Here is a 72,089-nt window from a genome sequence, read left to right as displayed (position 1 = left end):
TTATCTTCAAAGGAGACAGGAGGGGTATGCCTAGAGGCCTGATATCAGCCCTACAGGCTCGTAGGTTGCTCAGGAGAAGTTGTCTGGGGTTTCTAGCTCATGTGAGAGAGCTGGATAGTCAGGTTAGGGAGCCCGCCTCAGAGCCCGTAGTCAGAGAGTTTCCAGATGTCTTCCCAGACGAGCTTCCAGGACTACCACCTGCTAGGGAGATAGAGTTTGAAATAGAATTGATGCCTGAAACCAGACCAATCTCTATCCCTCCCTACAGGATGGCACCAGCAGAGTTGAAGGAGCTAAAGGAGCAATTGCAAAAGTTGGTAGACAAGAGTTTCATCCGACCGAGTACCTCACCTTGGGGTGCTCCAGTGCTGTTTGTAAAGAAGAAGGATGGATCCTTAAGACTTTGTATCGACTACAGGCAGTTGAACAAAGTCACTACCAAGAATAAGTATCCGTTACCCAGAATCGACGATCTATTTGACCAGCTAGCAGGAGCAGATTGCTTTTCTAAGATAGATCTGAGATCCGGGTACCATCAGCTGAGAATCAGAGAAGAAGATGTGCCGAAGACGGTGTTCAGGACCAGATATGGGCGTTATGAGTTCCTAGTAATGCCGTTTGGGCCAACCAATGCCCCTGCAGCATTTATGGATCTCATGAATAGAGTTTTCAGTCAATATCTGGATCACTTTGTTATTGTCTTCATTGATGATATCTTGGTGTATTCCAGAAACGCAGAGGAGCATACCCATCATCTGAGGATGGTTTTGCATACCCTGAGGGAGCATGGCTTGTATGCCAAGTTCTCCAAGTGTGAGTTCTGGTTAAGGAGCATCTCATTCTTGGGGCATGTTGTGTCAGAATAGGGAATTGAAGTGGACCCCAAGAAGGTGGAAGCGGTAGCTAACTGGCCTAGACCCACTACAGTTACAGAGATTAAGAGCTTTCTGGGTTTGGCAGGTTACTACAGGTTGTTCATTCAGGACTTCTCCAAAATTGTCGCTCCTATGACCAGACTGAACAAGAAGAACCAGAGGTTTGTGTGGTCTGAGCAGTGTGAGGAAAGCTTTGAAGAGCTAAAGAAAATGTTGACGTCAACACCGGTGTTAGCTCTGCCTACCAGTAATGAAGACTTCACAGTGTTTTGTTATGCGTCCTGTGTGGGACTAGGTTGTGTGTTGATGCAAAATGAGAGGGTAATTGCTTATGCTTCTAGGCAGCTGAAGAAGCATGAGTTGAATTATCCTACACACGATCTAGAGATGGCAGTTGTGATCTTCGCACTCAAGATGTGGAGGCATTACCTTTATGGAGTTAAATGTGAGATCTTCACAGATCATAAGAGCTTGCAGTACATCTTGAGTCAGAGGGAGTTGAATCTGAGGCAGAGGAGATGGGTAGAACTGTTTAGTGACTATGATTGCAAAATTCAGTACCATCCGAGTAAGGCAAATATTGTGGCAGATGCCCTAAGCCGGAAAATCACTTGGCAGTCTATCCCATATTACAGCAGAAAGGAGACCGGTGGTGAGAGAATTCTATAAGCTCATTAATGAAGGGCTGCAGTTGGAGTTGTCCGGTACAGGTGCTTTGATAGCCCAGATGAGAGTGACACCCGTGTTTCTGGAGCAGGTAGCTTAGAAACAACATGAGGACCCAGAATTAGTAAAAATTGCCAGGACTGTTCAGTCAGGCAATAATGAAGAGTTCAGATTTGACAGCAAAGGGATCCTCCGCTATGGGAACAGGTTGTGTGTACCAGATGACATGAGTCTAAAGGGAGACATTATGAGAGAAGCTCATAATGCTAGATACAGCGTTCACCCTGGAGCCACCAAAATGTATCAAGATCTGAAAAGCGTCTATTGGTGGCCAGCTATGAAAAGAAAAGTGGCAAAGTTCGTGTTCGCCTGCGAAGTATGTCAGAGGTTGAAGCTGAAACATTAGAAGCCGGCTGGAATGCTTAACCCACTACCGATTCCAGAGTGAAAATAGGAGAATATAGCTATGGATTTTGTGGTGGGATTACCGGTAACGTCCAACAGATTGGACTCCATATGGGTGATTGTGGACAGACTGACCAAATCTGCTCACTTCATCCCGGTCAGGAGTGGCTATTCTGTGGACAAGTTGGCGCAGGTGTATGTTGAAGAAGTGGTCAGGTGTACAGGTTGTATAGTAGGCTTGCTACGGGTCCCGGCGACCTTAAGTCGATCTGGATCCTAGCGCCTGTAGCGGTCCGGCTTCCGGGTCGTTACACACTCGGTCCTTCGGCAATTACGTGAATAACTCCTACGGATTTATTTTTATCAGGATTGACAAGTGTTCTTACCTTAAGGCTTGACCGCTTTTCTTCTTTGTCTTTTATAGCAAACTTTCATAGCGTGTCGTCTCTTATTAGTCCCTCAATTTCATCTTTTGGCTGCCGGCATTCTTCTATAGTGTACCCATAATCCTCATGAAACCGGCAATACTTTGTTCTGTCTCGCATGCCTAATTTGTCCAGGTTAAGCTTGGCAGGCCATTTGACATCTTTACCATTTTTCCTGATCCACATTAAAATTTGCGTTTGCGAGTCATTCAATTAAGTGTAATTTTTATACCTACCTTGATCATCCCTTCTTCAAGAGATTAGTTAACTTCTGCGGTCTCCTTCATACCCTCACCTCTCTAGCTTTTGGTTTTGCTTTTGACTCGTCCTTTTGTCTTCTCTCAATATTTGGACTTCATCATCCAGCCTGATATACTTCTAGGTTTTGTCCATTGCCAGTTGGTACGTAGCGGCTGGGTTCTTGATTAGAGAATCCATGAACTTGATGTTGCATATTCCTTTGTTTAATGCTTCTTTAACGCTTCACATGCTATCTCATTATTTAATTCTTCCACCTGTATTTTTTTTGCATTAAACCGTGAGATAAAACTCCTTAAAGACTCACCTTCTCCTTAGCGGATATTCTGCAAGTCAGAGGAGAGCATTTTAGGAGGTACTAATAAATATGGATTTAAACAACATAACAAATTGTGTAAAGTAGTGAATTGAACTTGGCCTCAGATGTTGGTACCATTTTTGAGCCAAAACTGTGAGGGTGGATGGGACCACTCGGCATAACACAAAATCATTGGCATTCTAAAGCTCCATTATTGTTCTAAAGATCACCAGGTGACTCCTGGGATCTATTGTCCCGTCATATTTGTCCAAACTTGGGAGTTTGAACTTGGCAGTAAAAGTCTCTACTAGGATCTCTTCTGATAGAGGTGAGGAATCGTCCAGGCCAAAGTCCTCTTCCTGCTCATTCTGGTTCCTTTGAATAGCTTGTACCAGCTTCCAATCAATGTCCTTTGGAGTATCATCTGATGACTCTTCTTCTTTGAATATGGCCTTCTCTTTGGACCACATCTGGATTGCCTTTGTCCAAGTCCTTGGGGTATCAATGGAGGCTTCCTCCCTTCCCCTGGGAGCCATGAATAATGCCTCCCTTCGAGCTTTGTATTGCTCGAGAGTAGCTTATAACCTTTTGATGTATTGGAGCATTTTCTCATTGTTTAGATTGTTGAGATCTACTTCGTTGATCATAGAGGGTGTGTTTTGTCCATTGCCAGGAGCGAAAGAAATGTCATCGCTCTCATTGGTAGCAACCCTAGCAATAGCTCATGAACTACTGGCCATTTCGAGAGAGAGAGGAGAAAGATTTCTTTTTAAGAGAAAGGGGATAAGAGATTGTTTTTAATCCAAATGAATAGAGAATTCAGTGAATTTCCCGACAATAGAACTAAATGATGTAGTTGAAATGAAACTGTGCCGCGAATGATCACTCTGCAAGAAAGAAAACGTGAAGTTGTTGGTGTCTATGACAGTCACTCTGATGCTCAAGTCAGTAAACTGAAGAAAAGGGCGAATGTAAGAAATTGCTTAGAACTCAAGAGTAGTTGTGTAAGAATGCATACCTTAGTCTCTACAATTATTAGATTTTATACCGTAAAATGATAGAGTTAATTATCGTATCTCCTAAAAATCCAGTTGGTACCCCTAATTGATATGAGATTTCGTGATTATAGGTGTAACGGGGCTCTGCTGGATTGTACCTGTTAACAATAATTTTATGTGAAGATTCGACCTATTCAGAGAGAGTGAGCCTTGATAAAGAACGGAGCGCTACGGTATCTAGATCTTACTTTTCACGAGTGGAACTGTATTTATTAAATTCTTGCCACGTAACCCTATTTTATGGTAACAACTCATAGTTTATTTTAGTGATTGTTGTGTTACATCAATTTTATTTTTATAAACTTTTATTTATGATTCCTATATTTTCATGACTCCTATTATCTATGTCAAGAAATGTAAAATCACTTCCTACGACTAAAATTTTTAATATATTTTATGGCTTTTGTTATTTATTTTACATAAAGAATATAATTTGCAGTTTCAACAATATTTATAATTTTCTGTGAAAATGTACACATTAAAAGGAGATATAGGTTAAAATTTAGTATTTTGTTGAATTCTTTCAGTATTTTATTAAAGTAAAAGGTTGTTCATAAATCTTTTAAATAAAAATTTATAAGAATTTGTATTTAAATTTTATTTATTTTATAAAGTGTATAAAATTATTTTATTTATTATTAATAAATTAAATTAACATATTTTATTTAAAAGGAATTATAGCAAAAAAGTTTTAAATTATTTAATTTTCTAAGATCTAGAGAATATAGTTTACAGTGATTGAGTAAACTCTTTTGGAGAGAAAGAAGTTCCTCCCCTTTTATTCCCTTCTCTTTGTCTACTAGTGACGCTTAACGACCTCTCTACTACAGTACCACCTAGTATCACCTGTCATTGCCGTTCAGATCCGTACGTAAGGATGTGCCAGAGCCCCTCTCCACGCCAAGTGGCCATTTAATTCCCCTAGTGCGCATGCGGGCAGGGCTGCGAAGTGACTGGATCTATTGTCCTTTCTTATGTCACGTTACCGGGCTGAATTTCTTCCTACTGAACCTGAGCTTGTGAGTGATCTGGCCTGCTCTGTGTGTCTGGGTCAAGACTGAAGGTGTTGAACCGGTCTGCTTAGTAGACTTTGGAAGGTTTGGGCTTGATTTGTTTCTTTGGGCCTAGCCTTCTTCCGGGTGGCCGTAGCTCGGCGGTCATCACAGCTCATGTTTTAATATATATATTCAAATTGATGATCTGAGATCCAGAAAAAGGGTTTACAAAGGGTTCTGTAAACTTAGAAAAACTTAGTTTTTCAGGAGGGTGTCTTTCCTTTTATCCTACTTTTCTCGTGGCATGTCCCAACCTTTCTGCTATAGGACCGCATTTTCTGTCATATGGGCTCGTACGTACGAATAATGCAGTGACCCCTCCCTCCCTGTGTCAGGCGGCCATTTAATTCCCTCCGGCGCGCGAGTGGACTGGGCTGTGAAGTGATTGGGCTTATTGTCCTTTTCTTTCACGACAGGGTTGGAGAGAAAGAGACCGAACCCAGTGGTGGTCCGGTCTCAGGGCCAAATGGGCTGGGTCGGTCTGACTGGGGGGTTTAGGTGGACCTCGTTCTTAAGGCCGAGCGGGCTGGTCCTGGTTCATACGAGAGACTGGAGGGCCTCCAAGTGATGGGCTGTCGTCATGAGCCTGGCCCCAAACTGGGATGGAGAAATCCAGCGGTCATCAATTGCCCCTTTACCTTCTCATCAGTTATTGCCCGACTGATGAGGGGGTAAATACCGAGAATCATTATGACCGCGCCGTCTAAGTACAATGTAACGACCCAAAAATCGGACCGCTACCGGCGCTAGGATCCAGATCGGCTTAAGGCCGCCGGGACCCGTAGCAAGCCTAACATATGTCTTGTACACCTGTTAAATCCCATACATGATCAATTATTTACATAAAAATTTTAAACTTTCTTTCTTTCATTCATCAAGCTTAACCTGTGCATGCACAACTCATAATCATAACATTAAACCCCACACTGGAGCCCTCATCAAATGCTCCAATGGGGTAACATATCAAACATTAAGCTTGGTTTACATAAGCATCATTAAAACATTTCATAGATCATCTGCAAAAGGGATTAACCAACATACTAGGGTCAAACACAACTCTAATCCTCAATAAACATCATTACATTACATTACTGTACTATACTTTACATTACATTATTTTCATGTCCACATCTAGCTATTACATAAAACATGACTTCTTTACTCTTGCTAACTTCCTGATCTAGCCCGTACCTGCAAACCTGGGGGATTAAGGGAATGGGGTGAGCTACTAGAGTTCAGTGAGCAGAATAATAAAATATTATATTTAGAATTCATGCTTTCATGAAATGCATCACATCACAAACAATTCACATTAAGGATGAACTTGTCACCAATAGCCCTCTACATGTCTAATAGTGCCAGAACGTAGAATGGGTCCTGGTCTTTCTCTTACATATCATAGCATAATATTCCAATGTGCCAAGGACGTAGAATGGGTCTTCCTGGACTTTCTCTTACATAGTGCCAGGGACGTAGAATGGGTCTTCCTGGACTTCCGAACCATATCATCATCATATCATATCATACCATACGAAGGCTAATGGATCATCCAATGTTCATCCACATCAACATCATATTATGCAATGCAACATATTCATGAATTCTAATGCAAACAACCTAATATATCTCATGGCATTCATGATGCGTGAATCATGCTAAAACTTTTATTATTTGCTTTGAAACATAAAGAGTTATTCTACTCACCTCAGGCTAGCTCTGACAAGACACTGAAGCAGCTATCTCACTGCTGGGGTCTTCGGTTCCTCGGGTCCGAACCTACACAGGTGGACTCAAATGAGGGACCAAACATACATGAGCATGACTCTAAACTATTCCCCAAAAACCCCCCCCTAAAACACCTTAAAATAATCATAGAAAACATGCAAAGGAAGGCTGAACAGGGCACCTTCAGCGGCAGGTTCGGCGGCCGAAAGTCCCTCCAGAGCTGAAACTCAGCCACTTTCGGCGGCACCTTCGGTGGCCGAAAGTGGTTCCAGAGTCGAAACTCATGCAGGTTCGGCGGCACCTTCGGCAGCCGAATCTCCCCTCTAGAGCCGAAAGTCCACTTTCGGGGGCAGGGTTCGGCAGCCGAAAGCTTGCCTCCACAGGCAGGTTCGGCGGCCGAAAGTCCATTCGGCTGCCAAACCTGAGTTCTTCCAGCAGTGGCAGAACTCAGCCCTCATGCACATTTTTGCCTCCCAAACCATTCAAACATGCATTTAGCTATTCTACAACATGCAAACACAAGCAAATAAGCATTTAGGGGTCTCAAACTATCCTAAACCCCAACACAAACATATAAAGCAACTCAAACAACATACATTACCCATAACTCAACATTTACCCTAGCAACAAACAACTAACTCAACCATGCATTTCTACCCCATAAACTTTCATAAAACTTGTTTAAAACATACAAGAAAAGTAGGATCTAAGCTTACCTCTTGAAGATCGAGAGGAGAGACGATCCTAACTCGGAGATGGGAGAAATCTAGCTCCTTGGGTCTCCAAGCTCCAAAACTTGATCTTAGCTTCAAAGATCTTCAAAACCAAGGTAAAACTTGTTAAAACTTGAAAGATTTGAGGAAAATCATCAAAACCGACCATGGGAGGGCATGAACTCACCGTTGGCCGAAAATAGGGGAGAAAGCTCGCCCATTTTCAGCCATGGGGCCTTTTATAGGTGGCTGGCCAGGCCACCTTCGGAAGCCGAAGGCGACTCCAAAACTCATGCATGTTTGGCGGCCGAACATGGGCCACTTTTGGAAGCCTAACTTGCCCCCTAAACTATCCCATGTTCGGCGGCCGAACCTGGAAATGCCTCCATGGTCTTTTTCATTCAAAACTCAATTTCTTTCTTTCTTAAAATAATAAAATACATGAAAATATTTTATAAAAACATGATTTTTCCCTTCTAGAGGTTTCCGACATCCGAGATTCCACCGGGCGGTAGGAATTCCGATACCGGAGTCTAGCCGAGTATTACATACAGTCTACCTCAAAACATCTTTTCACCTCATTACTGTTTCAAATTTTGAATTCCCTCTGCCTTCTCAAAACTCTTATTCTTCTTTGCTCTCTGTGCGATTTGCTTGTTCCGTCCTTCTGCTCTCTTCGCTTTCCTCTGCTCATCCGCTCTAACTGCTTTCCAGGTAGGTCTTTTCTCCCACCATGGATAGCTCTAGTCTCCCCGATGTTGTCAATATAGAGTCTAGCATTACCCTGTCCAACATCAGAAACTTCATTTCCAGGGAATACCTGGATACCTCTCTTTTTTACATCCGGGCTCCTTACCGGAATGAGAGGATCGTTCTTCCCGATCCTCCTCCCTCTGGTCTGGTCGTTGGTCTGAGGATGAGCCACCAAGGAGAATTTGTGCCATATGCCCACGTTTGCTGTGAACGCTCTGAAGGCACTGCAGTCGAATTGTCTGCCATTATCTAAGATGAGTACCCTCGGTATTCCGAACCTGCAGATGATGTTGCCCCATACGAAGTCTATCATCTTACGGGCTGTGATTGTGGGGATTGCCTCCGCCTTTAGCCATTTTGAGAAGTACTCCACAGCCACCACTACAAACTTTTTCTGCCCTGTGGTCTTAGGAAAAGATCCGAGGATGTCTATTCCCCACTGTGAGAACGGCCACTGGCTGGATATGCTAGACTGAGGAGTGGCTGGAATATTAATGGCCTTGGCAAGCCTCTGGCATATATCACATCTTCGGACAAACTCTTCAGCCTCTTTTTTAACAGTGGGCCAATAGTATCCCTGCCTGAATATCTTGTTTGCTAGCATTCCTGCTCCTTTATGAGCTCCACATATTCCCCTGTGTACTTCTTCCATCACCTTTATTGCCTCCTCCGGGCTCACACATCGGAGCCACGGGCTGGATATTTCCCTTCTGTATAAAGTCCCCCTTACTGCTTGATAATTAGCGGCACGAGCTGCTATCTTCTTCGCTTCATCCTTGTCTTCAGGGAGCTTTCCCTTCTCCAGGTATTCCAGGTATGGGGTCATCCAGCTCTGGCTTTGCTCCACCTGTAATACAATAGCATTTTTGTCAAAGGCAGGTGTGCTAATGTGTTGTATGTATACCTCGTCAGGGAGTTGTTCTAGCTCTTTAGACAATCGGCTGAGCAGGTCTGCCTCTTCATTCTCTTCCCGAGGTATTCTCTGATACCTAACTGTGATTCCCCGACTTTTTAGCTCGGCTTCTATGGCCTTTACCTTCGCTAGGTAGTTCTGCATGGTAGGGTCTCTGGCCTGATATGCCCCTGTTATCTGATTGATCACCAGCTGGGAGTCACTATTCACCTCGAGGTCGGTTGCCCCTACCTCCATTGCTATCAGCATTCCGTTTATTAGGGCTTCATACTCTGCCACATTATTAGAGGCTTTGAATTCTAGGCGTAGAGCGTAGCAAACCTTAAATTCTTCGGGTCCCTTCAACATTATTCCTGCACCACTACCCTCAGTGTAATACCCGGCTAGAGTCCAACATTGGAATCCCTACCTTCCGGCGGACTTTCCGTTGGAATCTGGAATTCTGAAGATGTCCGAGTCTTCTAGAGGGGTAAAATATGTTTTCTAAAATGTTTTAAATATGATTTTATAGTATTAATGCAAAAAGGAATTGAGTTTTGAAGAGAAAAGACCAAGGAGGCATGTGCCAGGTTCGGCCGCTGAAAGGCAAGTTCGGCCGCCGAACATGGGGCTATTTCGGGAGTGCTTTAGGCCTCCGAGGGCTTTGAGTGAAGTAAACCAAGTTCGGCCGCCGAAAGTCAAGTTCGGCCGCCGAACATGGGAAAGTTTAGGAGGCATGATTAGGCTTCCGAAAGTGGCTTCCGAAGGTGGCTTCCTTTCGGCCGCCGAACCCCACGTTCGGCCGCCGAAAGTGGTGCAGTTTTGCATGCAGCTTTGGCCGCCGAAGGAGAGGCGGTTGGCCACCTATAAAAGCCCCGCTGACCGAAAATGGAGTGTGTATTCACTCTCTTTTCGTGCAAGGGTACGCTCATGCTCTCCTTTGGGTGTTTTCATGATGAGTTGTGAGCTTTGAGCAAGGTTTTGAAGTTTGAAGACTTTGGAGCTTGGATTCTCCATATCTTCAAGTTTGAGGTAAGGCTTTCACAGTGTTCTGTGATACATCCCTTGTGGGACTAGATTGTGTGTTAATGCAAGTGGCAGGGTGATTACTTATGTTTCTAGGCAGCTGAAGAAGCATGAGTTGAATTATCCTACACATGATCTAGAGATGGCAGTTGTAGCCTTTGCACTTGAGATGTGGAGTATAGGGGTAAGATGTGAGATCCTTATAGATTAAAGGAGCTTGCGGTACATCTTGAGTTAAAAAGAGATGAATCTGAGGCAGAGGTAATGGGTAGAACTGCTTAGCGACTCTGATTTCAAGATTCAGTATCTTCTAGGTGAGGCAGATGAGATGTTAGCTGCCCTCAGTCGGAAGTCGCTTGACAGTTTATCCTGTATTACAGTAGAGACAAGGTCGGTGGTTAGGAAAACAATCAGAACTGCTGTGAGTCAGCAGAAGTGTTAGATGTTCGCAGGAAGTATGTAAAGTTCCATAAGGGAGAAAAGTTTTATCAGAGTGCGCAGCAGAAGTTCGTTAAGGTTCAAGAGAAGTTGTAGTTTTGCTGGAGGTGTCTCCTAAAGAGAAGGTGCTCCGTTATGGGAAGAAGGGTAAATTAGCTCTAAGATACATTGGACCCTTTAAAATCCTGCAAAGGATTGGGAAGGTATTCTACAAGCTAGATTTATCTACTTCAATGGAAGCGCTCCATTCGGTTTTCCATGTTCCTAAGTTATGTGAGTTCGTGTCAGATCCGAGTGCGGTTCTTAAGGAACCAGAGGTAGAGATCGCAAGGGGATCTCACCTATGTTGAGCAGTTAGTACGAATCATAGACACACATATTAGAGAGTAGAGGAACAAGGATATCCTGATGGTGAAGGTCCCTTGGAATCACCTCAGGAGAAAAACTGCGTCTGGGAGACCGGAAGCTCGTACTCCAGTGGTACCGTGTTTCTTTTTAGGCTAGAATTTATGTGTTTTATGTGTTAGTTGAGGAACATTCGGGGATGAATTTTCTTAAGGGGGGAAGAATGTAATACCCGGCTAGAGTCCGGCATCGGAATCCCTACCTTCCGGCGAACTTTCCGTTGGAATCTAGAATTCTGAAGATGTCCGAGTCTTCTAGAGGGGTAAAATGTGTTTTCTAAAATGTTTTAAATATGATTTTATAGTTTTAATGCAAAAAGGAATTGATTTTTGAAGAGAAAAGACCAAGGAGGCATGTGCCAGGTTCGGCCGCCGAAAGGCAAGTTCGGCCGCCGAACATGGGGCTATTTCGGGAGTGCTTTAGGCCTCCGAAGGCTTTGAGTGAAATAAACCAAGTTCGGCCGCCGAAAGTCAAGTTCGGCCGCCGAACATGGGAAAGTTTAGGAGGCATGATTAGGCTTCCGAAAGTGACTTCCGAAGGTGGCTTCCTTTCGGCTGCCGAACCCCACGTTCGGCCGCCGAAAGTGGTGCAGTTTTGCATGCAGATTTGGCCGCCGAAGGAGAGGCGATTGGCCACCTATAAAATCCCTGCTGACCGACAATGGAGTGTGTATTCACTCTCTTTTTGTGCAAGGGTAGGCTCATGCTCTCCTTTGGGTGTTTTCGTGATGAGTTGTGAGCTTTGAGCAAGGTTTTGAAGTTTGAAGACTTTGGAGCTTGGATTCTCCATATCTTCAAGTTTGAGGTCGCACCAACTCTTGTTCTTCAAGAGGTAAGTGTAGATCCTTAGCTTTGGAGAGATTTTAAATGAGTTTTATGAAGGGTTAAGAGGGTTTTATGCATGAGTTGCATGGGATGCATGTTTAGGGTTTTGATACCCTTTATGAGAAAAGTATGTTCTTGCATGTTATGTGATGTTTTGTTGAGGGTTTAGGCTAGTTTGAGACCCCTATATGCTTGTGGTATGAGTTATGCATGTTTTGGAGAGGTTTGAGGCATGTTTTGGGTGTATGGAAGGTTTGGGAGGCTTGAATGCATGAGAGGCTGAGTTCTGGATGAACTCAGGTTCGGCCGCCGAAGGTAGTTTCGGCCGCCGAACATGCCCTTGGATGCTTGGTTTGGCCGCCTAACCTTGCCCCTGAAAATGGACTTTCGGCCTTGGAAAGGACTTTCGGCCTCTGAAGGTGCCACCGAAAGTTCCTGGCTTTCGTCTCTGGGGGAGACTTTCGGCCGCCGAACCTGCCTCCGAAAGTGCCTGACTTTCGGATCTGTGGGAGCATTCGGCTGCCGAATGTGCCGCCGAAGGTGCCCTGTCCAGCCTTCCTTTGCCTGTTTTGCATGCATGTTTTGAGGAGTTTTAGAGGGGTTTTTGGGGAGATGTTTAGTATTATATTAGAGTTGTTTGGTCCCTCATTTGAGTCCACCTGTGTAGGATCAGACCTGGGGAACCGAAGAGGTCAGCAGAGTTAGCTGCTTCAGAGTTAGTTGGTCCTGAGTTAGCCCAACAGTTGCTAAAGGTGAGTGGAACTGAACTATGTTTTTAAGTTAATGAATGTTTTAGCATATTTCATGCATCATAAATGCCATATTTATGATAGGTTATGCATTGCATTAGGATTCACGAAGATGTTGTTGCATTGCATTATTACGTGAATGTGGGACAGACACTGAGTAGGACCCATTAGCCCTTGAGTATTATATGACGAAGTCCTGTGGTGCTCCCTAGGGGGCCGGGCATATGACGAAGTCCTGTGGTGCCCCTTTGAGGGCCGGGCAATGAGCTGAGGGATTTTTGGGTCAGTCCGTCCGTGATGTGATTTACTTGTGTTGTGATGCATTTCATGAGAGCATATGTTTTAAATGGATTTGTATTATTATTCTGCTCACTAGGTTTTAGTAGCTCATCCCTCTCCCAAATTCCCAGTTTTGCAGGGCCAGTCAGAGATAGCATGGGATAGCAGCTAGGGTGAAGTGTATGTAATAGATAGTAGTGGACATGATGTAATTCAAAGTTATGTATTGTAAAATGATATTATGTAATGTCATGTAATGGATAGAGATGTGCTTTGTCTTAGTGTATGGTTAATCCCTTTGTACATGGATCCTGTTTTAAGTTTCTTGATGAGAAATGTGTTGAACCAAGTTGACATAGGGTATGCTGACCCTAGGGGTTCTATGTGTTCAGACATAGTGCATGCACAGGTTAAGCTTGGGAAAGGAAAAGTTTTAATGTTTTATGGAAATGTTTGATCATGTATGGGATTTATCAGGTACACAGAGTTCAGGTTAGGCTTGCTATGGGTCCCGGCTGCCTTAAGCCGACCTGGATCCTAGCGCCGGTAGCGGTCCGGTTTTCGGATCGTTACACTCAGCGCCAGATGCCCCGTCCACATACAGCTTCCAACTGAACTCCTGAGAGGACTGCCCTTCTCTCTCATTCCCCAACGCTTCCAAAGATGACTCACTTCGTTCCCTCTGTTCTTCATTGAACGAGCCCTCTGCTATGAAGTCAGCAAGGGCTTGAGATTTTACGGTGGTCCGAGGTCGGTACTTTAAACAGTAAGGGCTAATCTCGATAGACCAAGCCAGCATCCGACCTGAGGTTTCCAGCCTATGGAGAATCTTTTTTAACGGCTGGTCTGTCATTACTACCCCTTGGTGGCTTTCTAGATAGACCCTAAACTTCCGGACTGCTAGCAACAGAGCAAATGCTATCTTCTCGATGTTCAGATATCTAATCTCGGCGTCTTTAAGCACCTTACTGACGTAAAACACTGGTTTATGCTCTCTCCCCTTTACTCTTACCAACACTGCGCTAACTACTTGCTCTGAGGCTGACAAGTAGATCAGGAGCTTTTCTCCTTCCAATGGACTGCTAAGTACATGAGGCGAGCTGAGATAGCTTTTAAGCTCTTTGAAAGCCTCCCGGTAATCCTTGGTCCATTCAAAGTTCGGCACTTTTCTCAATTTCTTAAAGAACGGCAAGCATCTTTCCGCCGACCTCGACATGAAGCGATTTAGCGCCACCACTCTCCCAATAAGTCTTTGGATGTCCCTCACGCAGGTCGGCTCGGGCATATTCAGGATAGCTTCCACTTTCTCCGGATTGGGCTCAATGCCTTTTCCACTTACCATGTATCCCAGGAACTTTCCTCCCCTGATAAAGAAGGCACACTTTGCTGGGTTCAGCCTCATTCTGTACTGCTCTAGCACCTCGAGTACCTCCCTCAGATCTACCAAGTGCTGCTGAAAAGTCAGACTCTTCACTATCATATCATCCACATATACTTCGATATTCCTGCTGATCTGATCTTTGAAGATTTTATTCATCAATCTCTGGTATGTTGCTCCGGTATTTTTCAGCCCGAAAGGCATGGCTTTATAGCAATAGGTCCCATCTTCTGTTATGAACGAGGTCTTTTCTTCATCCGACCTGTCCATTGGAATTTAATGGTAACCAGACATAGCATCTAAAGACGACATGTAATCAAAACCGGCCGTGGAGTCGACCATTTTATTAATATCAGGGAGGGGGTAACTATCTTTGGGACATGCTTGATTGAGGTCTGTAAAATCTATACACATCCTATATTTGCCATTGGCTTTTTTGACTAATACAGGATTTGCTAGCCACTGCGGGTACATAACCTCCCTAATAAATCCTAGCCTCTGGGAGGACATTCAATTTGTGTATCATCACTCTGGGGTCAATCCCTGGCATGTCAGAAGGCTTCCAGGCGAAGCTTGACGCGTGACCTCGGATTAGGGCCATGACTTCTATTTTCTGCTCTTCAGTAAGGCCAGCGTTAAGACTGAAGACCTTATCTGTCTCTGCTTCTGATAAGGGAAAGGTCTCCAGCTCTCCGACCGGCTCTGTTCTGGCCTCTTTTTTCTTATCTCGGACCTCCAGAACTTTCGAGTCAAGCTTCTCCCCTGCCGAGCTCGGTTCTGATATCGTGGCCAGGTATACTGCTCTTGCCTCTTCCTGGCTTCCTCTGACTACTCCCACTCCTACCTCTGTTGGGAACTTCATAGCCAGATATCTGATGCTAGTTACGGCCTCAAAGTCAAATAGCGCAGGTCTTTCCAATATTGCGTTGTAACTTAGGGGGAGTTTGGCTACTAAGAACACCGCATAATGAGTGCGGGTCCTTGGCGCTTCTTCTAGAGTGAGAGCCAGTTTTACTTTCTCTTCCAGAGGCACTGGGACTCCTCCGATCCCTTTGACTGGGGCCTGGTCCCGAACCAATTGCTCCTCGGGGATTCCCATTTGCTGGAAGACTCTGTACGGCAACAAATTCACTTTACTCCCGTCATCCACCAAGATCTTCTTAACCCGGTAGTTGTGGATGATGGCTTCGATAACTAAGGCATCGTCATGAGGCATCTGAACACCCTGGGCGTCCTCCGGAGAGAAGGTGATGGTCACTGGAGAGTGCTCAACTACCTGCATGACCTCGGCTCTGTTGCTCTCCCCATTTTGGCTTCTCTTCTTTCCCCTTCGGCTCATTCGACCTCCGGTTCCTCCTACAATCATGTTGATGGTCCACTAGAACCATCGTTCACCGGTCCTGTTCCCACCCTCCTTGGTGTTTGTGTTGCAGGGTTCGGCCGAGGTCTTTCTCTTTCCGGCTTCTTCACAAAGTTCCTGAGGTGCCCCCTCTTTATTAGCCTTTCGATCTCACTAATCAGCTGGTAGCAGTTATTGGTGTCATGGCCGTGGGTGCGGTGATACTGACAGTATTTGTCAGGATCTCGCTGGTTTGCTTCTGCTCTCATAGGCTTGGGCCATTGAAGGAACTCCTTGTCTTGTACTGCCATGAGCACCTCGGCTCTGGAGGCGTTGAGCGGGGTCAGGTTCTCCGGAATACGCGGAGGGAATGACTTTTGTTCTGGAGCCCGAGGGGGGAAAGGTCTCTGGTCTCTCCGGTCCCAGGGCTGCCTGTAGGGCTCAGGTTTCTTGCTCTGCTTCTTCTCATGCCTTTTCGACCTCCTTTCTTCGGAGGCTTTTCCTCTGTCTTTCGCCCCCTTGGCGAATCTACTCGTCACCAAGGCATCATCCTGCCTTATGTATTTCTCCACCCTCTTCATCAACTCCGCCAACGTAGTGGGGGCCTTTCTACTCAGCGAGCCAAAAAACTCGGGGGAGGTCGTCCCCTTCTGCATGGCTTCCACCGCTCGGCCCTCATCCAGCTTGGGGATCTGTAGGCCTCCGTGTTAAAACGGGCAACATACTCCCTTAGCGACTCATCTTTTCTCTGCCTGACCGTCTCCAAGTAGCTGGTCTTCCTATCTGCTGGCACTTTGGCTATGAACCGGCTAATGAAGGCGGTAGCCAGGTCCCCGAAACTTCTGATACTCCCAGCCTCCAGGCTGTTAAACTACGCCCGTGCCGGCCCTGTTAGCGTCGTAGGGAATACCTTGCACATCAAGGCATCCGATAGAGTCTGCAATTCCATGAAAGTCTTGTAATTGAGGACGTGCTTCCTTGGGTTGCCAGCACCGTCGTATGCTGCCATAGGCGGCATCATAAACTTCTTGGGGATGGTCTCCTGCTGCACCCACTTCGAGAAGGGTGAAGAGGTGGGCAGGAGAGCTTGATTTTGATCCTTCGTCCCCAACTCGGCCAGGAGCTGCTCTCTCATCTTTTGTAGCTTTTGGTCTACACTCTCTTCCTCCTGTCTGGGCCTTTTCTCCAGGTGACATTCTTCATTCCATGCTTCACTTCCCGGTCTTATGGTTGTTCCGACGGAATAACTGTTGGCCTCATCGTTTTCTATCAGCTCCATCACCCTTCTTCCATCCTTTTAGACTGTTAATAAGAATGAACTCTAAATTAAATTTGGTATCTAAAGCTTGCTTGACCAGAAAGCTTGTAGCTAAATGAACGTGAGCGCCAAGAAGAGAGAGCAATATTTTATGTTTTTATTATAAGAACAATCTACCATATTGGACAAAGCCTGGCCACTAGAATTGTCCTTACTCTTGACTTCCATGAAAACCACGAGCTATCATCTCTTCTCATATTTTCCCTATTATTTTCAGATCAATTAAACAATTTCAAGCATTAAGATTTTTTTTTTAAAAAAATCCATTGGTTTTTATTTGTCTTCTTGATTAAAACTTTAACCCAAATAGAAAACTGTTCCCCTTCAAAGATGTACATGACAAGTGCACAAAACAAAGGGCATTCACTTCATCAACATCAACCAATCTGTAAACAGGGTTTTTAAAAGAATTTTTTTTTTTTTTTTTTCCAAAGGAATGAAAGAAGTGTCTATTCTATGAGACCATCATTGGAGCAATGCTTTTCTACCATCCTTTTGTTCATAAATTATTACAAGTGAGAAATTCTCTTCACTTCAAAAAAGTATCAACATTTAAATACCAAATTATAATTCAAAGCTACTGTCGATGGACTCCTGCAATCGCACCCATGATCGATCCAATTGTTTATATCAATCAACATAGTTTGCAATCCATTTGATCGGAAGTAATTTAATCCAACGGCCGCCAAGCAGAGGCGGTCAACAGACACAAATCTTTCCATCCTAACTTCAAGCACCCATTCTCCTCCTCTACCAAAGTATATCCTTTCCAAGGGAACATCCCAAGCAAAAGGCTAGCTTGAGCGGCCGGGTTGCCGCCAAGTGAAACGGGTTGAAACCCGACCCGCCTCAACTCATCCCCCCACCTCTCCACCTTCACCTCACCTGTCCTCTTGGGCCCACCCACGGCCACAATGTTCCTAATCTCGTAACCAAACAACTGCTGCTCCACTGTATGTCTCTCTACACTGTCTCCACCTAATCCATCCCCTAGCGCATCAAATAGAGCGCTATAATAATGCAAGGCCTCCACGAACCTCCCTAAAAAACTACCACCATGGCTCAGGTCTTGTTCAACGGTCGTTATCAATTTGGGCCTCAACAAAGTCAACAATCTCAACGTCCCTAAATCGCTCCCAGTTATATCGTAAAGGCAGTGATGCATCCAGTGAACCACAACTGCTTCCCTTGGTCTAACCCCGAGTTGACTAACGTCGGTTAAATTTCCAATTTTACCCTCCACAGGATGGAATTCGAAGGGCAAGCCTAGTGAGCTCGCGAAATCGGCGAGTCTCCTCCCTGTTGACTCGAGCAGCTCCGAGGACGACCCGAACCCGGTTATTCGCATGGATCTGATCTTCTTCGTTCTTGAAGCAAGTATGTGGAACAATCCTGGCCATTGAAGGCCTTGCATAATATCCAGATCGATGACGTGGACACGATCCTCACCGTCTAATGCTTGGAAAATTGCTTGGTTGGCGGTGAAGTGAGAGAACTTGATTAACGGACTGATTGAATTGTAGGACTGAAAGGCGTTGAAGATTTTTTGGGACTGAGTTAAGGTTAGAGATTTGGAGCTCAGAGGTGAGTAGGTACCCAAGCAGGAACTTACCACACGCGCATGGAGGGCGTGAGCAAAGTAGGCACCCACGCGCTCAGGAGACGAGCCAAAGGGAGAAGAGAGCTCCGAGATCTCAGGAAGGAGATCGGTGGCGTCGTCGAGGTTGTCCATGGCCACGCACTCGGCGCATTGTAACAATAGCCCGAGGAGTCTGAGACCAGTGGATTCCGTGGAATCTTCATCACCAGTAGTCTTGTCGCCGGAGACAGTGGCCTCGCTGGAGAAGTTAGGGCGTTTGGCAGAAGGGTCGTCGGCACCGACTGAGGAGTCCCCGCCCGCAAGTTCTTTGTCAACGCGCTTTGTCTTCATGGAGGAGGTAGAATTATTAGGTTTAGAACTGGAATTGATTGGCGATTGAGGAACTAAGCTTTGAAGCATGATCTCTGAAAAAGAATCGAAAGGTTAAAGAGCTTTCGAGAGAAAAGGGACAAATCTTGAAAACAAGGACAAAAGAAGTACGATTAGAGAGCTGCAGAAAAGTGTCAGAGGAAAAAAGGGGATGTCAGCTGTGTTTGGAATGAGAGAAAGTGAGGGAAAATGAATTGGAAAGGTGGAAAACTTTTCAACAAAGAGAAATAAGTGTATATCGTAATGATCGTTAGGTAGTCCGTTTTGGCTTGTCGTTGAGCGCGTTTGATGTAAAGGACGGATTAGGGGATGAATAATTGTTTATTTATAAAATAATTAATGATAATAATAAGATGGTGGCCATTGGATTCTTGGGATGATTTTTTGGGTAAAATTAAGGCTCAAGAATTTGTCTTCATTGTGTAGACGCCGATATGTCTAATTTTTATATAATATTATTATTTTAATGAACTTTTTTAAGGGGAAATTATTTAACTTAACGTAATAACACCTCATCAGTGATCATCATCTATTGGATTCAGTCGATTATATGATTGTTTTAATATATGGTATATCTATGCAAATGGTCCTCAACTTTTCAGAAAAATAAAAAAAGAGATGGTTTATTATGAAATTAGTAAGATATGTATAAAAATCTTTTAGTATGATAATTTGGGTTGGATTCTCTTTCCATCTCTAACATACTTATCGATAAAAAAAATAAAATAAAATAAAATAATTATGAAATTGAGAAATATATTTAAAAAGTAATAATAAGGCTATTTATTTAAATATGTATGACATGATTAAATATTGAATCAGTTGGCAAAATATGTGTTGTCCTAGACACTTGGTAGTCTTGAGTTTAAGAATTTTCATATGGATGGATGCATGGCTGCCTTCCATGATATTGTCAAAAGTGACTACTGATATGCTTGTAGGTTATATACCACTTCTGGTATTAGATTTAATTCAAGATCACAAATGGAATTTCTCCTTAATTCGGTCCATGTTTTGTGATGAGAATGTTAATGCTATTATTGCGATTCCTTTAAGTAGACGGTCTATCCCAGATTGTTGGGCATGGAAATGGGAGGCCAAAAATAATTTTTCTGTGAAAAATTCTTATCGTTTTCTGACAGCCCAAGTTAATGTTGTAGGTGCTACTGATTATAGTCAAATGTGGAAGAAGTTATGGCGTCTTCATGTTCCAGCCAAGGTATTGAACTTCGCTTGGCGTATGTGTAACGCAATTGTCCCTTGTTTGGAGTTGCTATAGCGACGACACATCCTTGTGCATGATACCTACTATTTCTGTCATAACGCACCTGAAACTATGATGCATGTTGTAACGATCCGAAAACCGGACCGCTACCGGCGCTAGGATCCAGATCGGCTTAAGGCCGCCGGGACCCATAGCAAGCCTAACATGCATCCTGTATACCTGTTAAATCCCATACATGATCAACATGTACATAAAAATTTTAAACTTTTCTATTATTCACCAAACTTAACCTGTGCATGCACAACTCATAAACATAAACCCCACACTGGAACCCTCATCAAATGCTCCAATGGGGTAACATATCATACATTAAGCTTGGTTTACATAAATCATCATTAAAATATTTCATTAAAAAGATCATGTACCGATAAGGGATCAACATACTATGGCCAAGCACAACTCTATCATTAATACAATTCTTTTACATTTCATCACATAATATCATTTTATAATACATGTCCACTTCTAACTATTACATAAAACATGACTTCATTACTCTTGCTGACTTCCCGGTCTATCCCGTACCTGCAAACCTGGAGATTTAGGGAGTGGGGTGAGCTACTAGAGCCCAGTGAGCAGAATAATAAAACATTGTATTTAAAATATATGATCTCATGAAATGCATCATATCACAAACAAATCACAATCAAGAATGGTCTTGTCACCAATAGTCCTCTACATATCCATTAGTGCCAGGGGCGTAGAATGGGCCTCGACCTGGTCTTTCTCTTAACATAACATAGCATAACATTACATTCCAATAATGCCAGGGGCGTAGAATGGGCCTCGACCTGGTCTTTCTCTTAACATAGTGCTAGGGGCGTAGAATGGGTCTCGACCTGGACTTCCATACCATACCATATCATATCACATCATATCATATCATACGAGGACTAAAGGATCATCCAATACTCATCCACATCATCATCACATTATGCAATGCAACATATTCGTGAATTCTAATGTAAACAACTTAATATCTCATGGCATCGATGATGCATGAACATGCTCAAAAATTGATTTATTTACTTTGAAACATAAAGAGTTATTCTACTCACCTCAGGCTAGCTCTGAAAACACAGAAGCAGCTAACTCACTGCTGGGGTCCTCGGTTCCTCGGGTTTGAACCTACACAGGTGGACTCAAATGAGGGACCAAACATACATAAACATGACTCTAAAATACTCCCCAAAAACCCCCTAAAACACCTTGAAACAATCATAGAAAACATGCAAAGGAAGGCTGGACAGGACACTTTCGGCGGCAGGTTCGGCGGCCGAAAGTCCCTCCAGAGTCGAAACTCAGCTACTTTCGGCGGCACCTTCGGCGGCCGAAAGTCCATTCCAGAGACGAAACTCATGCATGTTCGGCGGCACCTTCGGCGGTCGAATCTCCCCTCTAGAGCCGAAAGTCCACTTTCGGGGGCAGGGTTCGGTAGCTAAAGGCTGGCCTCCACAGGCAGGTTCGGCGGCCGAAAGTCCCTTCGGCTGCTGAACCTGAGTTCTTCCCAAGGGCAGAACTCAGCCTCCATAATGCACATTTAGCCTCCCAAACCATTCAACTCAAAACCAACACTTCTAAAACATGCATACACACACACATAAGCTCATAGGGGCCTCAAACTATCTTAAACCCCAACTAAAACACATCAAACATACATATACAACACACATTGTCCATATACTCAACATTAACCAAAAACTCAACATTAACCTAAACATGCATTTCTACCCCATAAACTTTCCTAAAACTTGTTTAAAACATGGAATGAGCTAAGGATCTACTCTTACCTCTTGAAGATCGAGACGAAAGGCGATCCAACTCGGAGATGGGAGAGATCTAGCTCTTTGAACCTCCAAGCTCCAAAACTTGCTCTAAGCTCGCAAATCTTTAAAAACAAAGTAAATACTTGTTAACACTTGAAGGATTTGAGGAAAATCGTCAAAATCAACCATGGGAGAGCATGGACTCACCGTTGGCCGAAAATGGGGAGAAAGCTCGCCCGTTTCGGCCATGGAGCCCTTTTATAGGGGCTGGCCAGACCACCTTCGGAAGCCTAAAGTGCCTCCAAAACTCATGCAAGTTTGGCGACCGAACATGAGGTTCAGCTGCCGAACCTGAGCCACTTTCGGAAGCCTAACTTGCCCCCTAAACTATCCAATGTTCGGCGGCCGAACCTGAAAATGCTTCCATGGTCTTTTTCATTCAAAACTCAATTTCTTTCTTACTTAAAACCATAAAATACATTAAAACCTTTTATGAAAACATGGTTTTACCCTTCTAGAGGTTTTCGATATCCGAGATTCCATCGGACGGTAGGAATTCCGATACCGGAGTCTAGCCGGGTATTACACATGTTTTGGTCTCATGCCCCTTTGCTCGGGATTGTTGGCTACATACTGAAGTAGGATGGGTTCATCCTCATGTCAATACTATATCTGAGTGGCTTTCCCTTGTGTTAGTTCCTACATCGTTGGAGGAGACTGGTGTGATTTTGATCACCCTTTGGACTATTTGGACACAACGTAATCAGTTGGTTTGGAAACGAGTATGGAAGTCTGCTCTGCAAGTGATCTCCTTTGCTTGACATTTTCTTCAAGATTGATTGGACTGCTGCACGAGCAAAGCCAGCAAGTTTAAATTGAGACATGACGTTAATGCTGGGTTGAAAAAAGTCTCCTGGAGGTGTTTTAAAAATAAATGTTGATGCAGACACTTTTGATCATTCTCATATTGGACTGGGTATAGTGACCCGTAATAACCTGGGAGAGTTTATTCGTGCTAAGAAAATGGTAGTTTTTGGTGATGTTGGAGTAAAGATTGTTAAAACTTTAACCATCCGAGAAACTCTTAGCTGGTTTAAAAGTGAGGGATGGTCCAATGTGATTGTGGAGTCAGATGCTCAACTTAGCGTTTAGACTATTACTAATCCCATTTACATGGATTACTCGGCTTTTGGTTCAGTTATTCATGATTGTAAAGTCTCTACTTGTTAAGGCGAATAGTGTTAGTGTTCATTATATTCCTCGATCTAACTAGTAGAGTAGCACATGTATTAGCTAGGGCTGCCCATTCTTTGACAGATCAGGCGAAATGGATTGTTTTCATCTGCTACTTGTATTTTGCCTCTGTTGAGACTTGATAGTGCTTAATAAAATTTCTCTATATTTTCTTCCAAAAAAAATTTTCATACCATATTATTTATTTATTTATTTAATAAAATAATTTAAACTTTTAAAAATTACATTTATATTCTAATTTTTTAATTTTAGACAATTAAACCATAACTTTAATATTTATTATAATTTTAACCATGAACTAAAATCAATTTTGATCAAAACTCAATTTTATCACCTATCATCTATGAGTGGTGATTCTGCAGATACTACATCTAGTTTGAATCTCATCTTCCCATAACAATACCACGAGATCTAGATTTTACTCTTTCAGTGAAGAGAGGAGAAATTTGAGAGTTGTCACCTAAATGAAAGTCAGAATAAATGAAGAATATGGATTAAGTGACTTATCCCTAATAAAAATCCAGCATTTTTCATGATTCCACAACCTATTTGGCCTAGGTTTGGGATAGTTGGTATGATAAAGGAAATGTATTAGACACCATTTTCTTTTGAAATTTACTACTTAAAACAAGCTATTAGTAGTATGTCCTAGAGCATGTTTGATTAATATCTTAAATTAATGATAAAGTCATTGATATTATAAAATACAATGTAGAGAAAATCATGAAAAGTTCATGATTTGAGATTCATATTATACGTAAATATATTATTACCTAAATTATCCATGGCCATAATATTAATGAGATAAGGATATGTTAGTATATGTTCTACTTCTTGATTAGATCAAACCATAGTTCTTGTAAGTTGAAAGTATTGAGATACTTATAGTTAACATATGGATGCTTGTTTGAGAAACAAGTACACTAGAAATCCGAACTAGATATAAATGAATCGTATCATGTAATATCAGTTATGCAAACCTTAAACTTGAGATTCTCAAAGATATCTTAAGTATACTAATACTATGCTTTGACTCTACTATTTATACATGAAAACTAAGAGATTGAGTATAGTATATAATTTCAAAGATAATTGAATAATCAATAAAAGATTCACCATACTCAAATAACAAGTACGAAATAGTTGTGCTATTCTTGAAATAAATTTTCGGCTAAAATGATATGTCTTAATAAATAAAATTCATTAGGATATAATTAGAATGATGATTCTAATATTTCAAGATTTAACTATGACACAAAGTTTATATTCAATAGAGATTGGTGTAAAAAGTTGATGTAATACCCAGCTAGATTCCGGCATCGGAATCCCTACCTTCCGGCGGAATCTCTGTTGGAATCTATAATTTTTGAAGATGCCAGAGGCTTCTAGAGGGGTAAAATATGTTTTCTAAAATGTTTTTACTGATTTTATAATTTTAAATGGAAAAAGAATTGAGTTTTTTTAAAAAAAAGAAAAGACCAAGGAGGCATTTGCCAGGTTCGGCCACCGAAAGTGAAGTTCGGCCGCCGAACATGGGAAGGCTTCGGGAGCGCCTTTGGCCTCCGAAAGCTTTGTTTGAGCGAGCCAAGGTTCGACCGCCGAACCTCAAGTTCGGCCGCCGAACATGCATGAGTTTAAGGGGCACGTTAGGCTGCCGAAGGTCTTCGACTAGGCCACCTATAAAGAGCCCTCAGATCGGAAATAGGCGAGTTTTCTCCCCATTCTCGAGCTCAGGTGAGTTCATGTCCTCCTTTGGTCATTTTCATGTTTTTCTTCATATCCTTCATGTCTTTATGAGTTTCATGGCTGTTTTGAAGAGTTTTCAAGCTTAGATCTAAGTTTTGGGAGCTTGGAGACCCAAGGAGTAGTTTCCTCCCATCTCCAAGTTAGGGATCACACCAACCCTCGATCTCCAAGAGGTAAGTGTAGATCTTTGCCTTCCTTTATGTTTTAATGAAGTTTTAAGAGGTTTTAATGGTTAAGTATGGGTAGATATGCATGTTTAGGTTTATGTGGGTTTTATGCCCAATGTATGCCTATGCCTATTTATGTATGTTTATGTGAGGTTATGTTGAAGGTTTAAGCTAGTTTGTGCATGTGGGAGTGAGTATGCATGATGGGGAGAGAGTATGTGAGGATTTGGGTTGTTTTGATAGTTTTGGCTTATGTGGGTCAAAAGCTATCTATGTATGTTTTTGATGTTCTTTGTTGGAGTTTAAGCTTGTTTAAGCTCCTTTGTGCATGGTTTAGGGTTTATGCATGTTTTGGTAAAGTTGGGTGCTTGTTTTGGGGTGTTTGGAAGGTTTGGGAGGGTTGAATGCATGAGAAGCTGAGTTCTGCCCTTCTAGGAAGAACTCAGGTTCGGCCGCCGAAAGTAGTTTCGGCCGCCGAACCTGCCTATGGATGCATGGTTTGGCCGCCTAACCTTGCCCCCGAAAGTTGAGTTTTGGCTTGAAAACAGACTTTCGGCCGCCGAAGGAAGGATTCGACCGCCGAAAGTGCCTGACTTTCGTCTCTGGAGTGGGACTTTCGGCCGCCGAAGGCGCCGCCGAAAGTGCCCGAGTTTCGTCTCTGGAAGGAGGGTTCAGCCGCCGAAGGTGCCGCCGAAAGTGCCCTGTACAGCCTTTTCAAGGTTGTTTTCTATGCATGTTTAAGTGATGTTGTAGGGGATTTTTGGGGAGTTGTTTATGAGTTGTTTAGAGTGTGTTGGCACCTCATTCGAGTCCACCTGTATAGGATCGGACACGAGGAATTGAGGAGGCCATCAGTGTTAGCAGTTGCAGAGTCTGTCCAGCGTCTGCCAGAGGTGAGTAGAATTAAACTTAATCTTTTAATTTATGAAATCAAATGCTTTTAGCATGTTTCATGCATCATGATGAATAGTAGGATTGATTGCATTAGTGTACACGAATATGAGGCATTGCATTTAACCTTGTACTTGGCACTGCTCCTTGTACATTGTATGATGTGACAGATCGGACATAGTTTTGGATACATTAGCCCTCACAGTAAAGACCTGAGGAGCCCCATCGAGGGCTGGGCACAGTAAAGTCCTGAGGAGCCTCTGAGAGGGGCCGGGCACAGAGTACTTCGGTACTATTTGATTGTACAGTAAAGACCTAAGGAGCTCCTTTGCGGGCCGGGCATAGATTCGAGGGAGTTTTGATCCGTCCATCTGAGATGATGTGATTTACTTGTGATGTGATGCATTCCATGAGATCATGTTTTATCACATGTTTTATATGTTCTACTCACTGGGCTTTTTTTAGCTCACCCCTCTCCCCTAACCCCAGTGTTGCAGGTATGAGGTCGATCGGGAAGTCTCAAGAGTAAAGGTTTTTCTTATGTAATAGTATTAGATTAGTACTTTAGTGTGGACATGTAATGTGAATTGAGATAATGGATTGTAAGAGATTGGTTTATGTATTAGTACTGTGCCTGGCCCTAAGGCTTGGTTAGTCCCTTTTTAGTACATGATGTATGTAATGTTTTAATGTTGAGTTGTGTTTGAACTAAACTTGTGGCATGTGTTGTTTACCGCGCTAGAGTTGTTGATGAGGACCCTAGTGGAGGTCTTATGTTTGTGGTTTGATGCATGCACAGGTTAGGTTCTAGTTCTTTGGATGTGTCTCCGGCTTGATGTATGTTATGTTGACCCAGCTAGAGTTTTGATGAGGGCTCTAGTAGGGGGTTTCTTTATGTTTTCAGTTATGTCGCATACAGGTCAGGCTCGGTATATACATCAGATGTTTAAGTTTTTATGTTAAAGTTTTGATCATGTATGGGATTTGACCAGGTGATAGGATGTATGTTCGGCTTGCTACGGGTCCCGGCGGCCTTAAGCCGATCTGGATCCTAGCGCCGGTAGCGGTTCGGGCCGTTACAGAGGGGTATCGGTTCCGAGTCGTTACAGAGTGGTATCAGAGCTTTGGGCCTCGAGAGTACGGTGTGTTGCACATCGGAAAGAGGTTGGCTTAGAGGTCATAGAAGGGCAAGCACAATAGGAGGAATCATGTCCACTAGGATAGGATGTTGAGTCCTATCTTGATGGATGATGTGTAATGCCATGATGTTATGCTATGTATGTTATATATGCTATGTATGTTGCAGGTTCATGTGTTTTCATATGAACCGTATGATGCTAATGATTGATTGTATGCTTATGTGTTGTTCTTCAGAGGAGCTAGAATGCGAGGTGCTCGTCAATCTGTAGAATCGACTGGAGTTCCATCTGAGAGGGAAGGTATGGACACCTTTCCTCTTGCTCTGCCAGGAGCGCAGTCGTGGGGAGTCAGCAGATGGGGAACATTAAGGGACCCTGGAAGGTCTTTTGATGTAAGCAGAGAAGGAATGACTCCAAGAAGGATGTCAGCTAGTATGAGGGAAGTAGAGTTGGGTGTTCAAAGAAGGGATGTCAGTTTGGGAATCAGAGTGCCAGAAGAAGGTATGGGAGATTCTCAGGAGGATGCTCAGACTCAGGATTCCAGGATCTCAGGTTCAGGAGGGATAGATCCCTCCACTCTGAGTACAGCCTCCACGAAAAGTAAAAAGTGGGGCAGAGGCCTCAGAAGGTCGAAGAAGAAGTTCTGGAAGAATTTGAAGGCTAGTCTGGGCTTTGGTGGCTGAAGCTCTGGCTCAGGCAGTTCAAGATGCATGAGGTGCGGAAGGCCGCACAAGGGAGTCTGTCTGATTGGGACTAATCTATGTTTTAGATGCGATCAGGAAGGGCACATGGTACGTGAGTGTCCCATTGCGCCCTGGTTGGCACAGTCTCAGCGGGCAACTTCAGGTAGAGCGGCTCAGCCAGCAGCTCCAGCCGTGGCTCAGGTTAGTGGTCGAGGCAGAGGAAGAGGGTCAGCCTTTTCTTCTGAAGGTTCTCGTGGAGAAGGTCCGCCAGCTCCAGCTCGGATCTTCACCCAAGCTCAGCAGGAGGCAGACGCATTGAACCTGGTGGTGTCAGGTACGCTCACTTTCAAAGGTTTGGATGTGTATGTTTTTGTGAACCCTGGTATTCTCTTTCTTTAGTTACTCTAGAAGTCGTCGAGAGGTTGAGTTGATAGCTTCTGAGCTAGAGTGTTCTCTTTGGGTCAGTGGAACCAAGTGTGATCCATCTGTGGCAGAGTCAACCTGCCGGTCCAGTTCAATGTCAGTTGAGGGTAGATGCCTTCCACCCGACTTTGAGGTCCTAGACTTGACTGTCTGGACGTCAGTTTAAGGTTGGGTTGGTTTTTCTACTCGTGGTGCTATCTTGGTTTGCAGAAACAAGGTAGTCGGATTCTGAGGACAGGATGGGTCAGAGGTAGTCTTCTGAGGGGACACAGTAGGGATGCCTAGAGGTTTGATGTCAGCCTGTCAGGTTCGTAGGGTGCGTAGGAGGGGTTGTCAGAGGGTTCGAGCTCTTGTTGAGAGTTTAGCAGTCAGGTTAGGGAACCAGCCTCAGTGTTAGTTGTTAGAGAGAGTTCTTAGTTGTTTTCCCAGGCTAGTTGTCAGGTTTACCACCTGTCAGGGAGTTAGAGTTTGGAGTAGGAGTGGTGCCTGGATCCAGAACCATTTCTTTCCTTCCCTACAGGATGGCGCCTGCATAGAGAGAGGTAGTAGTCAGAGTAGAGGCGAGACTCGGTAGACAGGGGTTTTATCCGACCTAGTACCTCACCCTGGATTGTTCCAGTGTAGTGGTGGGAAAAGAAGGATGAATCCTTAAGACTTTGTAACAACTGTAAGCAGTTGATGGGTATTCCCCTGTAGGATTGATGATCTATTGGAACAGTTAGTAGGAGCTGTTTGTTTTTCAAGATAGATCTGAAATCCGGGTACTACCTGTGAGAGTTAGAGTTAGTTTTGGGTTAGCAGTGAGAAGGAGCCAGTTAGTAAAGATGAAGAGATGAAGAGAAAAGAGTAAGGATCAGAGAAGCGCAGCGGAAGCCAGTGGAGTTTAGGAGAAGGTTGGGTATTGCTAAGGTGTTTCTTTTGGGATAAGGTGTGCCTGGAAGACCCGGGAGTTCTTACTCCAGCAGTACCCGTGTGTCTCTCTTTTAGGAGAGAGGTTTTTAGGTTTTGCTTGCTTGGTTATGTATGATTGATGTTATGTTTTATGCTATGCCTGTTTGTTGTGGAACATTCGGGGACGAATGTTCTTAAAGGGGGGAAGAATGTAATACCCGGCTAGATTCCGGCATCGGAATCTCTACCTTCCAGCGGAATCTCCGTTGGAATCTGGAATTTCTGAAGATGCCAGAGGCTTCTAGAGGGGTAAAATGTGTTTTCTAAAATGTTTTTACTGATTTTATGGTTTTAAATGGAAAAAAATTGAGTTTTAAAAAAAAAAGAAAAGACCAAGGAGGCATTTGCCAGGTTCAGCCGCCGAAAGTGAAGTTCGGCCGCCGAACATGGGAAGGCTTCGGGAGCGCCTTTGGCCTCCGAAAGCTTTGTTTGAGCGAGCCAAGGTTCGACCGCCGAACCTCAAGTTCGGCCGCCGAACATGCATGAGTTTAGGGGGCACGTTAGGCTGCCGAAGGTCTTCGACTAGGCCACCTATAAAGAGCCCTCAGATCGGAAATGGGCGAGTTTTCTTCCCATTCTCGAGCTCAGGTGAGTTCATGTCCTCCTTTGGTCATTTTCATGTTTTTCTTCATATCCTTCATGTCTTTATGAGTTTCATGGCTGTTTTGAAGAGTTTTCAAGTTTAGATCTAAGTTTTGGGAGCTTGGTGTAATACCCGGCTAGACTCCGGTTTGTTGATCATGTATGGGATTAAACAGGTTTACAGGTCGCATGTCAGGCTTGCTACGGGTCCCGGCGGCCTTAAGCCGATCTGGATCCTAGCGCAGGTAGCGGTCCGATTTTTCGGGTCGTTACACTTGGAGACCTAAGGAGTAGTTTCCTCCCATCTCCAAGTTAGGGATCACACCAACCCTCGATCTCCAAGAGGTAAGTGTAGATCTTTGCCTTCCTTTATGTTTTAATGAAGTTTTAAGAGGTTTTTGTAATACCCGGCCAGATTCCGGCATCAGAATCCCTACCTTCCGGCGGAATCTCCGTTGGAATCTGGAATTTCTGAAGATGCCAGAGGCTTCTAGAGGGGTAAAATGTGTTTCTAAAATATTTTCACTTGATTTCATGGTTTTAAATGAAAAAGAATCGAGTTTTGAAAAGAAAAGACCAAGGAGGCATTTGCCAGGTTCGGCCGCCGAAAGTGAAGTTCGGCCGCCGAACATGGAAAGGCTTCGGGAGCGCCTTTGGCCTCCGAAATTCTTGTTTGAACGAGCCAAGGTTCGGCCGCTGAACCTCAAGTTCGGCCGCCGAACATGCATGAGTTTAGGGGGCACGTTAGGCTGCCGAAGGTCTTCGACCAGGCCACCTATAAAGGGCCCTCAGATCGGAAATGGGCGAGTTTTCTCCCCATTCTCGAGCTCAGGTGAGTTTTTGTCCTCCCTTGGCCATTTTCATGTTTTTCTTCATCTCCTTCATGTTTTCATGAGTTCCATGGTTATTTTGAAGAGTTTTAAAGGTTAGATCGAAGTTTTGGGAGCTTGGAGCTTTTGGAGCTTGGATTCTCCACACCTCCGAGTTAGAGATCACGCAACCCTCGATCTTCAAGAGGTAAGTGTAGATCTTTGCTTTCCTAGTGTCTTTTGAAGTTTTATGAAGGTTTTAATGGTAGAGTATGGGTAGATATGCATGTTAGGATTTATGTGGGTTTTATGCCCAATGTATGTTATGTAATGCTCATGTATGTTTATATGATGCTATGTTGAATGTTTAGGCTAGGTTATGCATGTGGGAGAGTGTATGCATGAGTGGGAAAGAGCAAGTGAGATTATGGGTTGTTTTGATGGTTTTGGCCTATGTGGGTCATAAGTTATCTATGTATGTTTTGATGTTGTTTTTGGAGTTTAATCAAGCTATTAAGCGGGCTTTTTATAAATTTAGGGGTGAAAAATTTTTTATTTGCGAATTTAGGGTTAGTAAAAAAGTATTTGCGGATTTGGGGTTGGGGTGACAGGTAGCAGCCGAAAAATTTACTTGGCGCCTGTTTGACAGGCGCCAAAGCCTGGCGCCACTTTAAGTGGCGCCAGACCATTATTTTATTTTAAAATGGTCTGGCGCCACTCACAATGGCGCCAGACCATTACTTTCTTATAATTTTTTTTATAAAAATGGCCTGGCGCCACTCAAAGTGGCGCCAGGCCTTATTTAAAAAAATAAAAAATTTTTTAATTATTAAAATATTATAATTATATTAATTAATATATTATTTTTATATTATATTAACTTAATAATTATATTTCTTTATTAAAATAATTTTTTATAATATATTTTATTAATTTTAATATATTTTTATAATAATATTCTAATTAAATAATATTAATCATAAATTTATTTAACTATTATTAAATATATATATATATAAGAAAGATTGAATTAAATAATTAATAAAAATAGATTAATTAATTAATTAATATAAATATTTAAAATTATAAAAATTAAATTTATTTTTATTGGACGGTCACTCTCGTATGTAATCACAGAATAATATTAATGGTTCTAATATTTTAGAGAGTTATGAAATATAATATAAAAAATTTATTATAATAAAAAAATATAATATAAAAAATTTAATTATTATATAAAAAATATAAATAAAATTATTAGAGATTAAAGAATAATAAATTATATTTATTACATATATATTAATTATTATTTTATATGAAAATAAAATTATAAATATATTTATACTATATATTATAAATATTTAAAATTAATTATGTTATTTGTCCATCTCTCATCAATTTATTTTAAAATCTAATTATCTATATATTTATATTTATTTATATTTATTATTTACTAATGATAAAAATATAATTAAAAAAATATATTATAAATTTAAATATATTATTTCTTATATTTTATCGTTAGAAAGATAAATATGTTTTATTTTTTTATTGATTATTTTAAGAATATAGTTAGTTTTTAATTTAAATTTTTTTAAATTATAAATTAATATATTATATCAAAAAATTGTAAAAAATTAAAAAGTCATCTACTAATAATAATTAAAAAATTAAATTTTAAATATTTATAATATATAGTATAAATATATTTATAATTTTATTTTCATATAAAATAATAATTAATATATATGTAATAAATATAATTTATTATTCTTTAATCTCTAATAATTTTATTTATATTATATTTTTTATATAATAATTAAATTTTTTATATTATATTTTTTTATTATAATAAATTTTTTATATTATATTTCATAACTCTCTAAAATATTAGAATCATTAATATTATTCTGTGATTACATACGAGTGACAGTCCAATAAAAATAAATTTAATTTTTATAATTTTAAATATTTATATTAATTAATTAATTAATCTATTTTTTATTAATTATTTAATTCAATCTTTCTTATATATATATATTTAATAATAGTTAAATAAATTTATGATTAATATTATTATATTAGAATATTATTATAAAAATATATTAAAATTAATAAAATATATTATAAAAAATTTATTTTAATAAAAAAATATAATTATTAAGTTAATATAATATAAAATAATATAATTATAATATTTTAATAATTAAAATTTTTTTTTTAAAAAAATATAAGGCCTGGCGCCACTTTGAGTGGCGCCAGGCCATTTTTAAAAAAAAAATTATAAGAAAGTAATGGTCTGGCGCCATTGTGAGTGGCGCCAGACCATTTTAAAAAAATATAAAAAAAATAAAATAATGGTCTGGCGCCACTTAAAGTGGCGCCAGGCTTTGGCGCCTGTCAAACAGGCACCAAGTAAATTTTTCGGCTGCCACTTATCACCCCAACCCCAAATTCGCAAATACTTTTATACTAACCCTAAATTCGTAAATAAAAAATTTTTCACCCCTAAATTTACAAAAAGCCCCTATTAAGCTCCTTTGTGCATGGTTAAGGGTTTATGCATGTTTTGGTAAGGTTGGGTGCTTGTTTTGGGGTGTTTGGAAGGTTTGGGAGGCTTGAATGCATGAGAAACTGAGTTCTGCCCTTCTGGGAAGAACTCAGGTTCGGCCGCCGAAAGTAGCTTCGGCCGCCAAACCTGCCTTTGAATGCATGGATTGGCCGCCTAACCTTGCCCCCGAAAGTTGAGTTTTGGCTTGAAAGCAGACTTTCAGCCGCCGAAGGAAGGATTCGGCCGCCGAAAGTGCCTGACTTTCATCTCTGGAGTGGGACTTTCGGCCGCCGAAGGTGCCGCCGAAAGTGCTCGAGTTTCGTCTCTAGAGAGAGGGTTCGGCCGCCGAAGGTGCCGCCGAAAGTGCCCTGTCCAGCCTTTTCAAGGTTGTTTTCTATGCATGTTTAAGTGACGTTTTAAGGGGTTTTTGGGTAGTTGTTTATGAGTGGTTAGAATGTGTTTGGCACCTCATTCGAGTCCACCTGTGTAGGACCGGACCCGAGGGATCGAGGAGGCCATCAGTGTTAGCAGTTGCAGAGTTAGTTCAGCGTCTGCCAGAGGTGAGTAGAACTAAACTTAATCTTTATTTTATGAAATCAAATGTCTAAAGCATGCTCATGCATCATGTTTATATGTAATAGGTTGATTGCACTAGTTACACGAATATAAAGCATTGCATTATTTACTGTTGATGGAGATTGGACCAAGGACGATCCCACTAGCCCTAGAGATGTTGTGAGACCCGGCCGGGCCAGGCATACATATTCAGTTGTTGTAAGACCTGGTCGGGCCAGGCATACGAAGATTGTGAGACCCGGCCGGGCCGGGCATACTGAGACTGGAAGGGATGTTTTGGGATTAGGTCCAATCCGTGATATGATTTGTTTGTGCTGTGACGCATTTCATGAAAGCATGTAATTAATGAACTGTTTTCTTTGTTTCTACTCACTGGGCTTTTTAGCTCACCCCTCTCCCCTAACCCCAGTGTTGCAGGTTTGAGGTCGTTCGGGAAGTCTCAAGAGTAAAGGTTTTGCTTATGTAATAGTATTAGATTAGTACTTTTAGTGTGGACATGTATTATAAATTGATAATGATTTGTAAGAGAATGTAATGTAAAGTTAAGTGGAGTTATGTTTATGGATTAGTACTGTGCTTGGCCCTAAGACTTGGTTAGTCCCTGTTTAATACATGATGCATGTTATGCTAGATGTTGAGTTATGTTTGAACTAATCTTGTGGCATGTGTTGTGTACCACGCTATGGTAATGGATGAGGACCCTAGTGGAGGTCTTGTGTTGTGGTTTGATGCATGCACAGGTTAGATTCTAGTTCCTTGGATGTAATCCCAGCTTGATGTATGTTATGTTGACCCAGCTAGAGTTTTGATGAGGGCTCTAGTAGGGGGGTCCCTTTATGTTTTCAGTTATGTCGCATACAGGTCAGGTTCGGTTTGTACATCAGATGTTGGAGTTTTTATGTTAAAGTTTTGATCATGTATGGGATTTGACCAGGTGATAGGAGGTATGTTTGGCTTGCTACGGGTCCCGGCGGCCTTAAGCCGATCTGGATCCTAGCGCCGGTGGCAGTTCGGGCCGTTACAGAGGGGTATCGATTCCGGGTCGTTACAGAGTGGTATCAGAGCTTTGGGCCTCGAGAGTACGGTGTGTTGCACGTCGGAACGAGGTTGGTTTAGAGGTCATAGAAGGGCAAGCACAATAGGAAAAATCATGTCCACTAGGATAGGATGTAGAGTCCTGTCTTGTATGATGATGATGTGGAATGCCATGAGTTTATGCATGTGCAGTAATGTTATGTATGATATGTTATGAATGCTATGTATGTTGCAGGTTCATGTGTTTTCATATGAACCGTATGATGCTAATGATTGTTTGTATGCTTGTGTGTTGTTCTTCAGAGGAGCCAGAATGCGAGGTGCTCGTCGATCTGTGGAATCGACTGGAGGTCCATCTGAGAGGGAAGGTATGGACACCTTTCCCCCTGCTCTGACAAGAGCGCAGTCGTGGGGAGTCAGCAGATGGGGAACATCAAGGGACCCTGAAAGGTCTTTTGATGTAAGTCGAGAAGGAATGGCTCCAAGAAGGGTGTCAGCTAGTGCGAGAGAAGTGGAGATGGATGTTCAGAGAAGATATGTCAGTTTGGGAGTCAGAGTGCCAGAAGAAGGTATGGGAGATGTAATACCCGGCTCGAGTCCGGCCTCGGAATTCCTGTCGTCTGGGGAATCTCGGGTGTCGGAACCCTCGAGAAGGGTAAGACATATGTTTTCATGTGTGTTTTAAGAGTTTTGAATGTTTTCAAGTGTGAAAGAAATTGAGTTTTGAAAGAAAAGCAATAAGGGAGAAATGCAAAGGTTCGGCCGCCGAAGGTCACTTTCGGCCGCCGAACATTGCATGGTTTCGGATTCACGTTCGGCTGCCGAAGGTGGTCTGGCCAGCCACCTATAAAAGGGCCAAAGGTCGGTGGAAGGAGGATATTTCTCCTCCACTTGCAGCCAGAGGTGAGCCAAAACCTTCTCACGTTGACTTTGATGATTTTCATGTTTTTCACCAAATCCTTCAAAGTTTTTAAGAGTTTTGTTGTTGTTTTGAAGATTTGAGCAAAATAACCAAGTTTTGAAGCTTGGAGCTTTGAGAGAGGATTTCTCCATATCTCCACGTTAGGATCCTTCATCCTCAAGTTCCTTAAGAGGTCAGTGAAGATCCTGAGCTTCTTTGATGATTTTTGAAGGTTTTATGAAGGTTGTGTGGGTAGTATGCATGTTTAGGTTTCGGTGAGTTTTTTTGTGATCTTTGGTGTTCAAGCATGTTTGAGTGTTATGTACTATGTTTGTTTGGGGTTTTAGGTTCGTTTTAGACCCCTTTGTGCATATATATGTGTATATGCGAGTTGGGAGTAGTTGATATGCATGTTGAGAGGAGTTGGGAAAAAGGTTGCATGAAACAGAGCAGGGTTCTGCCTGTTAGGCAAAACCAGGTTCGGCCGACGAAGGAAGGTTCGGCCGCCGAACCCCTTGTGGAGGCAGTTTCGGCTGCCAAAGCTTGCCCCCGAAACTTGGGACTTTCGTCTCTGGAGGCAAGGTTCGGCCGCCGAAAGTGCCGCCGAAGGTTGAGTTTCGTCTCTGGACGAGACTTTCGGCTGCCGAAGGTGCCGCCGAACATGCATGAGTTTCGTCTCTGGAGAGGGGTTTCGGCCGCCGAACCTGCCGCCGAAAGTCCCTGTCCAGCTTTCTTTGACATGTTTTATGTGCTTGTTTGGGGATCTTGTAGAGGGTTTTGGGGAGTTTCTTAGAGATGTTCGTGAGTTAGTTTGGTCCCTCATTTGAGTCCACCTGTGTAGGTACGGACCAGAGGAATCAGGGAGGTCAGCAGTGAGTCCAGTTGCAGAACCTGCAGAGTCAGTTCAGAGTCAACCCGAGGTGAGTGGAACTGAACTTAATGTTTGAATATGAGAAATGAATATTTTATCATACTTCATGCATCATGAATATGCTATAGGGTGAGTGCATTAGTGTACACGAATATGATGCATTGCATTTATCCTTGTACTTGGCATTGCTCCTTGTACATTGTTTCTATGACAGTATGGACATAGTACGGATTCAATAGCCCTCAAAGGAAAGACCTGGAACAGCCCTACGGGGACCAGGCACAAAGGCCTGGAACAGCCCTAAGGGGACCAGGCACATGGTACTTCGATACCCCAGATGAGATGCAGTACCCAGATAGAGGGAGTGTTGATCCGTCCATGCTGAGATGATGTGATTACTTGTGATGTGATACCTTTCATGAGAGCATGTTTTATCACCTGTGCTTTATCCTGTTCTACTCACTGGGCTATAGTAGCTTATCCCTCTCCCCTAACTCTAGTTGTGTAGGTTCAGAGTTCAGAGGGAAGTCAGCAGGGTACAGGAAGAGTATATAGTTTGTAATAGCTAGAGTGGACATGTATATGTAAAGAGATAATGTACAATGTATAGACTTGTGCTTGACTTAGAAGTGTTGTAATCCCTTGTATGTTTCTTTTCTTGTTCATATTGATGAGAAAACCAGGCTTATTATGATGAGTTATATCCACCTTGAGTGGGGATAACATAGCAGAGATATAGTGCATGCACAGAGTAAGCCCTGGAGGAAAGAAAAGTTTTAATGGTTTGATAGATCATGTATGGGATTTCACAGGTACACAGACAGTATAGCAGGCTTACTACGGGTCCCGGCGACCTTAAGTCGATCTGGATCCTAGTGCCGGTAGCAGTTCAGTTACCGGGCTGTTACAGATTGGTATCAGAGCCCTAGGTTCACATGATCGGACCTATAGAGAGAGAGTTGGGCTCATAAAGGTTTAGTTGGTCAAGCACAATAGGAAAACATGTCCACTTGGATAGGATGTTAGTCCTGTCTATCTGCTGATGATGATGCATGTGTTGTTTTCCTCTATGTGTTGCTTATGTGCTCTATTATGTGTTGTTTTCCAGAGAGAGTTAAGATGCGAGGAACTCGTCGATCCGCGAGATTGACTGGAGTCCCACCTGGAAGTTAGGGTGCAGCTGCTCGTCCTCCTGCTTTGCCAAGGGCAAGGACTCATAGGGCAAGCAGGGAGGGAACATCAAGAGACCCGAGAAGGTCCTCGGACGAGAGCAGAAGAGGAATAGGCAGAGGGGGAAGATCAGAAGAAGAGAGAGTTGCTATGGAGGAGGCTTAGAGTAGAGATGTAAGTATGGGTATAGGAAGGTCAGAAGAAGGTATGGGGGAGTCCCAGGGAGGCGTACAGGCCTCGGGGTTTGGCTATCCACCCTTTCCACAGGGCCCAGGGGATCCGATGGGAGGCACGTCGGATTACTCCAGCTTTGCCCCATATCCACCCTACATGCCATATATGCCCTATCCTTTCTTTTATCCACCATATCCCATGTATCCACCCCCACCTTTTCATCCAAGTTCAGTACAGCCTGAAGCCAGAGAAACAGTACCTCCACCACCACCACCTGAACCAGCAGTCCCTGTTGTTGAAGCACAACCCAGTTCTTCAGGGGGAACTAAGGTGAAGATGACGGAGTACTTAAAGTTGGATGCTCCTAAATTCAATACGGGAGATGATCCCTTTGAGTATCTCAGTGGGGTCAGAATGATAACAAGTGAGTTGGGAGCAGATGAGAGCAGGGCCATTGAGATGGCAGGGTTCACATTAAAATGTAAGAAAGCCAGAGAATGGTTCAAGAACTATGTGGACCCCAGAATAGACAGTATGACATGGGAAGAGTTCGCCAACGAATTTGATGGGTGGGCTTTCCCTGACAGTTTAGGGAGTTAAAGGTTGTGGAGTTTGAGCAGTTGCGACAGACTGAGGAGATGAGCGTTGATGAGTATACAGATAAGTTCCTGGAATTGTTACCATACGTGGGTCAGGTGTATGATACGGATCAGAAGAAGGCAAAGAGATATGCCACAAGGCTTCATCCCAGGTATTTCTCTTTGATTCTCCACGCGGAGAAGGAGAGTTTCCACTCCATTGTGGATGCTGCTAGAAAGATAGAGGCCAGTGCCATAAGTCAGGGTGTAGTCAAGCAATTAAAGGCACAGTCTTCTGGTGCTAAACCAGGTTCCTCCTCACAGAGTACAGCAAGTACGAGCAAAAAGAGATGGGAGAAATTCAGAGGACAGAGAGGCAAGTTCTGGAATAGGCTTAAGTCGGGTCTGGGAATGAGTAGCGGCTCCAGTTCGGGCACAGATCTTCCAGTTTGCAATAGGTGTGGGAGACCGCACAGAGGAGCTTGTATGTGGGGATCTACAGCCTGCTATTGATGTGGGCAGGAGGGACATTATGCACGGGAATGTCCTCAGGCGACTTTGATTGCACCATCCCAGCAGATGACCTCAGGTAGTGTTGTACAGTCAGCAGCTTCAGTCCGTCCTCCAAGCAGTGGCAGAGGTAGAGGAAGAGGGGCAGCCTCTTCATCTGGGATGGGTTCCCGAGGTGCAGGTCCGTCAGCTCCAGCACGGATTTTCACCATGACGCAGCAGGAGGCAGACACGTCGAACACAGTGGTGTCAGGTACTCTCATCATTGGGTGTTTAGAGGTGTATGCTTTGATGGACCCGGGTGCTTCTCACTCTTTCATTTCTTCTAGAGCCGCAGAGAGATTGGGGTTGATTGTATCCGAGTTAGAGTGTCCTCTCTGGGTCAGTGGACCTAGATGTGACCCATTATTGGCAGAGTCAGTCTATCAGGTCAGTCCAGTGTTTATAGAGGATAGATGCCTTCCAGCTGACCTTGTGGTTCTAGAGTTGACAGATTTTGATGTCAGTCTAGGGATGGATTGGTTATCTACCTATAGTGCTACCTTGCACTGCAGGGACAAGGTAGTGAGTCTCAGAGACCAGGATGGGTCCGAGTGTGTCTTCAGAGGAGACAAGAGAGGGACACCTAGGGGTTTGATATCAGCCCTCCAGGCTCATAGGATGTTGAGGAAGGGTTGTCAGGGGTTCCTAGCTTATGTGAGAGAGCTAGACAGTCAGGTTAGGGAACCATCCTCAGTACCAGTTGTTAGAGACTTCCCAGATGTGTTTCCTGAAGAGCTTCCAGGACTACCACCTGATAGGGAAATAGAGTTCGAGATAGAGTTGATGCCCAGTGCCAGACCGATCTCTATTCCTCCCTACATGATGGCGCTAACATAGTTGAGAGAGCTGAAAGAACAGTTACAGGATTTGGTAGCTAAGGGTTTCATCCGCCCGAGTACCTCACCCTGGGGTGCTCCAGTATTATTTGTCAGAAAGAAGGATGGACCTCTTAGACTTTGTGTCTACTACAGGCAGTTGAACAAAGTTACTATCAAGAACAAGTATCCTTTACCCAGGATCGATGATCTATTCGATCAACTGTCAGGAGCAGGTTGTTTTTCTAAGATAGATCTGAGATCCGGATACCACTAGTTGAAGATCAGGGAAGGAGATGTATCCAAGACTGCTTTCCGAACCAGATATGGGCATTATGAGTTCCTAGTGATGCCGTTCGGGTTGACTAATGCCCCTGTAGCATTCATGGATCTCATGAATAGGGTTTTCAGGGAGTACTTGGATCGTTTTGTGATTGTCTTTATAGATGATATCTTGGTGTACTCCAGGAATGCCGAGGAGCATGCCCAGCATCTGAGGATAGTTTTGCAAACCTTGCGAGAGCATGGCTTGTATGCCAAGTTCTCCAAGTGCGAGTTCTGTCTAAGGAGCATTGCCTTTTTGGGACATGTAGTATCAGAAGAAGGAATCACAGTTGATCCCAAGAAGGTGGAGGCAGTAGCCACTTGGCCTATACCCACGACAGTGACAGAGATCAAGAGTTTTCTGGGTTTGGCAGGCTACTATCGGCGATTTGTTCAGGACTTTTCGAAGATAGCTACTCCTATGACCAGACTGACCAGGAAGAATCAGAAGTTCGTGTGGTTAGAGGATTGTGATGAGAGTTTTGAAGAGTTGAAGAGACGGTTGACTTCAGCACCGGTGTTAGCTCTGCCGAACAGTAATGATGAGTTCACAGTGTTCTGTGATGCATCCCGAGTGGGATTAGGTTGTGTGTTAATGCAGAATGACAGAGTGATAGCTTATGCTTCTAGACAGCTGAAGAAGCACGAGCTGAACTATCTGACACACGATCTTGAGATGGCAGTTGTTATCTTTGCACTTAAGATGTGGAGGCATTACCTCTATGGGGTAAAGTGTGAGATCTATATGGATCATAAGAGCCTACAGCACATCTTAAGTCAGAGAGAGTTAAACTTGAGGCAGAGACGATGGGTAGAATTGCTCAGTGATTACGATTGTAAGATCCAATATCATCCGGGTAAGGCTAATGTTGTAGCTGATGCCTTAAGCCGGAAGTCACTTGGCAGTTTATCCCACATTGCAGTAGAGAGAAGACCGGTGGTGAAAGACTTTTACAGACTCATGGATGAAGGGCTACAGTTGCAGTTATCTGGTACAGGTGCTTTGATTGCACAGATGAGAGTTACACCAGTGTTTCTAGAGCAAGTGGCTCTGAAACAGCACGAAGATCCTGAGTTAGTGAAGATTGCCAGGACTGTTCAGTCTGGCAATAGTGCAGAGTTCAGATTTGATAGTGAGGGGATTCTTCGTCACGGTAAGAGATTATGTGTACCAGATGATAGCAGTTTGAAGGAAGACATTATGAGGGAAGCTCATAATGCGAGGTATAGCGTTCACCCTGGAGCCACGAAGATGTATCAAGATCTAAAAAGGGTGTATTGGTGGCCAGCGATGAAAAGGGAAGTGGCACAGTTTGTGTCAGCCTGCGAAACATGTCAAAGGGTGAAGCTAGAACACCAGAAGCCGGCGGGAATGCTTAACCCACTGCCGATTCCAGAGTGGAAATGGGAGAACATAACTATGGATTTTGTAGTGGGGTTACCGGCGACGTCCAACAGGCTAGACTCCATATGGGTAATTATGGACAGACTGACGAAATCTGCTCACTTCATTCCAGTCAGGAGCAACTATTCTGTGGACAGGTTGGCGCAGGTCTATGTAGAAGAGATAGTCAAGCTACATGGAGTTCCAGTGTCGATAGTATCAGATAGAGGACCGCAGTTCACCTCCAGATTTTGGTGGGGTCTGCAAGCTGCTATGGGTACAAGATTGGATTTCAGCACTGCTTTCCATCCACAGACAGACGGTCAGTCAGAAAGGACCATCCAGACCATAGAAGATATGCTGCGAATGTGTGTGTTAGACTTTGGCGGTTCTTGGAGGCAGCATCTACCTCTGGTGGAGTTTGCCTACAACAACAGCCATCATGCTAGCATAGGGATGGCCCCTTATGAAGCTTTGTATGGGAGGAAGTGCCGAACATCTGTGTGCTGGGAAGAAGTAGGAGAGAAGGCTCTTGCAGGGCCAGAGTTAGTTGAGATTACCAGCAAGTTAGTGCCTATTATCAGAGAGAGGATCAGAACAGCTGTAAGCAGACAGAAAAGCTATGCAGACATCCGTAGGAAGCAGATAGAATTCCAGGAGGGGGATATGGTATTGCTAAAAGTGTCTCCGATGAAAGGAGTGGTTCGCTTTGGAAAGAAGGGTAAATTGGCTCCACGGTACATAGGTCCCTTTGAAATCTTGCAGAAGATCGGGCCTGTGTCGTATAAGCTGGATTTACCTGCATCGATGGAACGAGTTCACCCGGTATTTCATGTTTCTATGTTGAGAAAGTTTGTGTCAGATCCAGAGAAGGTTCTTAGTGAGCCTGAGGTGGAAATCTTAAGCGATCTCACCTATGTCGAGCAGCCAGTGCGGATCATTGACACCCAGCTTCGAAAACTGAGAAACAAGGAGATACCAATGGTGAAAGTCCTGTGGAACCACCATAACCTAGAAGAGTACACTTGGGAGACACGGGAGTCGATGCTCCAGCAATATCCACATCTGTTTTAAGGTTAGGTTTTCTCCATTGCTATGTGTTTATGTGTTTATGTGTTTCGTTGTTTGTGGAACATTCGGGGACGAATGTTCTTAAGGGGGGAAGAATGTAATACCCGGCTCGAGTCCGGCCTCGAAATTCCTATCGTTTGGGGAATCTCGGGTGTCGGAACCCTCGAGAAGGGTAAGACATATGTTTTCATGTGTGTTTTAAGAGTTTTGAATGTTTTCAAGTGTGAAAGGAATTGAGTTTTGAAAGAAAAGCAATAAGGGAGAAATGCAAAGGTTCGGCCGCCGAAGGTCACTTTCGGCCGCCTAACATTGCATGGTTTCGGATTCACGTTCGGCTGCCGAAGGTGGTCTGGCCAGCCACCTATAAAAGGGCCAAAGGTCGGTGGAAGGAGGATATGTCTGCTCCACTTGCAGCCAGAGGTGAGCCAAAACCTTCTCACGTTGACTTTGATGATTTTCATGTTTTTCACCAAATCCTTCAAAGTTTTTAAGAGTTTTGTTGTTGTTTTGAAGATTTGAGCAAAATAACCAAGTTTTGAAGCTTGGAGCTTTGAGAGAGGATTTCTCCATATCTCCACGTTAGGATCCTTCATCCTCAAGTTCCTTAAGAGGTCAGTGAAGATCCTGAGCTTCTTTGATGATTTTTGAAGGTTTTATGAACGTTGTGTGGGTAGTATGCATGTTTAGGTTTCGATGAGTTTTTTTGTGATCTTTGGTGTTCAAGCATGTTTGAGTGTTATGTACTATGTTTGTTTGGGGTTTTAGGTTCGTTTTAGACCCCTTTGTGCATATATATGTGTATATGCGAGTTGGGAGTAGTTGATATGCATGTTGAGAGGAGTTGGGAAAAAGGTTGCATGAAACAGAGCAGGGTTCTGCCTGTTAGGCAAAACCAGGTTCGGCCGCCGAAGGAAGGTTCGGCCGCCGAACCCTTTGTGGAGGCAGTTTCGGCTGCCAAAGCTTGCCCCCGAAACTTGGGACTTTCGTCTCTGGAGGCAAGGTTCGGCCGCCGAAAGTGCCGCCGAAGGTTGAGTTTCGTCTCTGGACGAGACTTTCGGCTGCCGAAGGTGCCGCCGAACATGCATGAGTTTCGTCTCTGGAGAGGGGTTTCGGCCGCCGAACCTGCCGCCGAAAGTGCCCTGTCCAGCTTTCTTTGACATGTTTTATGTGCTTGTTTGGGGATCTTGTAGAGGGTTTTGGGGAGTTTCTTAGAGATGTTCGTGAGTTAGTTGGTCCCTCATTTGAGTCCACCTGTGTAGGTACGGACCAGAGGAATCAGGGAGGTCAGCAGTGAGTCCAGTTGCAGAACCTGCAGAGTCAGTTCAGAGTCAACCCGAGGTGAGTGGAACTGAACTTAATGTTTGAATATGAGAAATGAATATTTTATCATACTTCATGCATTATGAATATGCTATAGGGTGAGTGAATTAGTGTACACGAATATGATGCATTGCATTTATCCTTGTACTTGGCATTGCTCCTTGTACATTGTTTCTATGACAGTATGGACATAGTACGGATTCAATAGCCCTCAAAGGAAAGACCTGGAACAGCCCTACGGGGACCAGGCACAAAGACCTGGAACAGCCCTAAGGGGACCAGGCACATGGTACTTCGGTACCCCAGATGAGATGCAGTACCCAGATAGAGGGAGTGTTGATCCGTCCATGCTGAGATGATGTGATTACTTGTGATGTGATACCTTTCATGAGAGCATGTTTTATCACCTGTGCTTTATCCTGTTCTACTCACTGGGCTATAGTAGCTTATCCCTCTCCCCTAACTCCAGTTGTGCAGGTTCAGAGTTCAGAGGGAAGTCAGCAGGGTACAGGAAGAGTATATAGTTTGTAATAGCTAGAGTGGACATGTATATGTAAAGAGATAATGTACAATGTATAGACTTGTGCTTGACTTAAAAGTGTTGTAATCCCTTGTATGTTTCTTTTCTTGTTCATATTGATGAGAAAACCAGGCTTATTATGATGAGTTATATCCACCTTGAGTGGGGATAACATAGCAGAGATATAGTGCATGCACAGAGTAAGCCCTGGAGGAAAGAAAAGTTTTAATGGTTTGATAGATCATGTATGGGATTTCACAGGTACACAGACAGTATAGCAGGCTTACTACGGGTCCCGGCGACCTTAAGTCGATCTGGATCCTAGTGCTGGTAGCAGTTCGGTTACCGGGCTGTTACAGGAGATTCTCAGGAGGATGCTCAGACTCAGGATTCCAGAATCTCAGGTTCAGGAGGGATTGATCCCTCCACTCTGAGTACAGCCTCCACGAAAAGCAAGAAGTGGGGCAGAACCCTGAGGGGGAAGAAGGAGAAGTTGTGGAGTCGGTTGAAGTCTAGTCTGGGATTAGGTGGTGGTTCGAGCTCTGGCTCAGGCAGTTCAAGATGCTTGAGGTGTGGAAGGCCGCACAAGGGAGTCTGCCGTTATGGGACTAATCTATGTTACAGGTGCAGACAGGAGGGGCACATAGCACGTGAGTGTCCCACTGCGCCCAGGTTGGCTCCGTCCCAGCAAGCAGCTTCAGGTAGAGCAGCTCAGCCAGTAGCTCCAGCCGTGTTTCAGGTTAGTGGTCGAGGCAGAGGAAGAGGGTCAGCCCCTCATTCCTCAGGTTTCCGTGAAGAAGGTCTGTCAGCTCCAGCTCGGATCTTCACCCAAGCTCAGCAAGAGGCAGACACATCGGACATGGTGGTGTCAGGTACGCTCACTTTTGAAGTTCTGATGTGTATGTTTTTGTGAACCCTAGTGTTTTTCTCTTTCTTTAGTTGCTCTAGGAGTCGTCGAGAGGTTGCGTTGATAGCTTCTGGGCTAGAGTGTTCTCTTTGGGTCAGTGGGCCCGAGTGTGATCCATCTGTGGCAGAGTCAGTCTGCCGGTCCAATTTAGTGTCAGTTGGGAGTAGATGCCTTCCACCCGACTTTGAGGTCCTAGACCTGACTGTCTGGACGTCAGTTTAGAGTTGGATTGGCTTTTTCTGCTCGTGGTGCTATCTGGGTCTGCAGAGACAAGGTAGTCAAGTTCAGAGGACAGAATGGGTCAGAGGTAGTCTTCTGAGGGAACACAGTAGGGATGCCTAGAGGTTTGATGTCGGCCTGCCAGGCTCGTAGGGTGCATAGGAGGGGTTGTCAGAGGGTTCTAGCTCTTGTTTGAGAGTTTAGCAGTCAGGTCAGGGAACCAGCCTCAGTGGTAATAGTTAGAGAGTTCTTAGTTATTTTCCCAGGCGAGTTGTCAGGTTTACCACCTATCAGGGAGTTAGAGTTTGGAATGGAGGTGGTACTTGGTACCAGGACCATTTCTTTCCTTCCCTATAGGATGGCGCCTGCGTAGAGAGAGGTAGTAGTGAGAGTAGAGGCGAGACTTGGTAGACAGGGGTTTTATCCGACCTAGTACCTCACCCTGGAGTGTTCCAGTGTTGTGGGAAACGAAGGATAGATCCTTGAGACTTTGTAACGACTGTAAGCAGTCGACCAAGGTCACTACCAAGGGCAGGTATTTCCCATGCAGGATGAATGATCTATTGGGACAGCTAGTAGGAGCTGTTTGTTTTCCAAGATAGACCTGAAATCCGGGTACTACCTGTGAGAGTTAGAGTTAGTTTTGGGTCAGAAGTGAGAAGAAGCCAGTTAGTGAAGATGGAGAGAAAGAGTAAGGATCAGAGTAGCGCAGCGGAAGCCAGTGGAGTTCAGGAGTAGGTTGGGTACTGCTAAGGTGTTTCTTTTGGTAAGGGTGATTTCCTATGGAGAAGTCCATTCGGATTTCCGGATTCCTGTGTTATAGAAGCTTGTGTCAGATCCAAGTGAGGTTCTTAAAGAACCAAAGGTGGAGATCTCAAGGGATCTCACCTATGTTGAGCAGTTAGTGCGGATCATGGACACATAAGTCAAGAATTGAGGAGCAAGGAAGTCCTGATGGTGAAAAGTTTTGGAAATCACCACTGGTTGATAGTGAGTGTTTGGGAGACCCGAGAGTTTTACTCCAGCAGTGCCTGTGTCTCTCTTTCAGGAGAGAGATTTTTAGGTTTTGCTTGCTGGTTTGCTTGCTTGTTTATGTATGATTGATGCTATGATTTGAGATGCCTGTTTGTTTGTGGAACATTTGGGGACAAATGTTCTTAAAGGGGGGAAGAATGTAATACCCGGCTAGATTCCGGCATCGGAATCCCTACCTTCCGGCGGAATCTCCGTTGGAATCTGGAATTTCTGAAGATGCCAGAGGCTTCTAGAGGGGTAAAATGTGTTTCTAAAATATTTTCACTTGATTTCATGGTTTTAAATGAAAAAGAATCGAGTTTTGAAAAGAAAAGACCAAGGAGGCGTTTGCCAGGTTCGGCCGCCGAAAGTGAAGTTCGGCCGCCGAACATGGAAAGGCTTTGGGAGCGCCTTTGGCCTCTGAAAGTCTTGTTTGAACGAGCCAAGGTTCGGCCGCCGAACCTCAAGTTCGGCCGCCAAACATGCATGAGTTTAGGGGGCACGTTAGGCTGCCGAAGGTCTTTGACCAGGCCACCTATAAAGGGCCCTCAGATCGGAAATGGGCGATTTTTCTCCCCATTCTCGAGCTCAGGTGAGTTTTTGTCCTCCCTTTGCCGTTTTCATGTTTTTCTTCATCTCCTTCATGTTTTCATGAGTTCCATAGTTATTTTGAAGAGTTTTAAAGCTTAGATCGAAGTTTTGGGAGCTTGGAGCTTTTGGAGCTTGGATTCTCCACACCTCCGAGTTAGAGATCACGCAACCCTTGATCTTCAAGAGGTAAGTGCAGATCTTTGCTTTCCTAGTGTCTTTTGAAGTTTTATGAAGGTTTTAATGGTAGAGTATGGGTAGATATGCATGTTAGGATTTATGTGGGTTTTATGCCCAATGTATGTTATGTAATGCTCATGTATATTTATATGATGCTATGTTGAATGTTTAGGCTAGGTTATGCATGTGGGAGAGTGTATGCATGAGTGGGAAAGAGCAAGTGAGATTATGGGTTGTTTTGATGGTTTTGGCCTATGTGGGTCATAAGCTATCTATGTATGTTTTGATGTTGTTTTTGGAGTTTAATCAAGCTATTAAGCTCCTTTGTGCATGGTTAAGGGTTTATGCATGTTTTGGTAAGGTTGGGTGCTTGTTTTGGGGTGTTTGGAAGGTTTGGGAGGCTTGAATGCATGAGAAGCTGAGTTCTGCCCTTTTGGAAAGAACTCAGGTTCGGCCGCCGAAAGTAGCTTCGGCCGCCGAACTTGCCTTTGGATGCATGAATTGGCCGCCTAACCTTGCCCCCGAAAGTTGAGTTTTGGCTTGAAAGCAGACTTTCGGCCGCCGAAGGAAGGATTCGGCCGCCGAAAGTGCCTGACTTTCGTCTCTGGAGTGGGACTTTCGGCCGCCGAAGGTGCCGCCGAAAGTGCCCGAGTTTCGTCTCTGGAGAGAGGGTTCGGCCGCCGAAAGTGCCCTGTCCAGCCTTTTCAAGGTTGTTTTCTATGCATGTTTAAGTGATGTTTTAAGGGGTTTTTGGGTAGTTGTTTATGAGTGGTTAGAATGTGTTTGGCACCTCATTCGAGTCCACCTGTGTAGGACCGGACCCGAGGGATCGAGGAGGCCATCAGTGTTAGCAGTTGCAGAGTCAGTTCAGCGTCTGCCAGAGGTGAGTAGAACTAAACTTAATCTTTATTTTATGAAATCAAATGTCTAAAGCATGCTCATGCATCATGTTTATATGTAATAGGTTGATTGCACTAGTTATACGAATATGAAGCATTGCATTATTTACTGTTGATGGAGATTGGACCAAGGACGATCCCACTAGCCCTAGAGATGTTGTGAGACCTGGCCGGGCCAGGCATACATATTCAGTTGTTGTAAGACCTGGCCGGGCCAGGCATACAAAGGTTGTGAGACCCGGCCGGGCCGGGCATACTGAGACTGGAAGGGATGTTTTGGGGTTAGGTCCAATCCGTGATATGATTTGTTTGTGCTGTGACGCATTTCATGAAAGCATGTAATTAATGAACTGTTTTCTTTGTTTCTACTCACTGGGCTTTTTAGCTCACCCCTCTCCCCTAACCCCAGTGTTGCAGGTTTGAGGTCGTTCGGGAAGTCTCAAGAGTAAAGGTTTTGCTTATGTAATAGTATTAGATTAGTACTTTTAGTGTGGACATGTATTATAAATTGATAATGATTTGTAAGAGAATGTAATGTAAAGTTAAGTGGAGTTATGTTTATGGATTAGTACTGTGCTTGGCCCTAAGACTTGGTTAGTCCCTGTTTAATACATGATGCATGTTATGCTAGATGTTGAGTTATGTTTGAACTAATCTTGTGGCATGTGTTGTGTACCACGCTATGGTAATGGATGAGGACCCTAGTGGAGGTCTTGTGTTGTGGTTTGATGCATGCACAGGTTAGGTTCTAGTTCCTTGGATGTAATCCCAGCTTGATGTATGTTATGTTGACCCAGCTAGAGTTTTGATGAGGGCTCTAGTAGGGGGGTCCCTTTATGTTTTCAGTTATGTCGCATACAGGTCAGGTTCGGTTTGTACATCAGATGTTGGAGTTTTTATGTTAAAGTTTTGATCATGTATGGGATTTGACCAGGTGATAGGAGGTATGTTTGGCTTGCTACGGGTCCCGGCGGCCTTAAGCCGATCTGGATCCTAACGCCGGTGGCGGTTCGGGCCGTTACAGAGGGGTATTGGTTCCGGGTCGTTACAGTTTTAATGGTTAAGTATGGGTAGATATGCATGTTTAGGTTTATGTGGGTTTTATGCCCAATGTATGCCTATGCCTGTTTATGTATGTTTATGTGAGGTTATGTTGAAGGTTTAAGCTAGTTTATGCATGTGGGAGTGAGTATGCATGATGGGGAGAGAGTATGTGAGGATTTGGGTTGTTTTGATAGTTTTGGCTTATGTGGGTCAAAAGCTATCTATGTATGTTTTTGATGTTCTTTGTTGGAGTTTAAGCTTGTTTAAGCTCCTTTGTGCATGGTTTAGGGTTTATGCATGTTTGGTAAAGTTGGGTGCTTGTTTTGGGGTGTTTGGAAGGTTTGGGAGGCTTGAATGCATGAGAAGCTAAGTTCTGCCCTTCTGGGAAGAACTCAGGTTCGGCCGTCGAAAGTAGTTTCGGCCGCCGAACCTGCCTATGGATGCATGGTTTGGCCGCCTAACCTTGCCCCCGAAAGTTGAGTTTTGGCTTGAAAGCAGACTTTCGGCCGCCGAAGGAAGGATTCGACCGCCGAAAGTGCCTGACTTTCGTCTCTGGAGTGGGACTTTCGGCCGCCGAAGGCGCCGCCGAAAGTGCCCGAGTTTCGTCTCTGGAGGGAGGGTTCGGCCGCCGAAGGTGCCGCCGAAAGTGCCCTGTATAGCCTTTTCAAGGTTGTTTTCTATGCATGTTTAAGTGATGTTGTAGGGGGTTTTTGGGGAGTTGTTTATGAGTTGTTTAGAGTGTGTTGGCACCTCATTCGAGTCCACCTGTGTAGGATTGGACCCGAGGGATCGAGGAGGCCATCAGTGTTAGCAGTTGCAGAGTCTGTCCAGCGTCTGCCAGAGGTGAGTAGAATTAAACTTAATCTTTTAATTTATGAAATCAAATGCTTTTAGCATGTTTCATGCATCATGATGAATAGTAGGATTGATTGCATTAGTGTACACGAATATGAGGCATTGCATTTAACCTTGTACTTGGCACTACTCCTTGTACATTGTATGATGTGACAGATCGGACATAGTTTTGGATACATTAGCCCTCACAGTAAAGACCTGAGGAGCCCCATCGAGGGCCGGGCACAGTAAAGTCCTGAGGAGCCTCTGAGAGGGGCCGGGCACAGAGTACTTCGGTACTAGTTGATTGTACAGTAAAGACCTGAGGAGCTCCTTTGCGGGCCGGGCACAAATTCGAGGGAGTTTTGATCCGTCCATCTGAGATGATGTGATTTACTTGTTATGTGATGCATTCCATGAGATCATGTTTTATCACATGTTTTATATGTTCTACTCACTGGACTTTTTTTAGCTCACCCCTCTCCCTTAACCCCAGTGTTGCAGGTATGAGGTCGATCGGGAAGTCTCAAGAGTAAAGGTTTTGCTTATGTAATAGTATTAGATTAGTATTTTAGTGTGGACATGTAATGTGAATTGAGATAATGGATTGTAAGAGATTAGTTTATGTATTAGTATTGTGTTTGGCCCTAAGGCTTGGTTAGTCCATTTTTAGTACATGATGTATGTAATGTTTTAATGTTGAGTTGTGTTTGAACTAAACTTGTGGCATGTGTTGTTTACCGCGCTAGAGTTGTTGATGAGGACCCTAGTGGAGGTCTTATGTTTGTGGTTTGATGCATGCACAGGTTAGGTTCTAGTTCTTTAGATGTGTCTCCGGCTTGATGTATGTTATGTTGACCCAGCTAGAGTTTTGATGAGGGCTCTAATAGGGAGTTCTTTTATGTTTTCAGTTATGTCGCATACAGGTCAGGCTCGGTATATACATCAGATGTTTAAGTTTTTATGTTAAAGTTTTGATCATGTATGGGATTTGACCAGGTGATAGGATGTATGTTCAGCTTGCTACGGGTCCCGGCGGCCTTAAGCCGATTTGGATCCTAGCGCCGGTAGCAGTTCGGGCCGTTACAGAGGGGTATCGGTTCCGGGTCGTTACAGTTGAAAAGATTTTATTGTATAGTAACTAGATATAGAAGGGTTATGGTTAAATCATCTATGATCTTTTAATGATATTTCAAGATTTAACTATGACACAAAGTTTATATTCAATAGAGATTGGTGTAAAAAGTTGAAAGGAGTTTATTGTATAGTAACTAGATATAGAAGGGTTATGGTTAAATCATCTTTGATCTTTTAATGCTTTAAGAATCACTCTTAATTAGTATATAATATAAAGGAAATATATCATTGAGAATCAATTATAATTAAAAGAGTTTAAATTATATGTAATATAAATTATATGTGACCAAAGTGTTCCAAGAGTATAATGGGTCACACACATATAGAAAAGAAAATATAAGGTAAACAACAATGTATATATATTAGCATGAAATGTCAACGATCCTAAATTAAAAAAGAAAATAATTGGTCTAGCCTATTGTATTAAGTATAAGCTAACATGGCTTAAGTGTTGGGCTTACCAACCATTTATGGAGCATCTCTCTCCAAATCTCAAATTTGTGAACCACTTCTCTTCACTTTATGATGCACTTTTCATCATCTTTTACTTGTTAAAAACTTCCCATGAAAAATCATTATGTTGTTGATGCACTTCTAATCAAACATTCCTTTGGAGCACTTTTCTCTAATAACCCATGAAAATTTTGGCATAATTCTCACGATAGAATTGCTCTTTTTTTTCTCTCTCTTATAGAAAATTTTAAATTGGTGCAACATATCTAGTAGTGTTTCTCATTTTAACCTTGCCTCTTCGTCTGGTTCAAAATATCCTCCTTTCTCAATCAAGTCTCATAGATCTTGAGACATAAATCAAGTTTTTATCTGGATACTCTAAAATTTAAAATTTTCACCTTTGAAAATAGGAATTACTAGTTGGGAAATATTCACAATCTTGCATAAGATGCAACAGGTTTACGACTAGTATTCTAAACGAATCAGGCTTTGATACCATATTGAAAAAAATCAAAAGAAACTCTAGTACCAAATTTATTAAAAAAAAAATAGATATCTAAATAAGGACTATATGGAAATTAGATAACATAAGAAAACATTGGGTAACTAAAAAAATATAGCTAATATAAACTAGCAATCTAAATGTGGAAACTGAACATTTTATTCATAACTACAATTTGTTGTTTCATTAAACACTTACGACGCACAGTGTCTTTAAATAGGCATTATAAAGACCAATAAAATATCAGTAATAAAAATTTGAAAATAATGCCACTAGATTGAACGTGCTTTCACTCAATAACAAATAAAGAAGTAAAACCTAAAAAATCTTAAGAGAAATTATCTAATTAAGACTAAATCAAATTAACATTAAACATATTCTAATTTATAATCAATATTAAAAAATTTTGAATTAGTCTCCAACACAACTTAGATATTGAATACAAAAAAATTATCCATCCTCTTAATTCTCTAGCCTTGTTGTTTCTGAAGAACTTAATCCACAAATTCCAACTCATAATGAAGATTAAGAAAGAACCAAAGGAGAAGGAAAGCATGGGAGCGAGTGACATGAATGACTGGAAATTAGTTTATGCCTAACGTAAAGAATAAGGCAAGTGTGAATCTAGAGCGAGGGAGAACGTTTTGCTTAACAACTTTTGATATAGATAAGGATGGCATGAATGACAACAAGAAGAGAAGCAAGGGGAAAACTAAAGAGATTGGAGAGATAGTTGTTGGCTGAAAGAGAAAGAGGAAACATAAGTGTCTGTCCAAGAGAGGATTTAGGCTTATTTCGGGATATACAAGAATAAGTGAGGACATTTTTGTTATTTTTCTGATCCCTAGTTATTATGATCAACTGAGAGACATTTTAAAACTATATAAATATTTTAATATATTTTTCAAAACTGATAAACTAATCAATTAATTTTTTATATCGAGAGAAAAAATAATAATTTTCCCTAAGTAATATTTATAATAAATTAAAATTAAAATTTCAAATATGATAAGCATAAGAAAAAAATTATAATTCCAAATATGCAATACTTAATAGTAGGGGTGCGTGGTTCCGGTTCCAATTTCAGTTTCAAGATGCTTCCTTATAAGAATCGGAATTGAAATTGAAAGTTAGTTCTTGAATTTTTAAAAACCGAAATTGAATATGATTCCAATATAGTTATATGCGTTTTCAGTTTCGATTCGGTTCTAATATCGATTTTTATTTTAATTTCGGTGAATAAAATTTAAATTTCATCAAAATAAATAAATATTTATAACATAGTATTAATATTATTTATATCAAACTAACAAATCTCACATTCCAATTTCAAAATAATATTAAACATCCCTAATATTATATAATATTTTCATTTAAAATATATCAAGAAACTAAATAATTTCAAACACAATATAGTCTTCAATATTTGATATATATATATAAAATTCTCAATAGAACTTCCAAAAGATTTATTGCAACTTTTCCACAAGAAACAAACTCGAATTAAATAAGCTCTTATCATTCTTCCGGTATATTTTAAATTTATTTAATTTCCTTTGTTTCCTATAATAAAACTTGTTTAGTTAAGAATAATATTTTTAAAAAATAGTTATAATTATTTTAACATATATGTATATATGGATAATAATAACAATTACAAGTGCATATGCACATATATATGCAATTAATTTTAGTTATTTTATATTTTAATAGTATAAATTATATTAATATGGAAATAATATATAATATAATCTATTTAAATAGAGCGAACTATAATTAACAAATTAATTTAATTAAATTTTATCATTATAAATTTTTAATAATCACTATAAATTACAGTTTTTAATGATAAAAAATTATTAATTCAACTTATATATATGATAATAATTAATGTAATTGGTCATTAAATTATAGTGATCATTGTAAAATATTATCGTTAAAAATAAGAATATTGATCGTTAAAATTTAAGTATATAATTATTTTAGATCGCACATCGACTAGAGAATGAATGAGCTATCACTTAAAATTACTGTAAATTAACAAGTAATAGACTTGTAGATTATATAAAATTTATAGTGAGTATAAATTTAACTTTCTCTTTTAACTAGAAATATTATATACTCAATTATTAGTAATATTTAACTATTTTAAAATTATTATATTTAAAAATAATATTTTTTTAATTTAATTTTTAACGACAATTTTTATTGCTATTATTAAATTTTTGACGATGATATTAATTATCATTAATTAAAAATAAATTTATCATTATTTTTTATAATTTTAATGACCGATTTAAATGTAATCATAATTGATATTAACAACTAATGTGCAATATTTTTATTAAAAAATTTTAATTACAGAACTTGTAATAACAATTTAACTACTGAATAAATGGTCATTGATATTTTTAACAATAAGTTTTAATATTTTACTATGAATTTATTTTTTATTAGTTAAATATATTTATATATAATTATTTTTGTAAATTATATTTTATTAGTATAATCTTATTAATATTGAAATAATGTATATACATAATCTATTTAAATAAAATAAACTATAATTAATTAATTAAATTAATTAAATTGTACTACTATAAACTTTCATAATTGGTCAATTACTAAAATATATAATAATTTTATATTTTTATTATATATAGATAATAATAATAATAATTCTATATATATATAATACATATAAAATTATTTTAGTCGTTTTTATTCTAATAGTAAATTCTATTAGTAGAGAGATAATAAATATACTATATATAATCTATTTAGATTGATTAAATTATAATCAATTAACTAAATTATTAAAATAAAATAATAAAAATATTTAATAATTAAAAAATATTACAATTACAAGTTGTATAATTTTATTAAAATTATATGATATATATATATAAAATATATTATTTGAATTATACATTAAAATTATAATATTATTATAAATTATTTAATATATATATATAATTAGTTTTTTATCCGATTTTAGTATGATTTCGTTGGATTTCAATACAATTTTAATATAATTTTTTATAAAAAATTAAAATAAAATTAAATAATTTAATAAATTCAATTCAGTTTTATACCATTAATTTTTTTTCAATTTTAATTTCAAGTCAAGTCAGTATGATTGGGATGGACATCCAAAAACCGTACATACTATTACTTAAAAGCATGTGAATACCACAGCCTTTTCTTTAGCGAATCGTAACTGCCATTAGAAATCGTCAAACTCGAAGGGTATCAAGCCCTGCACCCGAAACTAGCTGTCTCTCCTCTCTCACTCTCTCCATGTACGTGTCTGTCTCTGATAAAAAAATGTGCGTAGATTGAAAAAGCTTCCTCCAATCGTGTTCTATCTTTGCAGATCCCAGTGCGGGAGTGGCCTCCACGATCTCGCCACCTTTCTCTATCTCTAACTCTCTCGCATACATGGTCGGAGATACATAATTTCGGATCACCAGATGACCATTTCCTTTCCTTTTTCTCTCTGTTCAAACTTTTCGATGCAGAAATTAATCCATTTCTCTACTCGTCTTCCATCTATGTTTCTGTCCTTTTTTTCTGTGTCTTTTCTTGTTTGAAGGGTTATCCTTCGCGGGTTTTCTTGATTTTTGTCTTCTATAGACCTTCTAACATCCTTCGATTTCCTCTCTTCTCGTTTAATATTATTGGGTTTTATCTCATATTTTTTGGTTTTTGAGGGGTTTCGGCTTCTTTTTTATATACTTTTGCTTTAGGGGTCATTCCATTTCTGTCTTCCCAACTTATATTGTCATATTCTGTCCGTGCGATACAGTGCTTCTGATTTTGTTTCTGTTAGTTTTGATGGGTTGTTAATGTCTTTTGGGTTGGTGTGCCGTCGAGTACCAAAATCATGGTTTTTGATGAGCAGGGCAACGAGGAAGTTTCAGAGACGAAAACAACGGCAAAAGAATCTCCTCATGAAGAAGAACATCAACCTGATGCGCCTAAAACTGGTGGGACGAGCAGAGAAATGAGTGATGCAAACGAGGAAGAGGAAGAGGATGAAGAAAGGAAGATAGAGCTGGGTCCTCAGTACACTCTCAAAGAACAACTTGAAAAGGATAAGGTTAGCTTTTTACGTATGATTTTTCAGTTGCATTTTTTTATTTATTGTAGTTCCATATTCTTTATTCTATTTATGTTAATCTAGTTGATTGCTTTGGACACGTTGAGTCTGTAGGATGATGAGAGCTTGAGAAGGTGGAAGGAACAGCTTCTTGGAAGTGTGGATTTTAATTCTGTTGGAGGTATTTTCATCAATCTTATCGAGCCTTTTCACCTGTAGACTTCCCATTGTTGCTACAATACTGGAGAAACATTTATTATTATTATGATTTTTTTTTTTGGTATTATTACAACTATCCAGAAACTCTAGATCCAGAAGTGAAGATCCTGAGCCTTGCCATCAAATCCTCTGGTAGACCTGATATTGTTCTTTCAATTCCTGAGGATGGAAATCTGAAAGGCGTATGGTTCACCTTAAAAGAAGGAAGCCGCTATAGCCTGCAGTTCACTTTTCATGTTGGGCATAACATTGTATCTGGTCTCAAGTACACTAACACAGTTTGGAAAACTGGTGTGAAGGGTATATCTCCCTTTTCTCTTCATCTTTGTCAATTGTGATGTTCTCATGAAGCAATGACTTTTGCCTTGTATGATTCTGCCTAACAGTGGATAGCACCAAGGAGATGTTAGGAACTTTCAGTCCCCAGGCTGAACCTTACACACATGAGATGCCTGAGGAAACTACTCCATCTGGTATTTTTGCCAAAGGATCTTACTCAGCTAAAAGTCGGGTAAGTTTTCTACTGGTTTTCAGTTTTCCCACATTATTATATACCAAGTTTCAACCAATAAATGGCTAAATCAATGTCCTGGAGGTACTCTCCACCTATAATTTACCTGTAAAGTTAATTAAAGGGTTCGAATCCAATTGAGGTGATTTGCTTGTGTTTTTATAATTTGCCTTTTTATATTTTTCTTTTTTATTAATTTTATTTATTAAAATTATTTTGATATTAGTTTTGAATTAAAATTATATTTTAAATTATTACTTCACTCGATATATAAGATAGTGTGATTTTTTCTTATTTTAAAATATATTTTAAAATTTTATTTTATTAAATTAATTATATACAATGTTAATTATCATAATTAAAAAATTAAGAAATAAATTTAAAGTTAAAAGTTATTTTTGTAATTGATTTGTAACCTATTAAATTATAAATGTATTTATATTTACTGTACAGTTATCTATATTATTGACTTATTTTATTAATATTAATTTATTTTATTAACTTTTGAAATTATTTTAAAAAATTTACGTAGCTTCAACTCATTACCGTTACATTACGGCTGTTGTAGACTTGTTCTCGAGACATATAACCGCGAGGAACCAGCAGTATTTTCCTTTGCATTTATCATCAGGTGACGAGGTGGCTCTGGGATATTGCTTCGACATTTCTCAAGGCAATATTTCCAGCCCACCAATGATTTCCCATGTTCAATTCTTGACAAAATAACCCTGGACCCGTTGCTTAGAAAAGGGAGAAAATTCAAGAGCCCGAGAAATAGAGTCTTTTTCGTATCTTCACTATTTGTTGTGGAAGAAGGACAAGTGCATTGCTTAATTGGTGTCACTCATTGTTTGTTTGTAGCTGCAAGTTGAAGATCAAAGAACCCAAATCCAAATATATGTATAGATCCAAAACCTTATCTTTCTTTCATGAGTCCCAATTAGCTTCTAGCTATCCAAATCTTGCATGAATCAGACATTAGTCATATGGGTTTCTTTTGTTTTACGTGGAAGTCAAACCCTGAACGTCAGCCTGCAAAATCAAAGTGGTTTCACTGAGGATGGCTTTAGCTTGTGCAATGGTTTTTTTCTCTTTAACCTCCTTGTACGAATTGCGTGAGAGATACAAATAAAATTTATATATTAAAAAAATTTTCACAACAATCCAATTCTTTTCTATCAGTTAAACTTACAAAATTTTTATTTTCAAAAAAATAAAATCATGCATAATTTTGTCAGAATTTATTTAAATTTTTTTATTCATAATAATATATTTAAAAACAATAGTTTTCTTCATAATAATGCTAAACAGATTCTTAATTCCTCTCTTACCAGTAGGTTTCATTTGTACAGCGTCTAACTACTACTTCATCTTCTTCTTCTTCTTCTTATTATTATTATTTGTGCTATTTCTTGCCTTTCAGTTTGTTGATGATGACAACAAGTGCTATTTGGAGATCAACTATACATTTGATATCCGTAAAGAATGGCAGCCAATTGAAACATCTTGACTTATTTCCATTTCCTTCACATTTCAGTGTTGCGGTTTCGATATCAATTGCTTTCGCAGCTTAAATATGATTTGGATTTTATGATGTCTAGTTTTTGTTCTCATTACGAATCCTGTCTGAGACGGGTCTTCTCAGAATTAATGGAAGATTTATTTTAAAAAAAAGAAAAACTTGTTCAAGTAGATGTTCATTTGGTAGATGTGGTTAATAAAGTCTATTTTAGTTTGATTATATATTTCCTCTTCTTTCCTGTGATTCTTTTACGTGTCTGCAAGTTTTTACTAATTAATTGTTTGTGTTTCTTGAATTTATGTGCTATGAACTAGTTAACTTGTTCCGAAAAACGTCGATTAAAAAAATCCATTTTTTATGTACATGAATAATATCAAAATTTGAATTAACCTCCTGCAGACTATTAGAAAATTCTATATAAGCATAATGTATGGGTTTTGATAACATATGAACTACGATGGGATCGCAAAACGTGTGCAATTCTCAGCCCAAGCATTCACCCAAGTAGGATAGTAAACTTAGACTCTCGGTTATAAGAACCCAGAAGGGGTCAGAATAATTCGAGCACCCTGATGCCCTGACTTAGCGTGTGTGCTAGCTGTTGGATACTCATATGAGAAATCAAATGCGTGTGTGCTAGTTGTTTTAACTTAGGTCTTAGCTGGCTGAATATTTATAAGCCAACTGTCTATCGTTAAAAAGCTGACTGAAAAGTCTTGATCGAAAGTACAATGGCCTCCACTGAAGAGACATGCGCTAGGAGTTGGACTCCATTCTGCCTTCCTCAATCTTATAGCTTTCTGCAGCTCTTTAACCTTAAAACCTTCAAATACTTTACACCTGAAACCATTACTACCCTCATTTGCTTAGCTTATCCTCATATATTCGCTACCCTAAACTTTCAACTGGATCACGTATCTTGATCTTATTCTCTCGTGGATTATTGATTTACCAATTAGCTCCATTTGTGGGAATAAAGGTGATTTACTGTTGCTGGAAGTCCTAAACCCATTGAGATCCATATGACAAGTTCAGAAAATAACACATCCACCTCAATTGAAAATGAAAGCCAAAAAATTGAAACGCCTACTACACAAGGCTTTCCAATGACCCTTCTGCCACTTAACTTCACATCACCTAGTAACCCTAACACTCAAATACAATCCCACAAATCCCACTTTTAAACCAAGAGCTGCAAGCTATGTCACTTCGCTTCGACAAACTATGATATGGATGAACCAATTCAAGCAATAAAGAGGCCTCATGACACCTTAACCTATGAAGCTACCACAAACCCAAACCCAAACACCTAGTTAAGCACTAACACCTATACTAATACCTGAACCGAAAACCATGAGACAACGATTGTTGTGCAAGGAAATAGGAGAAGTAGAGAAGATAACGTGGCAAAGGACCTACCGACTAATTCGCGAAGCTGCATTGTGAGGAATCTAATAGAAGAAGATGCTGACATGAGCAAGAGTACCACCCGTCACATGTATAAAGCTAGCAGCAAAGGAGAAGGGACTAGCTCCAAATCATCATTAACCATTAGGAAAACATAAATGAAAGAAGAAGAAGAAAGGAAAATAGAGAGCCTGAAGGAGGAGTTGTTGGTTGAGCTCAAAAGTCAGGTTAGAGCTTAAGTAGGGTTGAGAACCTCTTCTAAATTCTCAGCTCGAATCTAGAAAGAGATCATCCCAAAGAAGTTTTTGATGCCAACGATGGTAGCTTATGATGGTACGAGCAATCCTAGAAACCATGTCATCAATTACAAGACATTCATGGAGCTGTAGTCTCACTCAAATTCCTTGTTATACAAGGTGTTCCCTAGAAACCCTTACTGGAGCAGTCCAACCATGATTTAACAACTTGGAGGCATAAAGCATTGGAACTTTCATGGACCTAGTTTATCACCAGTATGCCAAAGGAAAGGAAGACCAGCTATTTAGAGACCATCAAACAAAAAGGAGACGAGACTCTTAGGGAGTATGTTGCCAAGTTCAATGTTGAGGCCTTGCAGATTCCTGATCTAAATGAATCAAGGTTTATAGAAGCCATGCAGAAGGGAAACACGTCAGCTGAGTTCTTTGGGTCTTTGAGTAGAAAGCCTCCTTCCACATTGGTAGAGTTAATGTAGAGAGCTGAGAAGTACATCAAGCAAGACAATGCTCTGGCCACTAACCATTTTGCTAAAGAATTTTGAGAAAGGGATAGTTCCCGAGTTCATGCAGATGATCAAAGAAGGGAGTGTGCAGATAGGATGCCAAACAGAGGTCTGAGAGCTTTGAACAAATATATAACATATAGAGAGTCGGACCACTAACTAGACCTCCAACCTTTCAATAAAACCACTCCACTGAATGCCTTTTGAGCTGAGATCCTGATGGGGTTGCAGGATAAAAATTTCATCCTATGGCTCCAACCCTCAAGTCTAACCGGAAGCGCATAGATCCTGAGAAATATTACTAATACCATTACATTCATGGTCATGAAATGAACAACTGTTTTCATTTAATGAATGAGATTAAAAGAATGATAAAGAGAAGATAGTTGAAAAACTTCATCAAGAAAGAAGAAGGGTCCAATAGTAGGCCCGAGGAAAGAAAAGAACCAGTAAGAGAGAGGAATGTCTGACTGGTGAATAATGGATCTAATGGTACTATCAATATGATCGTTAGGGAGGAAGTAGAACAGTCGCTTCGAGCAAGCTAGAAAAGAAGAAGGGGTATGAAGCAAAAGGAAATAGAGGTCATACAGGAGGCAGACCACATCCCTATGACTATTAGTTTTCACCAAGTGATGAGGAAGGAGTGGAAATGCTACATGATGGTACTTTGGTCATAAAAGCTATAATCCATAACTTTCGAGTATAGAAAGTGCTGGTCAACAATGGAAGCAAGGCTAACCTCCACCTTTACAAGGTCTTCCAAGCTATGAAAATTCCAAAAGAGCATTTGACCAGAGACTAAGCACTTTTGAAAAGGATCGAAGGAGTGCCAGTAACAGTGGAAAGGGAAAATCAAGTTCTTGCTTACCTTAGGGGCTCCACCTACTACCTGGACTCACTATGCTCAATTTTTTGTTGTAAAGCTGCCCTTGTTGTATGATGCAATCTTGGGATAACCAGCTGTATATGACTTTGAAATGGCCACAGTTATCCGATATATATGCATGAAGTTCCCAACTAAGGGAGAAGTGGCCACAATAATAGGTAGACAAGATAAGTCTCGAATAATGTATATGGAAACCGTAGCCAAGGCTAAGGTAGAGGAAGAAATAAACCCTAAGGTGATGGAGGTAGATACAAGAGCAAGGAACAGAGAACGGAGCCCACTGAAGCACTAGAAAAAATTTCATCGGAGATGACCAACCCGAAAAAGATTTTATCATGAATGCCGACCTGAGTTAGGAGCAAAAGAAGATGATCATGGCATTGATTTGGAACCACTCCAGCAGCTTCATATGGAACCTTGTGGATATGCTTAGAATCAACCCTGATGTCATAACTCATAAGCTAAATATATTTCCAAATGCTTCGTGGTGTTTTGATCGGAGAAACAAAAGGCAATGAGGTCTAAAGTAGATACACTGTTAGCGACTATGTTTGCTAGACAAGTAGCTTACTCTGACTGGTTAGCAAACCCTATGCTTATAAAGAAATCTAATGACAAATACCATATGTGTATAAATATTAAATACATCAATCAAGCCTATCCTTAAGATTGTTATCCCCTCCCCAATGTTAATAAATTGATCGATTCCATGACTAGCTTTGAGTATTTATCTTTTTTGGATGCAATGTCTAGTTACAAGCAAATTCCAATGGATAGGGATGATGAAGAGAAAACTTCTTTTATTTCAAAAAATGGGACTTACTGCTACTTGGTTATGCCGTTTGGATTGAAGAACGTTGGGGCAACCTACCAATGACTAATAAATAAAATCTTAAAGCAGATAGGTAGGAACATGGAAGTTTTATATAGATAATATGATAGTGAAAAGCAAGTTCTTTAAGGAGCATATGGGAGACTTGTAGGAAATCTTCTTGGTCCTTGATAAGTGTCAAATGAAGCTTAATCCATCCAAATGCGCATTCTTCATTAGGGAAGGAAAATTCCTGGGTTATATGGCTAGTAGTAGAGGAATAGATCCAAATCCTAAGAAAGTCCAAGTCATCCTAGACATGCCATAACTAGCCCACATCTGAGATGTTCAAAGGCTGACAAGGAGAGTAATAGTGCTGAATCAGTTTATGTCTAAGTCTGTATAGAAGTGCTTATCATTTTTTAATAAGCTAATGATGGAAAAAGATTTCGAATGGAAAGAAGAATGCCTGATGGCCTTTAAAGAATTAAAAGAGTACCTCAATTCATGTAAGATTCTTAGCAGACTAGTGCTTGGGGAAGACCTATTTATTTACTTTGTAGCTTTCGATTAGGTATTAGTGTGATGTTGGTATAGGAAGAAGAAGGTGTCCAGAAGCTAATATTTTATGTAAACAAGGTACTGAATAGAGCATAGTTGAGGTATCCAAACATAGAGAAAGTAGCCCTAGCACTTCTCTTGGTTGTCTAAAAGTTTAAGGTGTACCTAGAGAATCACTAGGGAATTATGCTAATAAATCAGCATCTAAGGCATATACTAAAATGACCAGAGATGTCTGGGGAGATGTTAGCATGGTCAATGGAGATGGGGCCATACTGTCTGCAACACCGATTATAGATAATAGTCAAAGCTTAGGCTTTAGCAGATTTTATAGCTTAATACTCGTTCAATAAGTAGAAGGAACATGGTGCGATACCTTAAAGAAGTGAAAGGGTAGAGTGTAGTCAAGAAGGAGTATATCAACCCAGTCACAAATGTAAATGGAGCTTAAGTGTCTATGGGGTAGTAAACCCAACATGAAGTGGGGCATGGGCAATCCTTGAAAGACCTGATGACCTGATAATATCTTATGCACTGAGATTCAAGTTTACAATTTCAAATGACATGGTAGAGTGTGAGGGTCTCATCAATGGGATGCAGCTGTTGTAAGAGACTGGATGGATAACTGTAGGATACTTTGTGACTCACAACTATTGGTCAATAAGGTCAAAGAAACTTATAAAGCTCGAGATGAAACTATGAAACGGTACCTATCTCGATTTAGAGAACTTCAAGAAGAAAGGTATCTTATTATAGATTGATCTCATTCCTCAAGCATAGAATGAGGAGGTAGATATAATGAGCATGCTCATAATTAAAGAATTAGAAGAACTGCCCAGGAAAGTGCTGATAGAGACCATCTTGCAGCCCAGCTTTGAGAGACCCGCTCTGATCATGTAGCTACACAAATCGAGTCTTGCTAGATGGATCCATTCATTAAGTACTTAGACTAGGAAGAGCTCTTGGAGGAAAAAAAATGAAGCAAAAAAGATAGCTGTCAAGGCAAGGGATTATCAACATGAAAAAGGAGTGCTCTTTAAGAGAGGGAAGCCAACTATATGGCTTCATTTTGCGGGACCTAAAGAAGCTAAATACATCATGTAGGAAATCCATCAAGGAATTTGTGGTAGGTGTGAAAGGGAAACTATCCTATCAAATAAGATATTTAGATAAGGATATTATTGGCCAACCTTAAAGACTAATATGGAAAACTACATAAAGAAGTGCGATGTGTGTCAGAGATTTGGTCGAGCAACTAACACACCTACAGTTCCTTGGACCAATATCTCTACCTCGTGACCTTTCTTATAATGGGGCATAAATATCCTTGAACCCCTTCACTTAAACAATTGGGTAGAGAAAATACGTTGCAGTAGAGTATTTCTCAAAATAGCCCAAAGCCAAAGTTATTAAAAATATAACTGCTCATCGGATAATTGACTTCGTGTGAGGTAATATCATATGCAGGTTTGGGGTGCCATATGTGCTAATTTTGGATAATAGAATTCAATATGATTGTAGAGACTTTAAAGAATTTAGAAAGAATCTGGGCATACATCACAAGTTCACATCGGCGGCTTATCCTCAAACCAATGGGCAGACTAAAGTCACTAACAGGGCTATTTTGAATGGGCTAAAGAAGATGCTGAATGGAGCAAAAGCCAATTAGGGAATTCACGAATATGACGCATTGCATAATTTGCTGTTGATGTGGATGGATATTGGATGACCCACTAGCCCTTGATATGATATGATATGATATGATGTGAAAGTCCAGGTCGAGGCCCATTCTACGCCCCTGGCACGATGTAAGAGAAAGTCAAGGTCGAGGCCCATTCTACGCCCCTGGCACGATTGGTTATGTTATGTTATATTATGTTAAGAGAAAGTCTAGGTCGAGGCCCATTCTACGCCCCTGGCACGGTTGGATATGTAGAGGGTTATTGGTGATAAGTCCATCCTTGATGCGAATTGTTTGTGATGTGATGCATCTCATGAAAGCATATGTTATTAAATTGTATTACCGTTCTGCTCACTGGGCTTTAGTAGCTCACTCATTTCCCCTAACTCCCCAGGTTGCAGGGTCAAAGATAGCATAAGAAGTCAGCAAGGGTAAAGGCATTGTATATGTAATAGATTAGTAGTGGACATGAAATGACATGTAATGTAATGTAAGGTATTGTAATGTATTGTATTGAGGATTAGTTTTGTGCTTGGCCCTAATGTTGGTTGTAAATCCCTTCTTGTACATGATCTTTATGTAAAATGTTTTATGTTTGATGAAATATGTTAAACCAAGCTTGATGTATGATATATTGACCCTACTAAAGCATTTGATGAGGGCTCTAGTATGAGGTTTTTATGTTTACAGATATGATGTATGTTCAGGTCAAGCTTGGTAAAAAAAAAGTTTAAAGTTTTTATGGAAATGTATGATCATGTATGGGATTTTATCAGGTACGACAGGTTGTATGTTAGGCTTGCTACGGGTTCTAGCGACCTTAAGTCGATCTAAATCCTAGCGCCGATAGCGGTCCGATTTCCGGGTCGTTACAGTTTCTAAGTTGGTTTTCAGCATATAGTAAAGAAATGTTTCACTAGATATCTAAGCATGTATTTTAAGTCCATTTTTATGGCCAAATTTTCCTAAAGATTTTACTACTTAGGCATTTTTATGCCAAAGTGAGAAACAATCCCTAATCATGCCAACTATATCTTTTTGACATGTAAGGTGTCTTTTGGAATTACCAAGTGAGTTCCTAAATTTACTAAGTCAATATTATATGGATATTAAAGTGATGAAAGCAAATAAAGCATCCAAAAGAAATGGGAGGAGAAAATAATTACAATTACAAAGTCCTAAAAAAGGAAAGAGGAGAAAAAAATTAATTGCAACCCTTAAAAAATAATTAAAATAACTAAAAAGACTAAAATTCTATTACAAGACTTATCCAGCTGCATACTCTTTGTAAAGAGCCTTCAAGGTTAGGTTTTTGCGCCTCTAAGGGAATTGAGCTCCTTCATGAGCTCCTAAAGTAGGTCCATTAACTCTTTAAAGATGACACAACTCTATGTCAAAGGGTTGGTTGGTTCGGCCATGGTGAGGGATTCGATCAAGGTGGAGTTCTTTCCTCCTTTAACGACATCTCATTTAAATTGCTCACAAAAATTATATAATAAAACAAAAATGCAAGCAAATAATAAAGATAATAAATATTCAGCAACAAATAAAATAGAAAAAAGTAAACTAGACAAATAAAGAAAATTCTAATGAAAATAAAAAAGTAATCACTTTCTAATAAGGAAAGGGATTTTTTACCGAAGCAAGTAAGAAGGAAACCTTAACCTCCATCTACCTCCTATTTTAATACAAAATAGTATGTTAATAAAGAAAAAAAATAAGATCAAAACACAGACGTAAGATTAAAATTGAAATAGTACAAAAAGGATTAAAATTGCCTTATTAAAAGAGGAATACTTGATTATGATAAATTTTCACACCATGTTGTAAAATTTTGAAAAACAAATACCATATCAATCCAGAAAAGTCTAAAATTTTGTAGAGACATACTAAAGATATAGAATAAAAATGTAGAAAAAGAATCAAATAAAAAGAATGTGTAAAACTTAGTTATAACCCATAAAATATGACTGTTCCTGAAATTGGTAGATTTTGGATGCCGATTTTTTTTATGCAATATGGCATACATTTAGAGGTCTAAACATGAAAAACACAAAATAAAAAAATTGTAGAGTTCTCAAACTTAGCTTTAAAATCAATAATTACCTAAATTGGTGTGATCTAAAGATCAAATTTTGGGTTATAGGAGTCACATTACTTGCTGTTACTGACTAGAGTAACACTAGTTTGCTTCTTAAATTTTGAAAAATCATAACTAATTGAATAAAAATCATATTACAATAAATAATGCATGAAAATTATAGGAAATTTTATGAAAAATATAATAAAAATATTTTGAGAACAATAATCTCTGTCAATTAAGATGGAAAACTCAAACAGAAAGGGACACCTTCACGCCTTTATACACATAATTCTGTTACCATCAAATATCACATCAAGATTGGTGGAGAAGGTGACCAACATCCAAAATAAATCAAGAAACATGCTATATGATATTAATATGTTATGATTATTTATTCTCAAAGAGAATACCTTGAGATTAAGCAAAGGAAGAAAGAAAAGAAGAGAAGAGAATAATGGGAAAGGGAGGCCACACTCCTAAGAAGGGGCTGCCAATGTTTCTTTGTTTTTCTTTTTGAGGAGGTTGAGAGTAAGGGAAAGGGGAGGCTGGTTGCTCTACTTAGGAATAGGTATGTGGCTTTTAGTTGACTTTAGAGAAAAAAAGATGTATATATATAAGGGTTGGCCTAACCGATAAGGAAAGGGAAATCTCCTTCTTCAATTCATTTTGCCGGTCATTAATTTAAAAATTAGTGATATAATATATCCATTTAATCATTTTTATCTCTAAGATCATCCTAATACTTTTGGCCAAATATATATTTACACTCCTATACTATTTTATGTTTGCCTATTAAATATCTAAACTAAAATTGTAACCTCTTGAACACCTAAACTTAAAAAAAATTGTAATAATTAAATACAAATTAACCATACAATTAATGATTTATAAAAAGAAGTAAACATAGTTCTACTAATTACTAAATCTACTTGAAATTTTACTAATTGAACTCAAATTGTCATAAAATGATAAAATTATAATTGTTGAACTTTGTCAATTTATAAAAATTTATAGCATAGTTAGCAAAATTTAGAATACACTCAGCAACATATATGGCCAATTTTTACCCTTTTTTTTAAATAAATTTTTAATGATAATGTTAGTATAAGCCCTAGTCCCATGTATATTGTTAAGACATTTTATCTACAATAAATAAAAATGAGGTATTTGTTTTATCACTTTTTTATTACTGTGCATATTAAATTGATAAAATATCTTTGAATGTTGGGTCTATTCAAGTTATCAAGTGTGAGGCACTTGGTAGTAAAACCTTGAAACTTTAGAAAATAATATTATAAACTTCTCTAGACAATCATTGTCATGGGAGTGACATTGAACTAAGGCTAGTATGGTCTCTATGAGATAATCCTATTTTACGGGTCATAGAATATTAGATATCAATCAGAGAATATAAATACAAGTTAAGAACGTTATATTTGAAAGCGATCCACTTATGAGAACACTACATTGTTAAAAGTCATAAGTGTCTGTAGAGTGATATTTGTACTAGAAGTCCTTAGACTGAAAATATCTATGGATGTCTAGATGAGTCCTTGTATGCTTTGACTTACACCTAACGCGCTCATAAATGGGTTGGCAAGTACGGGTATGATTGGGTATGCCACGATTCATGCTAAGCAACATGAGAGAAGTGAAGGGATTGACTCTCTCGAAGAAAGAGAAAAATATCATCGGCTACTTAACTAGTGAAATTGAGAAGAGTGTGGCCACACTCAAGTCGTATGATAAGAGTTATCATTAATTTGATTGATTCAGTATCACTAATAGGTCAAGAAAAATGATTTAGTAATAAGTAAGAATGACTTGTTCCATGCCTTATGCAAATCATAATATCTTATGGTAAAAGATTGTACTAGTTCATTAGTAAGGTGATTTTCTGAGCAAATTCATAACTATTCAATTTGGGTAATCATAATATCTTGCTAGAGACCAATTATAATTTATGGCCTTAAAAATCCATTACCAACATTGAATAATCCTACAGAATCGCACACGATGAAATTTGGACAAAGGGTACTTTGGTCTTTTCTTTATCGGACCATTAATAAGTTTTTTATTTAAAATATTATCAATGGGCTCATGTGAATTTTGGCATACATTCTTAGGCCCACTTAATGTGGCTTAAGGTCTGATATAATTAGTTAATTAAAAGGATTAATTAATTAGTTAAAAGAGAGAGTCCTAATAGGATTAGAACTTGTTTTAAGAAAGTTTATTTTGAATTAAATGCCAATATCTAATTGGATTTGAATTCAAATTAAATCAAAACTTTCTCCCCAAGTTTTCCACTCCTTCGGATGAATTAGAGTTCCTAAAATAATGTGGAGTAAAATCCTAATAGAACTCTGAAAATGTGGCTATATATAGGTGAGAAAAAGGAGAAAGAGAGACACACTTCTTCCACCTCCTCTCTTTGGCCAAATCTCTTAGAGAAAAGAAGAAAATTTTCTCTTATTTGCTCTTAAGTTTTTGGCACTAAACACATCAGAGATTGATAGAGATTAAATCTCTAATCCTCTACCTAAGTCGAATTCACAAAATCAAAAGGAAGAGACAAACATTTAAGGTGTTAGCACACTTCCTTTGCCCGAGAATTTCAGTGTGTGAAATTGTAGAGGGGAGTCACTATTGGGAAGTCCCTTGGTCATGTTTTACTGCTAGAGAGGAGATTAAAAAGATGATTTTGATTCGTTTCGCTTTGGTCTAGTCTTGTAAATAATTCAACAAAGGTAACTCTTGCACTATAATGCCTTTATTGCATGCATCGATCTTTTGGTTGTTCTTATGGCTTAAAATTGTTTTGTTTTCCGCTGCTGCTAATCTGATATTAAGCTCATAAGATTTCCAAAATTGGTATCAGAGTCTGGTTGTATAATTAATAATGGTATTTAAATAGTTTGCATGCTTAAACACTCATTTAGACATGTAGACAATAAAGTCGAAATTTTCTGCATTATATGTTTTCATTTGTATGAGTTAGTTAAACACTTTAAATGATTAATATGATTAATAGAAGGTGTTTTATAACTTATTTGAGTGTTTATTTGATCAAAAACAAATTTGGACAGAATTATTAAATTTTCAGAATTGCCCCTAGAATAAAGAACATAATCAACTAAGAAAGGTTTTTCATAATCGGCTAGGATTTTCTTTTCTAATATGATTAGTAAGGTTTAAATCCACTTAGGGCATTCAAACTTCATTTAGATTAGATATGAAATGATTGTTCTAATTATGTGATAAACATAGTTTTTAATAATTAACAGTTAATTTTAATATGTTTAATGAAACATCTTCATAATATACACTTTTGCATGTTGTATATGTATGTCGATTGTTTTGTTTTGCCATGATTAAATTTTATCAATTTTATTCTTTTAATGGCAAATGCTATTTCATACAATTACATGTTTAAATTATTTATTTCATGTTTTTGGTATATGAAAATTATATGTTTATGCTTAAATGTTAAACCACTAAACATGTAAATCGGACTAAATCGGAAATTGGGTTTTTTGATTAATGGCACTAATTAAAGTTGCTTTGTGTTTCTAAATTTTAAGAATGACTTAAAAAGATGAGTTGGTCAATAATTAACCTAATGGCCTTGGACCCAAACCCTTCATCGGGATAATTCTAAAAGTCTAAACACACAATTTCCTTAATGTGCTTATACTTAAAATAAAATCAGAAATGCCAAGATTATTTTTGCTATGTATGATGTGTGTTTTGTGAATGTCATTGCATGGTGCACTCATGGGCTTTATTTTTTGTTTATAAATTAAATACGGCCTGTGTGTCGTTTATTAATTTTGAAATGTATGTTAAATTTTATAGTATAGAATTTGAAGATGGAGCCCAAGTTGGGGAGCTAACTTGTATTGGCCCAATAGTTGTGAGCTAATTCATTTTGGCCCAACTCGAAGAAGACGATTATTTTGTATTAGGTCTTAGTTCTCAGTTATAGGTCCCTTGGCCCATGAGTGATACGTTTACTTTTATGCTTTATACTTATGCATGTCTGAATGTATGGATATTCGTTTTGCCATGTAAGATATTTTTGAAACAATCCCTAAAAATTAATTCAATATGAATTGCCTTCCTAAATCAAAACTTGCCAAGTCATCGATCATCGAAGCGTGGGCTAGCCAAAGTTAGGTGCGTTAGATTATTTTTGTGAGGCAAGTGTTAGACTAATTGTTACGCTTAACACTCGATTGTAGGTTTAGACTTAACATAGGTAGTTACATTTGCTCTTGGCCCTAGGAAATCTAAAATGGGTATGTGCCTGACATACGATGTCAACTCATTAGAACCAAAAATCATATAGGATATGATTGGAAAGAGTTCCTACCTAAATAGCCTAGTCTTTAGTGTACAAACTCAATTTGACTAAAACAAAACGAATTACGGATCTTGGCCCACAATTTAATCACTAACAAACGAACTTGACCCAATTGCAAATACTTGATGAGGTTTATGCTTTAATTGATAATATTGGGTGAAGAAAATTCTTTGCAATAAACTGCCCCTCTTATGTTGAGCCGTGTCGTGAGTTTTATGCCACCTATGAGTTCTCTTTTGATATATAGAATTTCAATTTAAATGTACCTATTGGTCATTTTAGGTTACAGAATAAACTGGTACATTGTTCAATGATAGGTTTTAATCTGCATTTGGGTGTTTATAATGATGATTATGTTAAAATTGCCGAGAACTTAGACTATTTATGTGATTATTCAACTGGTTGGGATCCAATTTTTGTATACAAAGAATTAATAGGGAATACTGCGCTTAAATTTAAAGGAGAAAAATCTAAAGCAAATGATATCTAGAGCCCTGCCCTTAAATATATTCACAAGTTTCTTTGTTATACATTTTCTGGGAAAAATAAAGATCCCACCAAGCTGACAAAATATAAACTCTTCTTTTTATGGTTTATGTTGAATAAATATAAAGTTAATTTTGGTTTCTAGTTAGCCTCCCAGTTTAAGAGTATTTCTGATGCTGGACATGGTATATATCTAGGTTCTGTGATTTCTGTACTAGCTATAGGGTTAGGTTTGCTTGACACTGAGAATACTGATTTGCACATAGCTGAGCACATTCTTCCTCTTGATATACCTGCACTTAATTATGTGGGCTTACTTTGCCTTAAGGAGAGGAAAGAAATTGTGTTTTATCCTCCGGGTCTTATCATTCCACCACAATCGCTCTTATTTTGGACAGAGGACAAGTCAACCTCAGCCACCTCAACAACACCTTCAGAACCTGATGATCAAGTCTGCCTAGCCAGAGTTGAGGTGAAAATGCACCACTTGATGCAAAAGTTGGATGTCATCCTCTCTCACTTGAGGGT

At 40.3% G+C, this 72,089-nt stretch overlaps 2 protein-coding genes across 2 annotated transcripts; one reads left to right on the top strand and one right to left on the bottom strand.

Moving 5' to 3' along the window:
- Nucleotides 1-17,347: 17,347 nt before the first annotated feature.
- Nucleotides 17,348-19,210, bottom strand: LOC110619946 (scarecrow-like protein 23). The gene has a single exon (XM_021763467.2). The coding sequence runs from the start codon at nucleotides 18,876-18,878 to the stop codon at nucleotides 17,550-17,552; it is 1,329 nt and encodes a 442-aa protein (XP_021619159.1). The 5' UTR covers nucleotides 18,879-19,210; the 3' UTR covers nucleotides 17,348-17,549.
- A 36,598-nt stretch (nucleotides 19,211-55,808) lies between these two features.
- Nucleotides 55,809-58,505, top strand: LOC110619955 (rho GDP-dissociation inhibitor 1). The gene is made up of 5 exons (XM_021763477.2): nucleotides 55,809-56,265; nucleotides 56,380-56,446; nucleotides 56,566-56,784; nucleotides 56,871-56,995; nucleotides 58,419-58,505. Exons 1-5 carry the CDS (start codon nucleotides 56,050-56,052, stop codon nucleotides 58,503-58,505), a joined length of 714 nt encoding a protein of 237 aa, XP_021619169.1. The 5' UTR covers nucleotides 55,809-56,049.
- The last annotated feature ends 13,584 nt before the right edge of the window (nucleotides 58,506-72,089 follow it).

Source organism: Manihot esculenta, chromosome 8, assembly GCF_001659605.2.
Source record: "Manihot esculenta cultivar AM560-2 chromosome 8, M.esculenta_v8, whole genome shotgun sequence".
In the NCBI taxonomy this organism is placed as follows: domain Eukaryota; kingdom Viridiplantae; phylum Streptophyta; class Magnoliopsida; order Malpighiales; family Euphorbiaceae; genus Manihot; species Manihot esculenta.
Note: the sequence above shows the minus strand (reverse complement) of the source record. Positions and strands in the feature narration are given on the sequence as shown.

Bases quoted from the DNA above. Each gene is read 5' to 3' on its own strand.
- LOC110619946 (XM_021763467.2), bottom strand. From the start codon at position 18,878: ATGCTTCAAAGCTTAGTTCCTCAATCGCCAATCAATTCCAGTTCTAAA.
- LOC110619955 (XM_021763477.2), top strand. From the start codon at position 56,050: ATGGTTTTTGATGAGCAGGGCAACGAGGAAGTTTCAGAGACGAAAACA. The intron at 56,266-56,379 runs GTTAGCTTTTTA...TTGAGTCTGTAG, and splicing joins AACAACTTGAAAAGGATAAG to GATGATGAGAGCTTGAGAAG. The intron at 56,447-56,565 runs GTATTTTCATCA...ACAACTATCCAG, and splicing joins GGATTTTAATTCTGTTGGAG to AAACTCTAGATCCAGAAGTG.